At 37.9% G+C, this 72,089-nt stretch overlaps 1 protein-coding gene across 1 annotated transcript; it reads left to right on the top strand.

The window, feature by feature from the left end:
• The first annotated feature begins 5,798 nt into the window (after positions 1-5,798).
• On the top strand, positions 5,799-46,169 carry LOC149174900 (GTP-binding protein BRASSINAZOLE INSENSITIVE PALE GREEN 2, chloroplastic-like). The gene is made up of 4 exons (XM_089419448.1): positions 5,799-6,870; positions 7,073-7,481; positions 44,397-44,564; positions 45,028-46,169. The coding sequence occupies exons 1-4, from the start codon at positions 5,921-5,923 to the stop codon at positions 45,406-45,408; spliced, it is 1,908 nt and encodes a 635-aa protein (XP_089275574.1). The 5' UTR covers positions 5,799-5,920; the 3' UTR covers positions 45,409-46,169.
• The last annotated feature ends 25,920 nt before the right edge of the window (positions 46,170-72,089 follow it).

Genomic DNA, 72,089 nt, shown 5'->3' on the forward strand with positions numbered 1-72,089 from the left:
CACCAGAGTGTCAAGTGATGGTTGCAAGTGGAGGAACCATAAATTGCTCTGGAAAGTGCCACAATATCAAGCTATCCATGGGAGAATATGTATTGAATAGCCCAATGCTTTCCATTCCAATGGGTGGTGCTGATGTTGTATTAGGAGTCCAATGGCTACAATCCTTGGGTGCAATAGCTTTTAATTTTCAAGAACTTTTCATGAAATTTTGTGCGAAAGGAAAGGAAGTTGAATTAAGGAGTATTGCAGGGAAACTGGCAAAGATAATTAGCTCTAACGGTATGACAAAGCTTCTAAAGAAGGAATAATGAGGTGTAAATGCACAATTATGTTCGCTAGAGGTTCCCACATCGAAATCATCTATTTCTCCAGATATCCAAAAAGTCTTGGACAATCATTCCAAGGTATTTGAGACTCCCAAAGGTCTTCCACAATTCGTGATCAATATCATGCTATTCATTTGATTCCAGGAGGTGTTCCTCCAAACATCAAGCCATATAGATATCCCTATGTCCAAAAGAGTGAAATTGAACGCATGGTTGCAGAAATGTTAGAGGCTGGTATAATTCAACCTAGTCAAAGTTCTTTCTCTGCTCCAATAGTATTGGTGTACAAGAAGGATGGATCACGACACATGTGTCCAGATTACAGTGAGCTCAACAAGCTCACTATTAGAGATAAATTTCCCATTCCTGTCATTGATGAATTATTGGATGAATTGCATGGATCAATTTACTTGCATGGATCAATTTACTTCACCAAGTTGGATCTTCGTTCAGGATATCATCAAATCAGAATGAAGACTGAAGACATTCCGAAAACAACATTTAGAACTCATGAGGATCATTATCAATTTTTGGTCATGCCTTTTGGCCTTACCAATGCACCTTCTACATTTCAAGGTTTGATGACTTCCATTCTCAAACCCTTCCTTAAAAAATTTGTGTTAGTAGTTTTTGATGATATACTAATCTACAACAAGTCTTGGAAGGATCATGTTGAACATGTTGACATGGTGCTCTATTGAAGGAGAAACAATTATATGCAAAAATCTCCAAATGTTTCTTTGGAGTACAAGAGGTGGAATATCTGGGTCATATTGTATCTCAGGAAGGTGTTAAGGCAAACCCTAGCAAAATTAAAGCCATTAAGGAATGGAAAATCCCCACATCCATAAATCATCTGCAAGGATTTCTCAAGTTGATAGGGTATTATTGCAAGTTTGTTAAGAATTATGGGAGAATAGTAGCACCTCTAACAACATTATTGAAGAAAGATGCATTTAATGGACTCTAGAAGCAACGAAGGCCTTCGAACATCTTAAATAGGAAATGTGCCAAGCACCAGTATTAGCTACACTGGACTTCACAAAAACCTTTATTGTGGAATGTGATGCTTCATGAAATGGAATTGGTGTTGTTTTAATGCAAGATGAAAGACCCATTTCTTTTGAAAGTCGCCCAATCAAAGGAAAGTATTGACACAAAGCTATTTATGAGAAGGAAATTTTGGCAATACTACATGCACTTAAGAAATGGCAACTCTACCTAATGGGAAGACACTTCAAGGTAGAAACGGATCATGATAGGCTTAAATAATTTTTAGAACAAAGATTATCCTTTGAAGAGCAACAAAAATGGGTCACAAAGATGTTGGGTTATGACTTTGAAATCATCTACAAAAAAGGGAAGCAAAATGTTGTGGCAGATGCACTCTCAATAAATGATGAGGATGTGGAAGCATTGTTGTACGCCATTTCTATTATCCAACCAGATTGGATAAATGGAGCAAGGGAGGAATGGAAGAATGATGAAGAAGTGGGCACTCATTCAAAAGTTACAACAAGATCCCAGTACATCTGATACATTTTGCTGGAAAAATGATTCGTTATGGTACAAAGATCACTTATACCTATGTAAGAATTCCCAACTCAACGAAAGATTCTTATGGAATTGCACACTTCTCCCTTAGGAGGGCACTCAGGATTTTTAAAAACTTACCACAGGGTTAAGAAGGAATTTTTTTGGGATGGCCTTAAATCAGATATTCAAAAGTTTGTGGCAGAATGTTTGGTTTGCCAACAAAACAAAGTTGAAACGATTAAGACCCCAGGTCTATTACAACCTTTATACATTCCAAGCCAATGTTGGGAGGAGGTTTCAATGGATTTTATCATAGGTTTACCCAAGTCTGAAGGAAAGAGTGTCATCATGGTGGTAGTTGACAAACTTACCAAGTATGGACACTTTTGTGCATTATCACATCCATTTAAAGCTAATACAGTTTCTACTGCATTTATGGAAACAATTCAAAAGCTACATGGAAACCCAAGGATTATTGTAAGCGACAGAGATCCCATTTTCATTGGAAATTTTTGGACATAATTATTTTCTTGTCTTGGTACTCAGTTAACTCATAGCTCATCTTATCATCCTCAATCTAATGGGCAAACATAGATAGTAAACAAATGTTTAGAAGTATATCTTTGTTGCTTTGTCTCTGATAAACAAACACAATGGGTCAAATGGTTGCCTCTGGCTGAATGGTGTTATAACACTTCCTTCCATACTGCAGCAAAAATGACCCCATTTATGGCACTTTATGGATATCATCCACCATCCATCACATCGTATTTAAGAAAAACTTCTAAGGTTCAAGCAGTGGAACATCACATCGAGCATCAACAACAAGTTCTGCAACTCTTAAAGGATAACCTCACGTTGGCACAGAATAGAATGAAACAACAGGTAGATCAACATCGTAGTGAAAGAATTTTTGATGTAGGTGACTAGGTATTCCTACGGCTACAACCATATAAACAAATGTCCCTTAAGCAAGCTAAGAAGGATAATAAGTTATCACCAAAGTATTATGGTCCGTACAAGGTGTTGCAAAAGATTGGTACTATGGCATAAAATTGGAGCTTCTCACAGCTTCTCGAGTGCACCCAGTTTTCAATGTTTCATGTTTAAAGAAGGTTATAGGTGACAAGCTCCCAGTTCAAACAATATTTCCATAACTTGACGAGGAAGGAAAAATCATATGGGAACCGGAAGCAGTCACAGAAACAAGAACTCGACAACTACGAAATCGATCAATTTCAGAGTATCTCATCAAGTGGAAGAACTTATCCGCTGAAGATTCTACATGGGAGGATGAGAATTTTATACAGAAGCATCCATAACTACTTAAGCGTTGAGGACAATGCTTTTCAGAAGGAGAGGGGCATGTTAGGCCCTTATAATACTAGTGATTCCCCCATTACTATTGTCATTGTATCCCTTATTGTTATTATTGTGCCCTTATTGTCCCCATATTGTTATTAGTATGCCCCATAGAAACCCACTATTGTTATTTTTGTGCCCTTATGTTATTATTGTTACGTCGGCTTGATTACATTGTGACCCCTTAGACTCCTATATAGAGAAGGGAGGTTTAGTCATTTATGTAATGTAAAGGAGGTTGCCCCCTCGAAGAGGCTCAATTCTAAGGCGTTGATCTATCTTTTCTATTTTCTTGTGAGCTGGTTTCCTAACAACTATTATTTATGAATCCATGCATGGTTGAGAGGTCAGATTGGCCATTTTTTGATCCCCTCGGCCAGGGTGGAGTCCTATTTGACTACATGAGAAGCTTAATCTTTAGATAAGCATATGAGAGCGAAAAAGGGTCAGCGAGGGGGGCAGAGGCCTTGTTGGGTGACTATAGCCTGCTGTAGGCTTGACAAAGCCTTAGATGACTGTTAAAATAAACAAATAGCTCAATGGCAAGCAGTCAAAATCCCAAAAGGTCAGAGAAGGGGTAGGGGCCGCATGAGTCTACTGCAAGCAACACAAAAGGACGCCCAGGGCCTCAAAGTGAAGCAGAACACAATTCTATATTACAAATAAATTTAAACAATGGAAAAAGCCATAAAAATAAATTCATTTCAAGAAAATGTTATTAGAGATGATTTTGGAATAGATGTTTGATATTTCCAATTTTTATTTATCATCCCTTACGTTCCAATTTTTATTTATCACCCCGTATAGTTAGTGATATTACAAAACAAAAGTCAAATTATTCTTATATATATATATATATATTTTTTTTTTGTATGATATATACATAATATGAAAAATGAAACATAAAAATATATAATTTTCATTTTTTTATGTTAACAATATATCCATTAGTTACCACACCATACAATCCATGAGCATACATTGAAGTAATATTCATGCTTCATCATACAAAGAAAACAATTAGATTATATGAAATTTTATGTTTTTAAATAGACTACATGAAAGAAGAATATTATGGAAAAAACCACGAGTTAAGAATACCATGAATTGTCAAAACCTCAATTTTATTTTAATTATTAGTCTTTTTTTTTGTTTTAAATTATAAAATTTGCCTGAACCAAAATATTTAATAAAACAATACATAACATTACAACAACATCTTTTTCATTTTATTGTCAAAACCTAAATTTTATTTTAATTATTAGTCTTTTTTTTTTTTTTTTTTAATTATGAAATTTGCCAGAATCAAAATATTTAATAAAACAATACATAACATTACACCATCTTTTTCATTTTAAATTAAAGAAAACCTCAATATAATTATTTAAAATATTACAAATTTTTTAATTTAATTCTCTAATTAGCCTATTTTAAATTACAAATAGATATGGCACGGTCCATGGTTATAATAGTAATAAATAGTGCACTGAGAGGTTATAACGTTATAATAAATGGCGCGCTTAGTAACTATAATGCTATAATAGTAATAAATGTGATAATTCCAGTTTACATGTATACAAAACCACCTTATTCGCTGATTCCAACACTACTAATTAGAAAAACAAAAATTCAAAATTGAGATTGATAAAAAATTGTTTCGTATCATCAGAAATCCAGTGCATACAACACGTCATCAAAATTTAATTTAAAAATAAGCGAAAAAATGTTTTATTATTATCTTAAAACTAATTTTTTTTTTGGTGTTCGGTTAAGAATTTTGTTTGGAGATAAGAAAATATGTTAACAAATGAAGAAGAGGGGTATTTAGGTCGAGTAAAATTTCGTCTTTTAGTGGTTATGAATCATTGTGTATTTGTGGATAATACATAATGATTGTTTTCCTACTGTGAAACAAAAGAGTATGGAGTATGCATTGAAGTTGCTTCTGTTTGGTTAAGCATTCATTTTCTTTGAATATAAGAAAATGTTGCATCTTCCTCGAACATAAGAAAATGTTGGGAATCATGATTGCTATTAGACCAAAACCGGTGGGGGTTAGTCAACTATCACATTGCCATAGATAAGGTACCAAAACCGGTGGGGGTTAGTCAACTATCACATTGCCATAAATAAGGATGAGAGGGTGAGTCTATATCACAAAAGAAGTGCTGAGTTATCCAATATCCAACAATCTCCACCCACCTTAAAATCTAGTATACTCATGTCGCAAAACACACAAAATCATCCAATATCCAACAAAAAAAAAAAATTAATAACCTAAAGCATGTGACACAAGTAGAAACATTTGTCCTTACAAGTCACCAACAAATAATTCCCAATCTACATTACCATTACTAATTTAATCACTAAATTACCATAAATTTTGTCCATGCATTTTAAAAAACACATGGCATCAAAATTAAGCGCCAATGAATTCAACGATTTAACAATTCTACAATGCAAAACTTACTCATTCTATTATATCCATGCTGTTTAAGTGTAACGTAGATATGTCTTACGTGGCCAAATCATCAACATAGACATCTTTCTTATGTGTCATGTAGATGTGACTTACGCGCCCAAATCTACATACCGATGGTTAGGAGACGAGCTCTCTCACTATCGCAGAAATGACGCTGCCATTCACGATAGTAAGACTATGAAATCCAAGTAAAGCTTGAATTAGGTAAAGTCAGATGGCAATGGCGATTTCTCTGCTAGACCTCCGCTTCTCTGCGATTTTTTTGAGCTCGCCACAGAGATCAGCCGTGAATAATTGCGTCAGAAGAAATTGTCCATTAATCAGCTTTTCAAAGAGCTCCAATTCAAAGTTTTCATGGAAAACATCACGCATAATAATTTGCCAAGCCTCTGGAGGCCCTGAAACCGTATATCCCAGTCGTTCGAATAAATTGAAAAAGAAATCCACTGATAACGTCGCCCCAGTGATTTTAGGGTTTAGCGAGGGCCGAGACGAGGATGCCGCCCGCTTGGTGTGTCCGGGGTGCGGCGTTTTCATGCAGGACGAGAACCCCGGTGCCCCTGGTTATTTTGTTCGACCGACCAGAGATTCCGGTTTTGAAACACCCGAAGATGATGATGAAGAAATGGTTAATGAATTCATCGAAGATGAAGAAGAAGAGAAGAAAAATAAAGATAAGGTCGTGGATGAGATAGAAGAATGGATAAAAACCATTGACGGATTTGCAGATGCGGGGTCAGGGTTTGGTAGGGTTGCGGGAGAAACCTTAACGCGAAAGAAGAGGGTTTCGAAGAAGGATATGACGAAGAACAAAAGAACGAAGGCAGAGAGCGTTGAAGAAACAGAAACCCCGCTGGTCTGTGCACGGTGCTATTCGCTCAGACATTACGGTCAAGTGAAGGACCAAAGAGCCGAGAATTTGCTGCCTGACTTCGACTTCGAGTCCAGCGTGGGAAGCCGGTTGATTAAGTCGAGCAGGAACAGCCGTACCGTGGTGGTGATGGTGGTCGACGCCGTGGACTTCGACGGTTCGTTCCCGCGACGTGCAGCGAAGATGATGTCGGATGCAATTGAAGCTGGCAAGGGTGAGGAACTTCGTTTTATTTTGGTGGCGACCAAGGTCGATCTCCTACCACCACAGATTTCCCCTGCGCGTTTGGACAGGTAAGGTAAAAATTACATATCTTGTATTTGTAACTTTAATCGTAAACCTCATCCAAAGCTCCACCTACCATCTTATATAACTTCACCTATAAATTTTAGACTTCTGTGGATTATAGGTTGTGCAGTTGCAGCGATTCTTCTCTTTCATTTTCTTTCTTGTCTGGGTGTTTCTCATTGCCTTCTTTTGTACACATATCAACAGGTGGGTTCGAACCAGGGCTCGTGTTGGAGGGGCACCCAAGCTTAACGGAGTGTTTCTAGTGAGTGCGCACAAGGATTTGGGCGTGAGGAATTTGATTGCTCGGATTAAGGAGTTGGCTGGTCCAAGAGGGAATGTGTGGGTTATTGGGGCTCAGAATGCAGGGAAGTCTACTCTCATCAATACGATTGGGAAGAACGAAGGAGGTAAAGTCACCCATTTGACTGAGGCCCCTGTTCCGGGCACCACGTTGGGGATATTGAGAATTGGGGGCATTTTGCCTGCCAAGGCTAAGCTCTACGACACTCCAGGCCTGTTACATCCGTATCAGATTTCAAGACGACTGAACCGAGACGAGCAGAAAATGATCGAGATTCGGAAGGAGCTCAAGCCCAGGTCGTACAGAGTGAAGGCATGTTTGTTTCTATTCTTTAATTATCTAACTACCGTATTCTTTAATTATCTAACCAGCATAGGCTCATCTAAACCGGGGTCTATTATGTACCTCGATGTCCAAAGTTCACACAAATGAATGATCCAATTAAATAGTGGAACATGAGATAACCTCCAGGTGCATATTAAACCCGGGTTTAAAAGTGCCTGCACTAGTGTCCATAATCAATGCACATAACATGTCCATCTAGATTCGATGCACCATTACACATAGGCACTATCAAAAAATGTGGTTGTGCTTGCTGGTGACTTTTTCAGTTTTCTTTGTTGATTATTTTATGTTGACCAAGCCAGACTACGAACTATGGTTAAATGCAGTTGATTTTTTTTTTGCCCATCTGTCCTGCTGGGTTTTGAGGGGGAAAGAAATCTGTTTGATATTGTTCCTGTTATCATCACACATGCTCATGTACGCAGGCCACACAAAGGAGGTAGGAGAGGTCCAAGCAAGCAAGCATAATCACCTCACAACCAATCAATCATTATGTTAGTAGGAGGCCACTATCTTTATGGTCACCCTTGTAAGCATAAAGGCCGTGGTATATTGGATGATCAGTGCTCATAGTCAATGTGGTATAAAAGGGAAGGTGATTGACAGTTGTAGAAACTATTTTAAGATGCCACAAGAAGCTATTCGCACCCATGTTACCAGAAACGGGAAACGAAACGAGAAACGAGAACGGTATGAGAAACGAAGTTTGGAGGTTTTGCGTATAAGAAACGAGAAGAGAGGAAAAATGAGATTAAAGGTGAATAATATAAAACAAAGCATTAATTATAAACATCCAATGTTTCCACTTGTGAAATTGTAAAGAAACATTCGTAATTAGCGATTCAATTTTAAAAAAGAAGTGATAATTTTGTAGATCATGTTAAATTTTGCAATTTTCAAATTAATTATCTTAGATCTTCAACCCCTTTTCAAACTAGGACAAATCTTCTGAAGTGTGAGATCTGATCACAAATGTAGAATAACAGATCCTTCAATCCTTCAACAAAGATTACAAGTGCAAATAGGAGATCTACAATAGGTCTGCCAACAGATGACAAATAAGCCTCAATGCGAGTTGAAAAAAAAAACAAGCCTTTAGTGCGAAGTGATCTAGCCACAGATATGAGAAAAATATCTTCCAAAGATCGTGCTTCAAGATGAGTGTTAATGAATTGAAAATCAACTTCAGAATTGCAAGTGCTTTCACGAATGAGATAAACAAGTCTCCAGATGCGTGCTAGAAATCCAAGACAATACGCCTTCACAATAAGATGATTTGGCCACAAATAATAAGTAAATATCCTCCAGGTGTGAGAGGATGAGACTTGTAATACGAGATCTGCAAAAACTGATACAAGGGAGATTTTCCACCAATGATAATACAAGATAGAGATCTTGCCAATAATACAAAATCTGCCAAACAATAAAGCAAGAAAGAAATTTCTAGAAATGCGAGAGAGAAATCTGCACTAGATCTGCCAATGATGATAAGAGATCTGCCACTGATAATCAAAGATCTACCAATGCTGATAAGAGATCTGCCAATGATAATTAGAGATCTGCCATTGATAATAAGAGATATGCCAATGATGATAAGAGATCTGCCACTGATAATTAGAGATCTGCCATTGATTATCAAATATCTGCGAATCTACAATAGATCTGCTAACAATAAGAGAGATAAATTACTGATACGAGGGCTTGATCACTAATGCGAGAGCTAGATCACCAAAGCAAGAGAGAGAGAACTTGATGTGTTGCAAATGAAGGCTTCTCTTTGATATATAGGAATCTTTGAGACAAAGCCCTAACTCGAATTAGGTTTTTGGAAGCTCCTAGAGTGATCCAAATTTGCACATGTCAAATTAGATCACTTAAGTGATTTTATTTTGCACATGTCAAAATAACTTTATAAAACCATTTTGAAATAACTTTTGCATTTATAAAAATAATTTGCACTTGAGAAATAATTCGCTTCAAGGGCGAAAGGGGTTAAATCTTAGAGTGTTTTTCTAGGGAAATTTCTTCCTTAGCTGCACAAAATTCAACAGATCCAACAATTTACGCAATCATTATTTCTAAAAAAATAGGACACTTATGAGAATAAGAGATTTGAAATATAAATAATTAAATGTATACTTTTAAATATAGATGTATCTCTAAAACCACTTCTAATAATTCATATGCAAAATGCAAGTAAACCTAATAATCTAGATTTTCAAGCTCATTTTCTAGAATGGTTGTTGAGCTTGAGCCAATTCCAAAAGCATTATTTTGGTCAATAGACTTCTTGGTATTATCAAGCATGTTTTCAACGTTTTCTTGTAGCACCTCAAGTGGAAGCTCATCATCTCCATCATCTTGTGAACCACCATAATCCCACATTCTTATGAGTCCAGTTTTGTACTCTAGTTGTTGTCGAGATAACAAACGTAGATTTGAGTGTACAAACACCAAATCTTGTGCCATTTTTTTGCCTAGGCGATTCTTCTTTGTCGAATGTACAAAAGCATATCTACTCCAATTTCTTTTACATGCAAATGAACTAGTCACTTGTGAAATAAAATTAACATTATGTTAGCAATAAACATCTTAAATCTTAAAAGGAAAATAATCCAAAATGAACTTTAGACTTAATTGCTTAAACAATAAATCAATACATTAAAGGTATTTGTTTTTAGGCATACCTGTGAAAGCAACCAAATAGCCAATTGACAGAGCAAGGGAGTCCCTGTACCATATTGCATCCAGAAGTCTATGGGTCCAAGTTGTTCTCTGTTGTATGCACAGTCTTCCTTTGCAAAGTGGTTTTTTGATCTCAAGTGTTTTCTCAACTCTAGTCGTAAAGCAATGCGATCCTCACAATTGTAACACCTACTTATAAAAGTGTTTCAATTTTGCATCACTTCTACATTTGAAGATGGTTTGTTATGAAACCATTTATGATTGAGTAGGAAAACAATTGAATGAAGAGGGCTATGAAGCATTTTCCACCTTGTCAAATTAAGTTCCCACACTTAATTTCTGGTGTCTTTGTCGATCCTAGAATTTTCATCTTCCATTATGTCATGAAGCTTCTCTCTCATTTGATCCATACTCTCAAACACATCCCCTAAGCATGGTTGATCACTATCAAAAATGCGAAGGGTGGAAACAATAGCTGTAATGAGGGTGACTATATCCTCCACTCTCCTCTAGAAATCCTCTGAAGAAAGGTTAATAATAATGTCCTCAACTTTTGGGCCATCCTCAGAATGAGAACCCTTCCACTTATGCTAATCCATTAATGCCACCATCTCTTTCAAAGATTGATGCATTTTAATAAGGCGCTGAAGCATAATGAATGCATATGCAAATTTAGTCTCGATACATTGAAGAAGCTGAAGATTTGTATATTTCCTATAAATAGCTATCGATGTTGCATGATTAACAATAAAATTTTGTAGCATCTTTGTTTCAGTTATATTTTTCGCAACCCATGCATGTTTTTTTTGTAAGCTACGGTAGGATCTTTTCTATTATATACATCCAAAATAAAATATGTACAGTCACTAGTGACCTCAACCCGCCCCAAAGGGAAACTGGGTCTGTTGGTCACCAAAAGTTTGAGAATCTCAACTTATAACCCATGCAAGTGCAGAAACATGTTTAAACCATAAGCATCACCCTATCAACCTACTATTTCTATATTCCTATCAGCTATTACAGGTCAAAAACTTGCCCACAAAACTGATTTTCTTAGGCCTAGCTGAGAATTCATTTGAAAACAGAGCAAAACAAATCAATCTACCATGAGTTCCTGTTTGATCTCCTCCTCACGCTGCGTGGTGGTTATCTCTTTCAGCATGATTCAGATTTCCTCTAGTTTGCTGTCCTGCTTTAGGAGCGTGAGCTGCAGGTTATTCATTTCCTTTTTCAAGTTCGGGAATCCTTGAGCTATCTCCGTCATCTCCTCGGCGACCTGTTCCATGGCTTTTGCTAATAGACGCTTCACAACCCAATAAACATGCAGTGCCTGCTTATACAACGATAAGCGTCCCCTTGTGTTCCCAGGGTCCGGAATAAGAATGCTCCATTCCTCCATTTCTGGATCAGAGGCCTCCTCCAGAACTTTATTTTCCAAGTCATCAATAATCCTTCTTATCTCCGCGTTGGTCCCTTCGTTGTATGCTCGTTCTGCTTCCTGAGCTATCTGCTCCGTGGTTCGACGCCCTCTTTTCTGTTGATTTGGAGGCGGTGTCTTAGTTTCATAGCGTTCAGCTTGCCAAATTCTCCCACGACCCCTGCGCCTTCTGCTCTTACCTCTTGTGGATGGTCTTCCTTTGGTGTTATCCCGACTTCCTTGACCAACCTAAAAAATCCCCTTCACCATGCATTTTTCCTTCCCGGTCTCCATTTCTCCTTCCCTATGATTTCCTTCTTCTTCCGTCAGCTCCTGCTCCATCCTCTTGTTCCTAACCTCTCCTTCCTTGGACAGCTGATGTTTTTTAGTCTCCTGCAAGCTTTCTTTCTCCTCTGTCTGCTGCTTAGCATTCTTTCTCGCGTTCCGGACTTCCTGCTTGTTCTTCCCCTGCTCCATCCGTCTGCCATCCTCTCCAATGTTTTCACTTTCCTTCCTTCCTCCCTCCGCCATAGCCTCCTGCCCTCTTCTGAGATGGTAACCAGGGTTTCTTTGCCAGATAGCTTCAACCTTCGCCACCTTTCTAATCTTCGGTTTATCAGTTGTCTTACCTTCTCCTGCTCCTGTTGATTTATCGCCATCTGTCTTGTAATCCACCGACTGAGCGCCGCCGTTCTTTTCCCCTGCCTTCTCCATTATTCTCTCGGTTCCTTGTCTCGGGTTTCGGCCTTTCTTGCCTGCCATCATTGCATCCCTTAATATGATTACCCTGAGATGTGGCTTGTGCTGTCGCGCATTGCCCACCATCATTTCTTTGTACAATTCCCTTTTCCCCACCTCGATCGGGGTAACCCATGCAATGTTCTTAATATTTTTTAATAGAAAATTAATGCAGTGCACAAAACAAAGAGTTCAAAAAATTGTTGGGTATTCATCCTCAATCAATCCCCCAACAAGGACATTGTTTGAGGCATTGTCTTTAATAATTTGGACCACATTTTCTCTTTCAACCTCCTCTAATGCCTCTTTGAAGAGACCTATTAGATATGGATCATCTTTTGTCTTTTCTATGGTATCATGGGATTTTAAGAACATAACTCCTTTTGGGCTAGAAACTAAAATATCGATAAGGGGACGATGGCTGACATTTGTCCAACCCTCTGAGACAATGAAGACCCTAGATTCCTTCCAACTATTTTTAAGGTCATGAAGTCTACCTTCAACCCGAGCACTCTCTTCAAATAACATTGTTGTCCTCATCTTTTCATAGCTAAGAGGCTTGTAACCTTTAGTAGTGTTAGCTAGATCCCTCACCATTTCCTTCCAATAAGGAGATCTGCAAACAATAAAAGCTATGCCATTTGCGAAAAAAATTCGTTCAATGGATGCATCAAGATTTTCCTTTCCTTTTCCCTCCATAAGTTTTCAAGGTGGGAAACAAAAACTTGATGTTGAGAATAAGAGTGTGGACCACCAACTGTCAATCCACTAGGATTGTTGTTGGTTTGAATTAAACCTTCAACAATATGTCTCAACTTTTCAAGTTCATTAAATTGCTTATGTAGAGAAGTTTCCTTTGTTTTAGGTACACTTAGACATAAAGTTATTTGTTCTTTTTTCCCCATTCCAAGTAAATGCCATTGAACTCTTCCTACATTCCCTGATTTTTGTGTTTTACAATAAGGGAAAAACCAAACCTTTGAACCAGTTGTTCCATTTACTCCTCCACTATAAGATTGAATGCATTTTGCAGTTGCCCATAGCTTTGCTTCAAAGGCTTTTTATGCTTCTTGATATTCTTTACTCTCGATTTTTTTGACGCCACTGTGGAAGATTTCTGTTGGGAAAGGGGTGGTCTACTTCGCAACGCTGATCAACTTTTTTCCATTGCAATGGGAAATAAGTGGAATAAAGAATAGATAATTCTCTGCCACAACCAATTTTAATCTACACTATTTATATTTGAAAATTAGTTAAAAAAGAACTGATAATTAGGAAAAGATAATTAACTAAAAAATTGAAGAGATAAACTTATTCACTTGCATAGTTTGATGTACTACGTGAGGGACTATACTCCTAGAGAATTTATAAATATACTCATGAGGGACAATATTATTTTTAGTGTAGAATTAAATTCAAAACCCTTAAATTTCATTGTTGTAATATTTTCAGGCTTAATTATTGTGGCTAGGAGCTAATGGTGTAAGTAACTCAGTTTAATTATCAAAAAGTTGCAAGCTTGCAGGTTTCAAGTTCATTGACGACTTTAGGTCATTATGTGTCACTAAACAATAATAGATGCTCAAGTATTGCTATAAAGGCTATCATTAATAAATAATGCCTATGTCATAGCGTGATTACAAATATTGTAAGAAGCTTAGTATTAGTACAAGGTTCCTTCTCTAAAATATTTACTATTAAATAAGCTATATTTCTAATGATGACCTTTATAGCAATATCCAAGCCTTTACTATTATTACCTTTGGATATCTCCCTTAATGCCCCATATTACCCTCCTAAGTGTTGAGAAATCTAGGGCATTAACATTAGGTGATTTCTCTTTGATTAGTAACTGTTTGTGAGTGTTCTTCTCAACTTTAGATTACGATCTTCTTTACTTAGATTATTATTGTTCTTCTTCATCAAACAACTACCAATGCATAAACGTAAATAGACAAGAGACACAACATGTAGGCTATGAGCTAGGGCCAAAACCTCTCACTCTTTTAGAGGAAAACCCGCACAAATTCTTCTTATAGAGATTCCAATTGACGAATACCAAGACCAAGACCCTTGACCTAATAGCTCCTCCAAGACAAGACACAAGCTCTCTTGACAATCAGCCTTATTCTTTGATCCTCTTCCAACTTTGATCTTCTTTGTGATAGTATCGAGACCTTGCCACATGCTGATGATCATCTATCAAATCCTCTTCGCTGTGAGACAGAGATTATATCGAGATCATCTCCATAGTATCTATACCCTTGATCATTTGGTGATCTTCTATAGTAACACCGAGATTCTTCCTTTAGAATTCCTTTACTATCAATCCGAACTGATATATGCACTTTAGATAGGTTTGAACTTTGAACTTGTATCCTTTACTGTCTTAATACCGAAATCTCAGAGATATGTATCAAGACTTAATTCTGCTACTACCCATTCGAAGACCACAGGGATATACAAAGTTCTGTCCCTAAGTCTCCTCGCTGTTCTTACCCATCCGAAGTCTGCACTGTGATTAGAACCTTTCATTGTGACTGCCCCACCGAAACTACAAAAGAAGTTGAACTTTCTGAACTGTGCCAAAGATCTGATTCTTATCTCTGTCTTACCCATACGAAAACACAAAGATATCACCGAACTGTCTTCTATACTTCATCACCGAAATTTCAGAAGGAAATTCGAACCTGTGTACTTTACTAATGCGAGGTGCCTTCACACCTATTTATAGTGGTTTGCTTGTCATATTAAGCTGACATGAACCATGTGAACTGATGTGACTTCATAAGGTAGGCCGACATGATCTTTACTTTGTTTGGAGGTCAACTTCAAGAGAGGAGAACCGCGCTTGTCTTTTGGAGGGCTTTCTAGACACTTAATTGACTCATATACATTTTACACATGCTCAAGAAGAGCTCTTCATACACGACATTAATTCTTTGACTTTAAAGACAAATCCTAAGGCTCTCAATGGGAGCCATCTAAAATAAAATCACTTGCTCATGAAATCCATGAAGCAAGGCTTACAATAATAATTTTATTTTTCTTCATTACATCATTTACAAGAGTCACAATTACTTTTCATTATGAAGATCGAACCTAGTTACATTTTTCAACACTCCCTCTTAACTAGGGAGGTATTCATAATGGTACTTGGTCATTTTCAATTTGAAGATTTTCTCATAAGAAGAATTCAGATTGGTAACTCATTTGTATAGCATCATATCAACGAGCATTGTCACATAGCAAGGCCTTGACTAACAACTCCATCTCTTCACAAGATCTTGAGTTCAATGCTGGCAAGACCAATGATTTATAGACACTCTCATCACTGTCTCTCTCAGAACATCCCCTACCTGGGAACTCAAGGTGTGTTCCATGAGGACTATTCTTATCTTGGACTCCCCAGCCCCCAAAGAATATCGGTCCTCCACGACTATTCTTCTATTGGATGCCCCATCTCATCCTCAAAGAGTATCAAATACTAAATAATTACCCAATCCTCCATTTTGTCTCCCCAGGGGAAGACCAGAATGACGTGTCTATCTCTCCCTCTCAAATAAGGAGGACATATTCCAATAAAGGAATGTACTCATTCCTACAAAAGGAATGTACCTAAGCTCAATGTGGGGAAACCCTTGATCAATTCTTCTTATAATTTTTCAAAAGTTCAACAGAGAGAGAGAGTACAATGTATAATATTAACTTGTCCAATTATAGTGAAAATTTGATAAGTCAAACAACATAAACAAAAAGCCCTAATCAAAAAGTCAATGCTAGTCAACAGGGCAGATTTATTCCCCAATTTAGCTCGGTCAAACTCAATCAACTTCGGCCTCTAACAACGAGTCTAATCAGCCCAAAACAATTCGAAAAAGTCCAGTCAAAATTGGTCAACAAAAGTCAACTCTATGGCCAGCCCTAGTACAATCAATGTTGGTCAATCAAGAGGTTAGATTGCCTCGGTTCTTGTGCGAAGAATTTTGGCCTGCTGGAACACAAATCCTCCACCCAAAATCCCACCTAAAACAGGTCAACACTTGGTCAATGCAGTGAAAACAACCTCTGAAATTTTCGGTCAAATCTGGTCAACACTGAAATAGAAAAACCCTTCCTTACCTTTGCACGTGTGGAGAGCAACTTCTGATTTTCGTACCCAATCAATGTAGGAGAGAGAAGGTGAGTGAGTGAAGTGTGTCCAAATGAGGAGGAGGCATCATGTATTTATAGGCAAATGTTGAGGATGAATAGACGTGATTGTTGGGCTTTTGAGCCTACATGAGTTTGTTGGCCGACCTTGATAATTTGTCCATAATCAAAATAAATTCATGACTTCATTTGTACATTTCAGAATGGGATGATCTTTAGATCAATCCTACACCTCTCGGAGAGAGGATTCCAAGAAAAATATGAGCTGCCTCATATGAGCTGTCCAATGTGAAGTTTGGCCCTAGTTGCCAAAATTAACACTCCCTCTGAACTAGGGAGAACTTCACTTGCCAAACTGTCTGACAATATGTACCATCACTGTCTCCGCTCTGCTCTGATTTGTTGAACTATGAAGAAAGAAGAAGTGATCGAGAATGTATCATATCATTCTTCACTTACCCGAAGTCAGTCTCCAATAATAGAGAGTGTGTCATACCACTCTTAACTAACCTGAAGTCAGTTTCCATTGATTCTAGATCAATATCAACATCCTAGGCTCTAGCATAGGGAGTATGGTAGTACACGATGCATCCATCGATGGTACTATGGTCCCTCTCCTCATTCCCTACTCGTTGGCTAGATGAGAGGTACTTCCCATGAGTCCCGAACTACATGGGTAGGATGTATCGACAGGAGAAGGTGAACCATTCATCCTGCTCACATGCCATAGGGGAGGGTGAACCACTCAGCCTATGTGTCATACCACTTTTAACTAACTTGAAGTCAGTTTTCCATTAATTCCAGATCAATATCAACATCCTAGGCTCTATCATAGGGAGTATGGTAGTACATGATGCATCCATCAGTGGTACTATGGTCCCTCTTCTAATTTCCCTACTCGTTGGCCAAATGAGAGGTACTTCCCATGAGTCCTGAACTACATGGGTAGGATGTATCGGCAGGAGAAGGTGAACCATTCATCCTGCTCACATGCCATAGGGGAGGGTGAACCACTCAGCCTATGCATATGCCACCATGGGGTATCACAGGGGAAGGTGAACCATTCACCCTGTACACAACGCACCACTAGGGGAGGGTGAGTCACCCTATGGTCGCTCATCGCTCCAAGAAGTACCCCAAGCCCCCCGGAGCTCCCAGAGCTCACTATCCATCTCATACAGGACCCTCATAAGAGGGTCTCTCCACGACTCCAAGTCGTTCACGGAAGGTTAAGAATTTGACCTTCCCGAGGGGCTTCGTAAGAATATCGACGACTTGCTCATCGGTCCCAATATGATGGAGCCTTATTGCTCCCCGCTGTACCATATCCCGGATAAAGTGGTACCTGATATCAATATGCTTGGAGCGATCATGAAACACGGGATTCTCAGAAAGACGAATCCCACTTTGGTTGTCACAAAAGATCACAATGGTATCCAACACATGTCCAAACAACTCACTAAAGAGCTTCCTCAACTAGACAACTTCACAGGAGGCCAAACTAGCAGCAATGTATTCAGCCTCAGCGGTGCTTAAAGCAACCAACTTCTGCTTCCTCCTCATCCATGATATTGAAGCAGAACCTAGAGAGAAGCAACATTTTGATGTGCTTTTGCAATCCACCACACTGTCAGCCCAAGCTGCATCAGAGTAACCATGGAGCCTCACATTCCTGGCAGTGTATCTCAATCCATAAGTGATTGTGCCCCAAAGATATCTCAAGAGATTCTTGGCAGCAATCCAATGTATATGATGATGCTCGACCATAAACTGGCTCAATGTATTCACTGCAAAACATATGTCCGGACGGGAGTTCACCAAGAATATCAGGCCCCCCACGAGTTGACAATACTCCAAAGGATTTCCCAAATCGGGTCTAGCAACACTTCCGCATAACTTCTTGAAGTTAAGTTCCATCGGAGTAGTCACAGACTTGTAGTCCACCATCCCAAATCTTTCAAGTAGCTTCACAATATATTTTCCTTGAGAAAGGAAAATCTTCCCTGGCTTTTGCCAGACTTCCAACCTTAGGTCCTTCATCTTGAATTCGAAAGCCAACTCCCTCTTACATTGATGAATATGAGGGTCGACACCTGTCAGAATGAGATCGTCCACATAGAGTACCAAGATGAGAGGTCTATCATTCTCAAACTTAAAGTAAAGGTTTGGATCAACGTCACTTTTTGTAAATCCCAGCTTCATTAGATAGCTATCGATCTTCTCATACCAAGCTCGGGGTGCTTGCTTCAACCCATAAAGGGCTTTCTTCAACCTGCATACATGTGTTTGACGATCTTGAACTTCGAACCCCTCAGGTTGTTCTACATAGACTTCCTCCTTAAGTGAACCATGCAAAAAGGTAGTCTTGACAGCCGTCTGGTGAGATTCCATCCTTGCGAGGCAGCAAGGGCTATAATCGAATAGATGGTGGTGTAGCGGGCAACTGGTGCAAATATCTCATCATAATCTACACCTTCCTTTTGAGAGAAGCCTCGAGCAACGAATTTGGCCTTGAACTTTTCAACACTTCCATCAACTCCATGCTTGATCTTGAAGAGCCATTTCGAGATGACAACAAATTTGTCCTTGGGTCTAGGAACCACATCCTAGACATCATTCTTCATAATCGACTTATACTCTTCATTCATCTGGTGTTTGGCAGCTTCTTCTAATGTGCAAGGCTCAAATTGAACAATGGTGCTCATTGCAGTTAAGTACCCTTGGTACTTATTCGACTTCTTGCTTTCATGAAATGTCCCTCTAGGTGCAACATGTCTCTCGACATCTTCGAGAGTCTCCCTAAGCCATGAGGGTCTCCTTTTCGAGGAGGAGGGCTCATGAGGGGGTGGATCAATGGGATCCATTGGTCCTTCAACATCAGACATTTGCTCATCCTGCGGTTCTCCCTGCTTTTCGGAATCTGCTTCTTTATCCTTCCTTGGAAGAGGAAGGTTACTAATCTTCCCAAGGGCAGCATCCTCATCGAAAGTGACATCATGACTTATCTCCACTTCTCTTTGACCAGGGACATAGATTCTATATGCCTTAGAAGTTTCATTGTAGCCCACAAATGTTCCTTTCTTCCCAAAAGCATCCAATTTGCTTCTCTTTTCTTTAGGCACATGAAAATATACGGGGCTACCAAAAATTCTAAAGTGAGAAACATCAGGTTTCTTACCAGTGAAAACTTCTTTGAGAGTCTTGGAGTCCAATGCTTGATGAGGGCATCTATTTTGAACATACATGACGGTGTTTGCAACTTTGGCCCATAAGAACTTTGGAAGGCTTTGATCACGAAGCATGGCACGAGTGGCTTCTACGATAGAACGGTTCTTCCTTTCAGTGACACCATTTTGCTCAGGAGTATATGTGGTAGTAGTCTCCCTCTTAATGCCAGCTTCTATACAATAATCTTTGAACTCATTTGATTCATATTCGGTTCCATTATCGGTCCTCAATATTTTGATCTTTTTCCCGGTTTGATTTTGAACCAAAGCTTTGAAAGAACGGAACCATGAGAATACTTCGTCCTTCTTCTTCAAGAAATATATCCAAGTCTTGCAAGAGAAATCATCTATAAAGGTTGCATAATATAAGTATCCTCGCAATGAGTTCACGGGCATTGCACCAGATAGATCAGAATGAATCAATTACAATATGTCAGTAGTCTTGCTATCACTTGAGAGGAATGGTCCCGTTGTATGCTTTCCTTCGCCACACCTCTGACAAACACCTTCATGTTCTACTTTAAATTCGGGCATACCTGTCACCATCTTCCTTGCATCGGATGAACCTTATAATGTAGATGAGCAAACCTTCGGTGCCATAATTCAAATTGAAGTGATGTGTCGCAAGACATAGCTCCCAATGGGCTTCCTCCAACTTGATATAGGCTATCAACCTTGAAGCCAAGTGTAAATGCATCTTTGAAATTTTTATTCCACACACGTACTTTTCCATTGATGAATGCCACCTTGAATCCTTTGTCTTCCATCGAGAGAGATAGACACTAGATTCTTCTTTAGATTAGGTACATATAGTACTTCTTGAAGATGAACGGTGTTACCTTGATTCAATTGAAGGGTAACATTCCCAACTCCCTTCACGAGATAGGTGGCATTGTCTCCAAGGATAATTTCCAAATTTGTATCCTTCTCTATCAGATTTGAAAGAGCTTCCTTGTACCTGGTGAAGTGCCTTGAGGCACCACTATCAATCAACCAATTTCCCAAAGTATCCGGAGGAGAGGCAGTAGAGAGGGCAGATATAAGATAAAATTCCTTTTGCTTAGAATTTACAACATTAGACTCATCATACCTGGAGTTTCTTGTTCTTTTAGAAGCTCGATCATTTCCAAGTTGAGTAGCGGAAGCATTCCTTTTCCCTTTGTTGTTGAACCTGCCATTCCTTTGATTGTTGTTGTTGCCCCTGGAATGATTGTGATCATCATCATGAGATGTGTCCCTTCTATTTGGACACTCCCTGGCATAGTGACCAAACTTGTTGCAAATGAAGCATCTTCCCTTCCTTCCATTTTTGAAACCCGACCTTCCTTGACATTGCTTCTTTGAACCTGCGTTGTTCTTCTTTTTAGCATGAGCGGAGAATGCAGTAGGATCATTCCTATTTGAAGGCATATCTAGTTCCATCATCCTTGTTTCTTCTTGAGAGCAATTCTTCAAAACCTGGAATCCTGTCGTTATTAAGAATAATAGTGTTGAACACATGCCATTCACGAGGGAGTCCTCCAAGGGCAATGAGGGTAAGCTCCCTATCAGCAATAACTTCTCCAATAGAAAGAAGATCATTTTTGATCTCAGTAATCCTCATGAAGTAGGATTGAATATCTTCATATTTTCCCTTCTTTATATCCTTCAGCTTGTTCTTGAGGAAAAGAATCTGATTTGCATTGCTAGATTTGAACATGCCAACCAACCTGTCATATATCTCCTTTGATGTATTCAAATCGGAGATGTAAGCAACTAAGTGCTTATGAATAGAATCCCTGATGATCTTCTTGGCTTTGACTTCATCCTTCTTGTACTCTATCTTAGCAGCAACCGGTGCATTTTAAGGAGGTTCCAGAATCTTTCCCTGCACATAATCCATGACATCTTACTCTTCTAAAGTCAAATCAAGAGATATCTTCCATGCATGATAATCAGACTTATCATGAAGCTTATCATCAGACTTGAAGTAGGATGTGGAGGCCATTGAGACTTGTTCTTGATCAATGATTGCTCCTCTTAGTGATTGCTCTTCACTCTTGCTTGGGCTTTGTCTTCACCTCAGCTTTGATTCCATGTTAATTTTAGGATAACAATGGTATGTTCTATGCTTAGAGCAATTTTACTTCAATTTCTTTATTAGCCCAATATCAATATCCAGTTTAGCAATCACATCAACATGATAGTAAAATGCAAATAGAACATAAACAATAACAGTAGAAGACTAGCCAAGACAAGAGGACACAAGATATAGCACCAGCCAGGGACAAACCCCAATGTGGGGAAACCCTTGATCAATTATTCTTATAATTTTTCAAAGTTCAGCAGAGAGCTACAATGTATAATATTCACTTGTCCAATTACAGTGAAAATCTGATTAGTCAAACAACAGAAACATAAAGCCCTAACCAGAAAGTCAATGCTGGTCAACAAGGCAAATTTCTTCCTCAATTTAGCTCGGTCAAACTTAGTCAACTTCGGCCTCCAACAACAAGTCTAATTAGCGCAAAACAATTCGAAAAAGTCCAGTCAAAATTGGTCAAAAAAAGTCAACTCTGCTGCCAACCCTAGTACAGTCAATGCTGGTCAAACATGAGGTTAGATTGCCTCGGTTCTTGTGCCCAGAACTGTAGCCTGCTAGAACAAAAATCCTCCACCCAAAACCGCACTTAAAACAGGTCAACGCTTGGTCAACGCAGTCAAAACAAGCTCTGAAATTTTCGGTCAAATCTGGTCAACTTTGAAACAGAAAAACCCTTCATTCCCTTCGCACGTGTGGAGAGTAGCTTTTGATTTTCGTACCCAATCAAAGTAGGAGAGAGAACATGAGTGAGTGAAGTGTGTCCAAATCAATGTTTTAAAACTCCGACTTCGACTCCGACTCGGCCGAGGATAGACTCCGACTCCGACTCCGAAACGGTAATGACTCGGCCGGCTCGATTTCAATGACTCGGTCGTTGTAAAAAATACATTAAATATTTATTTTTTTTATTAAAAAACATAATTTTAAATATTTTAAACATAATTTTAAAGATTTTCATTCCTGTTTCCAAACACACAGCATTATAATATAGATGGAAGACAACATATGATCAAAGTAGGCTCATGAACCAATCCATTATATCAAAATGGTACCCAATGGCAATACAATTACATAGTCAACTGTCATACATGATCAAAGACTCAAAACAAAATACAAATAACCAAGGAGGCTAGAAATGGCCTCTACAACAAAAGTAAACTGTGATGGTGACCAGACTCCAATACTAGTACTACTGCAGCACTGCTAGCAGCTACACTACTACTGGCTAGTAGCTACTGCCAGAGGAGCCAAGATCATCTCGACCAATCTCTGGATCATCATCATCAGAACAGTGAAAAAAAAATACAGTAGCTCTAGGTGTCAAGGTAAGGGTTTCAATTTGTATTCCTTTGTGTGTTCCAATGGAATTTGTTTGGGTAATTCTTTGAGTATAATTTCAGAACTTTATTGTATTTTTGATCCGCTGGTGTTGTTTTACCTTGAGTCTAGGGTTATTTTATCCTTAAGATCTGTTCTCTTCCTTTTTCCCTTGTGATTCGGTTGGGATTCCTTTTCAATTGCACACCCAGAATTTTATTACAGACCTGCTCCAAAGAACTCGACATCCACTAACAATGAACTACAGGACTTATGCTTGACTGTGGATAATCATTTGCACTGAAGACTCAAGTAAAGTGTTTAGGGCTCGGACATGTGTAGTAGGGCTTGAGGAAAAGTTATATTAACTGCAGATTTTAGGCCTTATAACCAGCAGCATAGTACTGTTTAGGTCCTTTTTGCATTAATTTGTTTTGTAACTTTGAGTCTCTTAGGTATTCTGTTGAGTGCAAGAGTAGGCCCTCATCCAGGGCATCGTTTGACATTTCAATTGTAATTTGGACGATACCTTATTGCATAAACGAAACTTCTGCAAGACATTGACATCCGATTGTCAATATATGTTGTTGACTCTCACTATAAGACAGTGGCAGTAATCACTTTGTATATCAGTGAGTAACTTCAAGAAATAAATGCACCACGCCAATCATTGACTTCAAATTTCGTTGTGATTTGGTACAAAGGTATGTTGTGGATCATATGCACTAAGCCAATCATTGGTTTCTAGTTTTGTTGCGATGATTGATATTCTCTTAAGGCCTCAGAACAGTGCAGTTTCTCATCAACAACTTGATTCAACACTTGATCTCTTGACTTGGTTGTTTACATAGTATACACAGCCTACATAACAGTATACATATTAAACATAGCAGTAATCTATACATAATAGTTGACACAGTATATACTATATATATAATCTATACATATGCATGACAATAATGCACAACTTATAACGATATAGCAGAGCTCTAGTAAGACAGTGGTTGGTATAACAGTTTGAGATCCAAAACAAACATTAAACAATTTAAAAATCCCAAAAAAATCAATTTTTAAATGCTGTTTACGTGTGGAGGGCCGTCCCTTTGTGACTCGGCCGAGTCATATTGGAAACGGTCGGGTTGGCCGAGTCATGGGTGACTCGGCCAACCGGACCGTTTCCAAGGCCGGGTCACTCCCAACAGCATCAACTCGGATCAACTCGGCCGTTTCGGTTTCGAAACGGCCGGTTTTTAAAACAATGGTCCAAATGAGGAGGCATCATGTATTTATAGACAAATGTTGAGGATGAATAGACGTGATTGTTGGGCTTCTGGGCCTACATGAGTTTGCTGGCTGACCTTGACAATTTGTCCATAATAAAAATAAATTCATAACTTCATTTGTACGTGTTAGAATGGGATGATCTTTGGATCAATCCTACACCTCTCGGGGAGAGGAATCCAAGAAAAATATGAGCTGCCTCATATGAGCTGTCCAATGTGAAGTTTGGCCCTAGTTGCCAAAATTAACAGTTTGCTTCATGTCATGATGCTTTCTTTATGCCATATTTTCGGAAGGATCTTACATCCTTCAATATGGTCTTCGTGGAAGTCATCCACAGATCTTCCCTTTGGCAGTCCTACATAAGCCCATCTAGATATTAGTTCAAAAATAAGAAATGAACCCTTAAATCAAAATTACCTTTGTGATGGTCTTTCATCATGAAATCTTTCAGTTTGCATCTGCATCCTGCATACATGTTGACATATCTCCCAAGGATATCCATTGTCAAGAGTCTCCATCTTTTTCAGACTTCCATCAGAGTCTTCATATCTTTTCGGGAGATTGCCTTTACTATGATTGCATGTCTCACAATCTCTTCCTTTCTTTCTTCACACATTTCATTCCCAAGAGCTTCCAATCAGAGTTCCTCAATTCTAGTTAACCACCTCATACTATATATGAGGACATGTTATGTTGATTTCATCTAGTGTGAGCAATGCCTTCCTGTATCTTTTCAGAGGAGGACATCATTTTCCTTTGATCATGCTTCTCAAGATAGAAGTAGTGATCCATGTTACCCATAACCATATGACATGAAATTATAGTATTGAATACAAGCATACATACCTCATTTACCTTTAGATCATCTAGGCTTCTTTCAGCAGCTTCCTTGATTGAAAATATCTTCAACCCCTTGATTTGCTTCATCTCTTATGTCATCATACCATCATCCCATGAATTCCACAAGTTGGAGTTCCTGATGAAACACTTGCTTCCACTCTAGATCGGTGAATCCTCCAATGAGGATTCCATCAGAGAATCTTGAGGATCTCGCATATCCTTATTCAGCAGATGTTTCCCTTTTGACTTGATGTATGATGAGCCTTGTCTTGGATGACTTCTTCCTTCCCTTTTGTAATGAGGTTCCCAAGAGCTATATCCTTCATATTTGACTGCCATGATTTTGTTCTAGACGTCCTTCATAGTTCGTATGGTGTTGTCATGAGCTCTTGTTTCTAATGCTTCCATGATGCCATGATGCATCTTATTATTTATTCTAGCCATATCCCATAACATAAGATTTAGAAGCTATGTCAAGACCTTTTGTGAGGAAGACTATCTCAGTCATAGTAGAGATTTTTTACTTCCTCCTCTTCTTCGGTGATATGGGCATCTTCTCTTCCTTTTTTGATATTGTCTCTTTAGGGCAATCTTTTCTTGTAATGTCCATACTTCTTATGTCCATAGCATTGAATCTCAACTATGCTCTTCTTTCTTTTCTGAGGAACAAATTTTCCAAACTTCCCTTTCCTTCCTGCAAATGTTTGAGTCCTTCAACCTACAACACTTTTGCCCTCAACTTGTCTTCTTCTATCTTGCATAGAAATCACAAGTTGTTGAATGAGGTAACTTTCTTATCTCCATGGACATTTGTTACCTTGTTCATCAGTTAGTGCATTTAGAACAATGATGATTATCTTCTTATCATCTCTCCTAGATCTCGCAGTTGAGATCTTATGAAGATATCCCTTCATTCTTTGATACCTTCAATTTTGTGTAGATCAGATCTAAGTCATGTGACCTTCTTTATCGCATCTTCAGAGAATATTCTTACGAGCTTATCATATACATCTCTTTGATGTCTCCAATATTGCTATATGAGGGGTCCTTTCATAAGAATCCCTTTCCATGAATTCAGAGGAGACCTTTTTCATTGATGTGTTCAATGACTTCACTTTCTTCGAGGACTATGTCTATCCTCCTTTTTCATGCAAGGAATTTTGATGACCCAACCAACTTATAGATCTCCTTGCAAACACGAAGTCATTTTACCAATTTTTGATTAAAGAATGAAAGATACTTACTTGACAAGTGAAGCTGAAATCTTCATCTTGATCACTTTGATGATGGTTGAAGATGTATTAGTGCTTCCTTTTGGATGATCTTCTTCCAAATGAAAAAGCCTTTCTTCAATAAAGAAGACAACGCCTTTTGATGATGGTGATTGATGAGGATTTCTTTGCTGCTTCCTTGGATGATATAGCTTTGAAGATGATGATAATGCCTTCTTGCTTCAAGATACTTCAACTACTTTGGTAGTGAATGAGTGCAGATCACAATTGCTCTTAGGGTATCGACTTTCTCCAAGATGATGTGATCTTCATCTTTAAAGTCCTTTGAGCTACCTTGCTTTGTAGATAACTTGATGATGACTAGAGGACCCAAAATGTTTTGTTTAGGGTTTTATTCTTCAATGTAGATCTTGATCTTTTGCTTTGATAACCTTTGACTTGCTTAGATGCCTTTCTTGAAACTCGATCTTTGAGTGTCTCTATGATTAGATGCTCTTCTTTTGACTTTAGCACCTTGGCTTTGATAACATGTTGAGAAATCTAGGGCATTAAAGTTAGGTGATTTCTCTTTGATTAGTAACTGTTTGTGAGTGTTCTTCTCAACTTTAGATTACGATCTTCTTTACTTAGATTATTATTGTTCTTCTTCATCAAACAACTATCAATGCATAAACATAAATAGACAAGAGACAACATGTAGGCTATGAGCAAGGGCCAAATCCTCTCACTCTTTGAGAGGAAAACCCACACAAATTCTTCTTTTAGAGATTCCAATTGATGAATACTAAGACCCTTGACCTAATAGCTCCTCCAAGACAAGACACAAGCTCTCTTGACAGTCAACCTTCTTCTTTGATCCTCTTCCAACTTTGATCTTCTTTGTGATAGTACCAAGACCTTGCCACATGTTGATGATCATCTATCAAATCCTTTTCGCTGTGAGATAGATTATACCGAGATCATCTCCATAGTATCTATAACCTTGATCCTCCGATGATCTTCTATAGTGACACTGAGACTCTTCCTTCAGAATTCCTTTATTATCAATTCGAACTGATCTTTGCACTTTAGATAGGTTTGAACTTGTAGCCTTTATTGTACTTAATACTGAAATCTCAAAGATATGTATCGAGACTTAATTCTGCTACTACCCATTCGAAGACCACATGGATATACAAAGTTTTGTCCCTAAGTCTCCTCACTGTTCTTACCCATCCGAACTTTACACTATGACCCGAACCTTTCATTGTGATTGCTCACCTAAACAACAAAGGAATCCGAACTTTCTGAACTATGCCAAAGATCCGATTCTTATCTCTATCTTACCCATATGAAAACACAGGGATATCACCAAACTGTCTTCTATACTTCGTCACCGAAATTTCAGAAGGAAATCTGAACCTGTGTACTTTACTAATGCGAGGTGGCTTCACACCTATTTAATAATGATTTGCTTGTCATATTAAGCTAACATGAACCATGTGAACCGATGTGACTTCATAAGGTAGGCCGACATGATCTTTACTTTGTTTGGAGGCCGACTTCAAGACAGGAGAATTGTGCTTGTCTTTTGGAGGGCTTTCTAGACACTTAATTGACTCATATACATTTTACACATGCTCAAGAAGAGCTCTTCATACATGACATTAATTCGTTGACGTTAATGACAAATTCTAAGGCTCTCAATGGGAGCCATCTAAAATAAAATCACTTGCTCATGAAACTCATGAAGCAAGGCTTACAATAATAATTTTATTTTTCTTCATTACGTCATTTGCAAGAGTCACAATACATGTCATTATGAAGACCGAACCTAGTTACACTTTTCAACACTAAGTACACTACAAATTGTCTTGAATTGGAAGGTAAATTCAGAGATAGTGAAAACAATGCATCTGTTACGAGGGATTCAAATTCACTTCCATTAAGAGAAGCATAACTTTGATGAAATCCCCTTCCTAGGTGAAGAAATAGAAAAATAGATAATATGACATGCACTCATTTTTCATAGTTGTAGTTGCAATTTTCAATATAATAATTATCCAATGTTGGATGTGCAGCTGCCATTTTTAACCCTCAAAAAGAAAATGTCATAAGGTGGATGACAAATTATGTTTGCTTTATTTTTTGTTTTTCAAACATCTCCCAAGTTTGTGTTGAGATTTGTAGCTTGGGAGGTACTCCAAACCCTAGGCTTGAGGGTTGTGGAGGAGTTAAACAAAAGGCACTAACGAGAATCTTCCCATCTCTAGACGACAATTTTGATGTCACGCTTTCTGTCTCGAGATGACGTGACATGACACGTGGTGCCACCTGGCATCCACGTTATCTAGCTCAACGTCATCTGTCCCTTCTGTGACTTGTTGACGTCACCCTGCCATGTGGCATCGTCTTGCAGTGCGACATGTCACTCAAAATCCCGCCACATGGCCATGCAAAGGGCCATTTATACATGCCACGTCACGCTATTATTGTGCCATGTCACTAATCTGTCCTTTGGATTCTCACATGGCATCCCACTTAGCCTTACCCAACCTACATGGTATCAACCACCTTAGCCTAAGTTGGGGGTCCCACAGGGCTGCGTCCCTTTGTGCAATTTGATGACTCTACATTATACACATTTTTGAGCCACGGCGAGATTTCTTCGTTATAACCCATTTCTTTTTCCGTTTCCCCGGGACAACGAGTTTTCTGTCTTGCCACTGCGCCACAACGTCACAACACAGGAAGGCTGCTAGCCACACTGGGTGCAACACGACGTGAACTTACATGTCGAATAACGAGAATGTTCCCGTTCCGCAGAGACATATCTCTGTCCACGGGACATACCTTTCCCTGTCTTTGGGACAAACATTTCTCTGTCTCTGTAAACTTTGACTCTATCACAAGTCTAACAAGGCTCATTTAGCTTGAATACAAGCTTGTTGCTCTGCGACGATTAGGCTTAGAAGCTTGAAGGACTTCAATGGTTTTGCGAAGCCTTTCTTGGTGTCGAGCATTGCTCAACACCATTATCTCGACATGAATGAAACCTCCATTCCAACTCAAATCTTTCAGACCTTAAACATAGCCACGATACAATAGATGAATCCATTGACATGCTTACTAATAGGCACAAAGACAAGCCAAGCCATGGCGATCACCCCTCCATGAACTAAAAAATGCAACCGCATCATAATAACCACATCATAGATCTCACACAATACTATTAGATCCATTGATGAAACATACATGGCAGCATAAGAATTACCAACAATCTTAATCAATTAAATATCCATGACCATGTCAAACAATGGGAATCACACACAATATTAGTTTAATTGAGCACCTCAAGCATTCATACAAGACCATGTAAATGGCTTTGTAACTCAGGAAGAGTATCAGCAAACCTAGGTGTCTCCAAGTCCCTCACAACCATGAGAACATTTACATAACCATCTCATTATATATAACCAATAATAACACATTCCTCCATAACCAGTGTTGATACAACCATTGTTATAACACATAACAACACCATTCATACATACAATAGTGCAACTTATATACATAAGTAATAACACTTATCGTATTTCTTGAATGAATGGAAATTGAGAGAGGGACTTAACTCTCCATCCAATCATAGGCCAGCTACAATGCAATCTTTCTTGTAGTTGACCACCCTGAGTTGGATTCAGACTTTAAGGAGTTAAATGCTCAAGGGTATTCACATCGATATCAGTGAACCAAATAATCAAGAAGTGGAGTCCACTGTTTGGGTGGTTTCTCAAATATCTTCAGCAACAAGCACCATAGTGACCTTTACCCTAACATAAATCAATCACTGGGATTCACCCAAGACTAAGTGAGATGTAGTTCAATTCTAGGAGGATGAATACATTACATAGGTGGTTTATCAACTGCTTCTCTAAGCTAACATTGCAAGATTAAAGAGCCCACTATCTAGGTGGTTTATCAACTTACTGAACTAGCACATAAGTGGTTTATCAAATCCTTTCAACTAGCACCTAGGTGTCTCATCCTGTCAAGTGGTTTATCGGCTTGTGGAACGAGCACATAAGTGGATTATTGGCCCAAAGCGAGCACTTAGAGGTTTATCAGTTTCTTTCAGCTAGCATCTAAGTGGTTTATTAGTCCTAAGGCTAGCATTGAATGATTCATCTCCACTAAACTTTGATTGGCCAATCGATTCATAGGCACACACACTAGCCTTAGCAAAACACAGGTAATACTATCCCAAAATAGAACACAAGCTAGAAAAGGTTATTTCTCCCTGGCAAATTCACGTCCACTGCTAATTCCACACTCTGTGTTCTCTTGTTCTTTAGCGTTCACCATTCTTTTCTTCTGTGAGCGATGTCTTGCTCTCTTACCACATTGTATCCATGCATCTCTTGTGCATGACTTTAGCAAAAACCTACTTTCTATCTCCCATCAGGGTATTTGCTTCATGTCCTTCTCTCTTGTGTTGACCATGCCCACATGTTCACAAGAACCGAGACTACATTGGCTCGTCCTTCACTCTAGAAGATCATTCTTGAATTAAATGCTTTCACCATCATTGCCACCAATTCATTAGGGAGATAGGTGGTGAAATAAATATAGTGGCTTGTGTTTACAAGCAACTCCTCCTCCTCAAACCTTTGAATTTGTGTCCACTTCTCTCAGCCAATCAATGTTTACATTTCCACATTATTTACATGAATTACAATTCATAGCAATATTTACAAGAGGGATAGCAAAATGGGTTGTCACAAACCCCACCCCCTTAGAGGAACACCGTCTTCGGTGTTCTATACCTGAATACACATTCAATAATGTTCTATTTCCAAACACAAAATTTAACAATGAGCTTTATATGCACAACTCTTTTTACATTTACTTACACAGTAAACAAAAATAGGTAAGATATCGTTATTTGATCAACCATTTCCCAAGTGTCTTCATTTGGTCCAAAGTGCTTCCGTTGCACCTTGACCTGCTTGATTACTCGATTGCGGAGCACAATTTGCCTCCCATACAGAGTGCACAGTGGCTCTGGCTAGAATTCACCCTCGGATTCCACTTGTATCACAAACCAATGAACATCATGATTAGCATCATGCACATACTTTTTAAGCAAAGAAATATGAAGAATGTCTTGTGCTTTCATTGTGGGTGATAAGGCTAGTTTGTAACCCACTGGCCTCACTCTTTCTAAGATTTGAAATGGTTCACAAAATCTTGGTGCTAGCTTAGCACAAGACCCAATTCTCAGTGAACTCTTCCTTGGTTTGATGCGGAGGTAAACATGTTCCCCCACTTGAAATTCCTTGTGCATTCTCTGATGATCTGTATAGCTCTTTTTCCTATCTTGATCTATTTTCAATTTTTGCCTAATAACAATTACATCCTATTCCATTTCCTTTAACATATCAGGTCCAAGAAGTACCTTGTTCACTGGATCATTCCAACTAATAGGTGTATTACATTTTCTACCATACAGAGCCTCAAATGGACTCATCTTCAATGATTCCTGGTACCCATTGTTGTAAGCAAATTCTACCAAGGGTAGAAACTCTTCCCACCTCTTAGGCTGATGCATGACATACATTCTCAGTATGTCTTCCAACACCTTGTTTACTATTTTAGTTTGTCCATTCGTTTGAGAATGATATGCTACACTCAATGCTAATTCTGTCCCAAAACCAACAAACAATGATTAGAGGTGAATTTAGCATCCCTATCTGATATAATACTCTTCGATACACCATGTAATCTAAATATTTCTTTCATAAAATCTGAGCAATATCAATTGCCTTGTGTGTTGACTTGACAACTATAAAATGAACTACCTTACACAGCTTGTCCACCATCACCATTATGGCATCACGCTGTTTAGATGTCTTTGGAAATCCTGTGATGAAGTCCATAGAGATGATTGCCCACATCCACTCAGGAACAGGGATTGGCTATAAAAATCCCACTCGATATCCACACTCCACTTTCACTTGCTGACACTCCAAGCACCTGACAATATACTCAGCAACTTCTTTTATCGTGCCCGGCCAATAGTACATCTTTTTCATAGCTATTATTATTTTCTAATAACCATGATGACCTGGATAACTTCTTTTGTGAAACTCGTCAAAGATGAGTTTCTTCAAATTGCCCATCCTGATGCATTGCCTCATGATAATCTAGGTCGGTACTTTAGACACATGGTACATCATTTAGCATCAACTAGTCATCATAATTTGGGTTGGTACTTGACACATGGTATTTAGACAAGTCTTGGTTCATCGTCATTCGGGTCAATATATTTGACACATGGTGAATCTCCAAAGGCCACACTCTAACTGAGTAATTCGAGGCCTAATGCTAAATGAACTTGATGCTCCAAGACCATTCTTCCTCATTTAGGTCAACATACTGGACACAGGAAGAACAATTGTCCTTTGTCAGATCATTGTCCCTAATTCGGGTCAATATACTTGACACAGGGAGAATGTTAGTCCATGATGCTATCTCATCAACACTCCTCATCACTGAGAGAGGCATTCTCAACAAGTCCAAGCTTGTCCCTGAAGTATACAAGCTTGGCTTTGGATAGAGTTTTGTAAGAATATAAGCTATTTACTCATTAGTAGAGACATATTGGAGATTCACTGCTCCCTTCTGCACCATGTCACGGATGAAGTGGTACTTGATCTTGATGTGCTTTGACTTGTCATGGAAAATTGGATTCTCTAATAGCTTCACATAGCTTTAATTATCACAATATATCACGGTTGGTTCTAGCACCTGATCAAATAGTCTTGCGAGTAACTTCCGAAGCCATATTGCTTCACAACTTGCTAAATTGGCTGCAATATATTATGCCTCGGTAGTGCTGAGTGCAACAAATGTTTGCTTCCTGCTCATCCATGAAATCATAGCGGAGCCCAAACTGAAGCAACCTCCGAGTGTACTCTTTTTGTCTTCAACACTACCTTCCCAATTTGCATCTGTATAACCCTGCAACTGCATGTCACCATTTGAGACATATCTCAAACCATAATCAATTGTACCACACAAATATCTCAATACATGCTTTGCTGCAATCCAATGATCATGTCTTGGTTCCACCTGGAATTGGCTTAGAGTATTTATTGCAAAACAAATGTTCGACCTGGTATTAACTAAATACATTAGTGAACCAATCAAGTTTCGATACATGGAAGGATCTACCAAATCTAACTCAATGTCTCTCAACTTTCTCAGATTTTTCAACATGGGAGTTGTCATTGATTTACAGCCCATCATCTCAAACTTCTGCAGGGTCTTGATAATATATTTTTCTTGAAAAAGGAAGATTTCACTAGGCTTCTGCCATACTTCTAGCCCCAAATAATATTGCATTGAACTAAGATCCTTCATATTGAATTTAGAAGCCAACTCCCTCTTACACCAAATAAGATGCTCCATACCTGTTAGAAATAAGTCATCAACATACAATAATAGAATCACAGGTTCATTCTTCTCAACCTTGATGTACAGATTTGGATCAACATCACTTTTGGAGAAACCAAGTCTTGTCAGGTAGCTATCAATTCGAGAATACTAGGCTCTAGGTGCTTTCTTAAGTCCATACAAGGCTTTCTTCAATCTGCAAATGTGAGACTCTCTTCCATGAACCTCAAAACCTTGAGGTTGTTCTATGTACACTTCTTCCTCAATCACACCATTGAGGAAAGCAGTCTTTACATCCATCTGATGTAAATTCCAACCCATAGAAGAAGCAATAGAAATAATAGATCTAATGGTAGTGTACTTGGCAATTGGAGCAAAGGTCTCATCGTAGTCCTCTCCCTCTTTTTGGGAGAACCCTCCAACCACAAATCTTACCTTGTATATGTCAATATTGCTGTCCACTGCGTGCTTGATCTTGTATACCCATTTGGAGGTTACCACTGACTTTCCTTCAGGTCTCGATACAATCTCCCATGCATCATTCTTCATAATCGATTGGTATTCTTCCAACAATATGTCCTTCCAAACTTACTGGCTAGTTGCTTCTATGAAGGCGGAAGGTTTCGAATCAATAATATTAGTTGTTAATGTTGCATATCCAGAATACCTCTTAGGTCTCTTACTTTCGCTGAAGGTGCCACGTGGTGCTGCATGTCCTTCTGCTTCCTGAAAGTGGATCTAAGACAGGCTGGCCTTTTTTGATTTCAAGAACAACAATTGGGTCCATTGGATCACTAGGCCCTTCTGGCTCTTGATGTTCTACGACATGTTCTGAGGAATTGGATGGACATGAACCTTCTTCCTTGGGAGCTTCATGTTCTTCATCCTCATCAGAGTCCATAGGAACTTCTTTAGATTTCCAATAGGCAACATTCTTATCAAGGGTCACATCCCTGTTGACTTCAACTTGTTTTTGTCCTGGAACATAGATTCTATAGGTCTTTGATGACTCACTATATCCAACAAATATTCCTTTCTTTCCTAAAGGCTCTAACTTCTTTCTCTTATCTTTAGGTACATGGATATAGACTGGACAACCAAATATTCTCAAATGTCCAACCTATGGTTTTTGTCTAGTGAATGCTTCTTCAGGAGTCTTGTCTTCCAAAATTCGATGAGGACTTTTGATTTGAATATAGAAGGCTGTCATAGATGCTTTACTTGATGGCAACATAAGCAAGTCTTGATTGTGCATCATTGCCTTGACATATTCTTTGATGGTTCTGTTCTTTTTTTTTAGCAACTCCATTTTGCTATGGATTTTAAGGGACTATCTACTCCCTCTTAAATCCCAACTTCTTTACAATAGGCAATGAGCTCCTTGGAAGTATATTCTCCTCCTTTATCAGATCTCAGGATCTTGATTTTCCTTCCCTTCAAGTTTTCCACTTTAGCCTTAAATTCCTGAAACTTCTTGAATACTTCATCCTTAGTCTTCATGAAGTAAATCCATGTCTTGTGAGAGAAGTCATCAATAAAGGTTACATAGTACAAAGAGCCTCCAAGAGATTTCACTGGCATTGGACCACACACATCAGAATGAACTAGATCCAAAATTTCTTTGGACCTACTTTCACTGCTTGGAAAGGGCTTCTTGACATTCTTCCCAAGCGCACATCCTTTACAAACTTCTTCATTTTCTACCTACAAATCTGGAACCCCTGAAACCATTTGTTTTAAAACAACAAATCTCTATAGTGAAGGTGTGCAAATCTTCTATGCCAAAGTTCACATAAATTGATGTCATTATGTGCTAATGCTTGAATAGGTTGTTTCAAGAGTCTATACAACCATACTGCACGGACCCCAATTACTATAGCAAAATCTATACTTGAGCCCTTGGTCCATAGAAGAACTTTGCCATCAACAAATGCTACTCTATCTCCCTTATCTCCCAAACATGATTTTTTTTCAAACCTGGTACATACAGTGTGTTGTTAAGATGAATGTTTTCACCTGATTCTAGCTCACTGGATGTTTTCCCAATGCCTTTGACTGCATAACTGTTGTTGTCTCCAAGCTCTACCTTTTGAGATAATCTTCTTTCCATTAGACTTGTGAGGTTGTCACGATCTCCTGTCATGTGTCTTGAGGCACCACTATCTACTAGCCACAAATCATCGCTATCTGCAATAGAACCTATAAGAGCAAAAAAATAAAAGAAATCTTTGGTACCTGAATCTTCAGTCTTAGGTTTCTTTGGTAGTTCATCAATGTCTGTTGTGGTGGCATGCTGCTTTCCCTTTCTCTTTCTATCATTTGACCTTTCAGGACAATTGTGTCTATAGTGACCAAATTTGTGACAATGATAGCATTGAAATTTTGACATATCTCTCTTTCCTTGAGGAGCAGATCTTCTTCCTTCATTTCTTCTTTGGAATCCAAACTTCTTTCTTCCTCCAACCTTCTTGAAACGTGCTGCATATGCTTGAGAGTCACCTTCTTTGGATCTTTGAATCTTTCCTTTTGATATGAGCCTAGATTCTTCTTGAGTACAAGCAGTCCATAGTTATTTAAACTTTGGAGCTTCTTTTTTGGCACATATACCCGATGCAAAAGAGTCCCATGAGTCAGGTAGACCATTAAGTGCTGTAGTCACTAGTTCTCTTTCAGATATGATTTCTTCAATTGCTTGAAGTTGATCTCTTAAATGAGGAATCCTCATGAAATTTGAGGCTATGGTATCATTTCTTGTCATTCTAACATCACAAAGCTCATTCTTCAAACTTATTGCTTGACTAATCTTGTTGATAAGGTATAATCCCACTAGGGCAATGTACATCTACTTTGAAGATTCAAGATTTGCAACATAAGGAATCAAGTGATCTCTTATAGAGTCCACAATGATGCTTCTGGCTATGATGTCATCCTTCTCATATTTTTTTTTCCCCTCATCACTTGCAGGTTTAATAACCTTACCTTTCACAATACCTAGGAGATCATTCTTTGCAAGAATTAGGTCAATCCTTGTCTTCCAAGCCCTGAAATTTGTGTCCCCTTCCCATTTGTTCTCAGACTTCATAGAGGAACCCATAATCATAGATTGTAGATGTACGTTTTCCCTCAACGCTCTTCCCTTTGCCAAAGCTCTTCAAGAGTGATCTCAATGCCCTATTCTTCATAGAAGCTTTGATACCATGTTGACTTTTCAAGTGCAATAGATATAAGCACAAATTTCTGGAATACTGATAATTACTTCTAATGGCGTAGACCTTATTTTAACAATTCTAGTTTATCATTAAGCAATTACACTTCAGAAATTCAACCATTAAGAGCACAAGGAGAGTAGACATCACAATACATATAAAAACACTAGATTTACCTTGGGAAAACCCACTTGGGGGAAAACCCAACGACCTTTTCTTTGGAGAAATTCTTCAGTTCAACATGAGATACGCCTAATGCAACTAGTCAACTATGAGGTCAAACCGACCAACAATGCTATGGTCAAACTTGGTCAAGCAACCGTCTTGTTAAGTCAAACTTCTTCCCTTCAACTTTAGCCCTCTCTGATCTACCTAGGCCGAATTTTGGCCTCCCAAATATGCCCAGAAACTTGTTGCCCTTCCTAGGCCGAATTCCGGCCTCCCAAATATGCCCATAAACTTACTTCCTGCCCAAAACAATCTGCCCATAATTTCAACCTTGCTGCCCAGAAGTTCGACTTGTTGCCCAGAAATTGCTCAGAAAGTCACACGTGTGAAGTCAAGAGAGAGAGAGAGAGATAATGCTAGAGATGAACTCGTCCTACTTCGTCTTTGCTAAGATGCCTAGAATATTAATTTTCTTGTGTGTGATCGAATGATGCCTTGTGGAGAAGGTCAAATGCTCTTTATATAGTGATCTGCCTGTCTGATTGGGTGTGGCTCTTCACTGGGGCCAACTTGACTTGAGGGAGGGCCGACTTGATAGGTTTGGAGCCAAAAATTCAAAATTCAAATTTCAAATTTTTCTCTTTTAAATCCGACATGAAAAACATGTCTTATAATAATTCTTTAAAGGGATAATCAATGAAAAATGACATGAATAACATGTCTTACAAATACATTAATAATAATAATATCCATTTTTAAGGTCACAACCAAGCCAGACACCAAATTGGTGTATGAGACCCCCTTGTTTGTGGGACAAGGGACCCACCTCCGCGCAGCAATCTGACTGCTAAGTCTACGAAGGCATACATACTCTACCCCCCTTTGGTTTTGAACTTGTGACCTCTTAGGAGGAAACACATGCTCTTAACCATTAGGCCCACTCAAGCTGTATATAAGGGCTAAAATATAAATTATGAAGACCGACCATAGCTACAAAATTCAACAGCCAGGACCTTAGCAACCTTGCTAGTTTGATTGGTCACAATTAGTATCCAAAATTGAACATGAAAGGAAAGTGAAGCAACGAGTATGTGATGATAATTGTATATTAAATATCGGTGTTTGGTTGTGTTTATGACTCCTTTTGTGGACATATGCAAATTTTATTTAGGTTATGCATAGCATAATAGGTGAAGAAAATAGTATTATTGGCTAGAGGGATTCAAATTTGGCCTCTATTATTGTTCGAGTTCTCACTTGGTGGAAAAGTCCTAACCACAAGTGTGAGGCCCCAAGGGCAACTTAGGAAAGCCATCCACTGTCACCTTAGTAGCCTTACCTTTCTCACTTTAGGTCAGGCAAAATTGAAATTGTAACCAAGGGGGTCTTCCTTATGGGCTACTAAGCTCAATGTGTTTGTAGTATGTAGTGGGAACGAAAGAGATCCTAGCAATAGTTAAACAAAAAAGGAAAATGACTTTTGATTTTTATGGAGTGGTGGATGAAAGGGATACTAGTACCATTATTTGCTTGGGTGATGGGGTCATGTAAGTAATTTCAGAGGGTGGTTCTAAACTAGATTAGGGGTGATAGACAACCACTTAGGCTGCTAGATCTACAAGGTAATGGTGGGAAGGGTATTTATGAGATCCACTACTCAAGGCAACCATTAAGGGTGGCTGCTTTTTGATGATTAGTTACAACGATAAAGGTTTAATTAGTGTTTGTTATCTATTGTGTTAATCTCAAGGGTAAGTAACACGAAAAGGAGATAAGAGGGAGGAAACTAGTTTCCCTAGTCCTTTCCAACAACACAATGGTGCTCAACTATGCTCCTTGATTGACGTTGTCTTCCGTAACTTGCAAAAATCCCTTCCACGATAGTGCTTATAACATACAACCACATAGAGAAATCATACAAACATTACACCATAACTTAGACAAATAAAAGACAACTTAATCTCCAAAAGCTTGGAGCTTGCTTACAATATTTTCCATTCATTTAATCTCTAATTCCAAATGGAGACAACATACCCTTTTATAGGTTTAAGCTTCATCTCCTTTTTACAATAAAATATTAGCTGTTTTCCTAAATCCAATTTTCTTTTCAAGAAATAACAATATATAATCATCTCAACAACTTGGTTACTGAAAGTAGCAAGAAGTTTGTTGAGATCTTCAATTTTCTCCAAGAGTTTAGAGTAAAATATCATAGGAAAACACTATAATATTTTTTTTATCCAACTCCAATAAATTAGTCAAGCAAATAAAAAAATGGAGTTAGTTACAACATCTTAATAAACAAATATAAAATATAGAGTTAGTTACAAAAACATCCTAAAAATAGAGCCGAGATATTGGGGTGCTTCCTTTGTTTGAGAGATCGACCATGTCGAAGCTCCCAAAATAGTAAGTAAATACTTGTTCATATGTACACCCTCTAGATATGTCCATGTGTGAAGTAGATATGAAATAGCATGGAACTTGTGCAACAAGAGTATCATGTGGACAACTCGATCCATAAGTAGATGTGCAAATAGATACCCATGTGTCACATGCTATCACCATGCAAGGTAGAAAAACAAATAGAAATACTCCAGATATGTGGGCGTCCTTAACCAATAGCATAGGAACATGTGCAACATGACCTCTTAAGTGGATAGATGCATGAATAGGTGGAGTGTTAAAGTAAATGCTCCAAATCACCCATAGATCGAGATTAGATGGAGTTGATCTGAAGATAGAATGTTTACTGTCATAGATTAGACACCATATATCAAGTGCAAAGTCATTAAAGACTCAAGAACCTCCATATGTGTGTAACAACAACCCTCCGATGGCCTCGATACGTGAGAAATTCCACCAGATGTGTGCAAGCAAGGGAGTGCTCCATGAGAATGAGGTGTAAATCCATTATAATGTGCAACTTCAACATGTAAATAGAACCAAGAATTGAAGAGTTCAAGTGATGGAGTCAATTTGTGCAAGGAGTGGTTTGGCCATTTCAATCAAAACCTAGGAACTTGGTAAACCATGGAGAGGTGGAGTGTTCCATGAAAACAAGTCTCTATCCGATAAAACAGCACATAAGACCTCAATAGGTATCTGAAAACCTAGGTTGCTCTTGCTCAAAGTGCCAAGTCATCCAACCTCCTCCAATGGGATATGAAAATGGTGCCAAGTGATGAAAAGTCTAAGAAAGAGTGGAGCACTCTCCAAAATTAAATGTCTAATCCATCAAGATTGACCACAGCAACAAAATAGACACGAGGTCCTAGGGCACTCCAAGCAATATAATTTATCAACCATGCCAAAGTCAGCCTGGAAACCTCAGGTTTCTAAAAAATGCATAAGAAGTTGAGCGCTTTGCAACTTGAAACACAATAGACACCTTCATTACTTGGGCATTCCATTAAAAACTCATATCTCCATGCCATCACCAAACTCCCCAGGGTTCTTCAAAACATACCTAAGAGCTGAGGACTCTACAAGTTTGATTGTCTATCTGTAAAATATTAACATAAGAATAGAATAGACACTTCACTAGCAAGGGCACTCCATTACAAGAGTCAGATAGCATGTTACCACTGAAAACTCTAGGGTGCTCCAAAGTATAGCAAGGAAGTGAGCGCTCCATGAAAATGCTTGGCTATTTTGTCAAGCATCATCAATAAAGCAAAATAGACATGTAAAGTATAGGGATGCTCTTCCATAAAATCCATAATCACACATAATCATATGATGGAGCAAGGAACTAGCACTAATATTAAGTTGGTCCAAAGGCATACCAACATCACATCACTGCACCTATAATCATAATTACCATCTATAATACCAAGGAACATGTGATCATGAAGAAGACAACCAAGACCATTAACCACATAATGCATCAAGGTCATGTGATGAGAATCACAATTTACTACTCATGCCGATATTAGGAGTAACAGGCTTTTTCCTCAAGGTGTATTGGTGAAGAGGTGGAATAAAATGAGATCACCTATTCAATTGCTTGCATGTGCTTTGAGTGTTATGTTAAGAGGCCTGAGAAATTGTGGCCCATTGATGATTGTGATGTTAAGAATGGATCAAAACAAGCGATCGACAAGGTTTTTGCTCCACAATGAGACATTATTAACTTTAATGCAGCTTTTAAACTTTGTTGAACTAACAAGCCCTTTCAATTTGTCAGATAATATACAGAACATTTTGAGAGTAGAGACTCTTGCAGAATAATTTGATTTGATGGTAGAGGATGCATATTGATAAAACTGTAGAGATTTAGCAGGTTGCCATACAACCACTATTACATGTTTGATATGATGGTAGAGGATTCATAGTGATACAACTCTAGAGATTTAGCAGGTTGCCATTCAACCACTATTACAGGTTGATTCCATGGTAGAGGCCCTCATACTGATATAACTCTTGAGATTTAGCAGGTTGCCATTCAACCACTATTACAGGTTGCTTCGATGCTAGAGAATTCATGGTGATATAACTCTAGAGATTTAGCAGGTTGCCATTCAACCACTATTGAAAGGTTGATTGTTCTTCTATTTCTGAGAGGAACTAATCTATATACAGATCCACTGTCTGAGGAGGAGCAAACTCACCCCTAAGATATCAGAGAAGCAGTTTACGTTCATAGCAGTCTTTATCTTCAGACCTGGCTGGTTCCAGAGCATCTGAAGGGACTGGTAGCAGATTGGGATGTGGATCTAGAGGATGTTGGACAGATGGATGAAGATGGTGTACTTTTAAATGACTTGGTTGAGCAGGATGATGGGAAAAATGACCATGAACCCCAATCATGGAAGACACAGACATTTTTCAATTGCTTGGACGTAGTAGACAAATCACTTTGATGGTTTGTTCCAAAGTAGTCAGAACCAGAACTGGAATTTGCTGAAATATCTGTCTAAAAAGTTAAAAACCAGTGGAATAAAAATATATATTAAATATTCAAATTGTAATTAAAAATATATATTCATTTACATCAATGTAAATCCAAACCATTAGACCAAATATGCAAAGTTGCTCACTTATATTGCATGGAAGGGTGCAAATAGCAAAAATATATTTAAGATATAAATATTGAGATACATAAAATTAAAAATTAAAGTTCTGAGAGAACATACATGAACATCGAGGCTTTAAATGGCATCTAGAGTTCAAAAATTATTATAATATATTTAAATGAGTACATTGCTTATTAAACCACCTCATGCAAGCCCATAAGTTTGGGGTCGGCTTTCTCTTGGTGAATGGCATCAATTGCTGCCATTTGATGTTGTAAATCTGCTGGTGCCATTGTGCAACATATGTTTCAATCAGTTACCACCATTGAGCAGCCTATTTTTCTTTAAGGTTTTAATCTTGGATTTCACAGTGCCTTTTTGCATATATGATGAAATGCTGAAATATGAAAAACACTCCAATTTCTATCTTTTCTTTGTGAGGTTCAGTGGGTTTGATTTCATCACCAAACAGATCTTGAAATGGCAGTCCCACTTGAACTTTTGATGTTAGAGTTAACGGAAATAAAATATAAGTAATGTTAAATGTCAACATTAAGCTTTTGAAAAATTATTGGGGTTATAGCATTACTTTGTGCTTTTTGGCATGGTTGATTTCTGGTTTGGGTTGGTGCCAAACTGGCAGTTCAGTTAAGCACTCATCCTAAACCAGATCAGGGCTGGAATTGGACTTGAATTTCTGAAAACCGGTCTTGTACTCGTGGTCAGTTTAACTACTATGGTTTGTTCCCTTATCTGGTATATGGGATTTTCAAATTTTTTCTTTTAATGGATATGTCTGAGTAGCTAGTTCTGTTGGGGTTCTTTTCTCTGTTTCCATGGAGATACTTTCAGCCTGTGCTTGTACTAGTTTTCCTACCTTTGTTTTGGGGGCATGACTGCTGCAAAACATACGAACATCCACCAAAGCACCCAGTATTGTTAGATAGCTAATCACAAGTAAAGCATATGCTAAGACCTTGCTCATGGGAAAACTTATTCGCACTGACATCTTATTATTGCTGGCATTTTGGGCAAAACACACTGCGGGGTAGAGGGGGCTTTAATGCTGGGCTATTCGCAGCATAGGTATGGCATTTGAATGGCTGGGTGTTCATTGACTATGCAATTCAAGTTTGAACTATGTAATTTGGATTTTCAATTTTATATTGAATATCACAGTAAATTGTATGGAATTTGAATTTTGATTCTACGTTTGTTGTTCATTTTTCAATGTTACTTTTGGACATTGATAATCAATGTGTTTTATAAACTTATAAATCATTTGTTTCTTTGATGTAATGTTAAATGTCAAACATGTGTTGGAATTTTTTTTCCTGTGTAATTCTTCGATGTTCCCTATTTTTCCATGATGCTTCCCTCGAGCTCTCCTGTGATTCTCTAGCATGCCCTTGGAAACTATCCATGTTTCTGTGACCCTTTTCCTTACACTCCCTGTCACAAAATATGGAATATCTGTTGTCTTAATTCAGTGCAGAGTCTACAAGAAGGACGTGTCTCTAGCTAAAGAGGAAAACAAGCGTTTAGAAATATTGATGATTCAGGAATCTTTGCAAGATTGCAAGAGCATTAATGCTAGTCTCATTTTACAACGTGATGTTTAGAGTCTCAATGGTGTGCTGTCTTGCACATGAGGACATATACCTAGCTGGATATACTAAACCAACCTTGGTTTACCAGTAGATATAGAAGCTACTTACCACATTTTCTAATCAAGTGATGATTATGAAAGGTTACCAATTCTGCAATACCAATATGCATACAAAACATAAGAAATTATGCTTAATCCTTATTTATGCTAATGCATTAATGTCTTAGATAATCCCTAGTTGGATAGACTAATTCGATTCTACTTTGTTTACCAGTCGATATAGAAGCTACTTAGCATATTTTTTTCATCGAGTGACGATTATGAAAGGTCACCAATTCTGCAATACCAATAAGCATATAAAACAGAGGAATTTCTGCTTAGTCATTATTCATGCTTTTTGTGTTAAATGTCTCATATAACATATATGCATTCTCTGTGATCCAATATTTGCATTTCACATCCGTTAATGCAGGTGGGTCAAACTGTACACATTGGAGGTCTAATGAGACTTGATGTGAATCAAGCTTCAGTGGAAACAATTTATGTCACTGCCTGGGCTTCGGTTCATATCCCACTGCATATGGGCAAAGTAGAGAATGCAAATGAGCTAAAAGAAAAACATTTTGGAGAACGGTTGCAGGTATGCCAGGCATGCCCTTTTTTAATGCCCAGACTTAACAATTTAAACAATATTTTGTTGCAAATTAGCAATGCAAATGTTGTATTGCCTTGTTGCTTTTGGAGTACTTTGTCTTGTTTGGCTTGTCCTTTTTTGCTGTCAACGTGGTACTGTTGTGTGGTCTTCTACTGAGTTTTTACACCAGGAGTTCAGACAAACATTGCAGCAATATTGTTTCGTGCATTGGTTGTTTGATTGGCACTTATCTAGGAACATTGTTGAAGTGAAAGTCATGTCTTTTTTCCTTGCCATGCATAAACTACTGATATTGCCCAACTTGCTTTCTCTGCCTTTTCGCGTATGCCTGACATGCAATTCTTATGGACAAGATGTTGCTTGCAATTTTTTTTTGCATGGCGTCCATGTTTTTTGTTCTTATCTCATCAATACTGACTGATAGTGGAAATATTATTTGATTGTACAGCCCCCTATTGGAGAAGAAAGAGTTAAAGAACTTGGGGAGTGGAACCAGACAGAAATTAAAATATCAGGAAATAGTTGGGATGTTAATGCTGTGGATGTGGCTGTAGCAGGGCTTGGTTGGTTTTCATTGGGCATCAAAGGGAATGCAACTTTGGCTATATGGACATATGATGGAGTACATATTACAGTACGAGAACCTTTAGTCCTTGATAGGGCACACCGCTTGGAAAAGCCTGGATTTTTACTTTCAAAAGTAGTATCGCAGGCAATTAGCAAAAAATCAAAATTAAAATCAAACAATTCAAGTAAAACTGAAACTTTAGAATCAAAAGAAAAGAAACGGGATGTTTCAAGTACAGAAATATTAGTAGAAATGAATTAGTTAATGCTTTCATCTTATCATTGAGGCTAATTTGAACTGCAAAGGAAAATAAGCACGGAGTAATATATAAAAGATTATTTCTCATATTAGAAAGCATGAACTTGCTCATTGCCATACTAGACGTCCATATAAATGTCATCTTTGGAATCCAACTAATCACATTACCACCTCATTTGGGCACACAGTATTTCAAGCAAACTTTTGAGTTTGTTGAATGTCAGAGAAGTTGTTTTCCAGCATGATTTCCAAGACATCCTAGACGTCCATATAAATGTCATCTTTGGAACCCAACTAATCACATTACCACCTCATTTGGGCACAGTATTTCAAGCAAACTTTTATGAGTTTGTTGAATGTCAGAGAAATTGTTTTCCAGCATGATTTCCAAGACATCCTAGACGTCCATATAAATGTCATCTTTGGAACCAAACTAATCACATTACCACCTCATTTGGGCACAGTATTTCAAGCAAACTTTTATGAGTTTGGTGAATGTCATAGGGGTTGTTTTCCAGCATGATTTCCAAGACATTCTTTGCCCGTAAAAGATTTCTGAAAGTTTGAGATATCATTTTACCGTGTTATTCAAAAGTATGCTACATGTTAGTGCTTTACCACAGAAAGTCAATGCATGGGCAAATGTGGATAACATTGTAGAGTTCATTTATAAATAATTACTAGTGTCCTCGGCGAGTTCCATTAGGGTAGAATGTTTTATCGTTATCATTTACTCGCGTAGTCTAAACGGGCTACAATTTCTCTCAGAAAATAATAGTAATAGAAATTCCAGCTGGAAAATAATAGAAATTCCGGCAGACATGTTTGAAAAGTTGGGTTACAGCATTTAGGATTCAGGATTTTGGGTGCCTCAGAGGTTTTTAATGGTGCTGAATCCATTTCTGCTATAAAAAACACGATTTAAACACTGCATGTCAGATTTTCGTGAATATTTTGTCGTCAGATTCTGGCAAGAAATTTGCCATCTGGACAAAATTGTGGCCTCAGTAAACCCATCATTATAGAGAGCAATGCATGGGCAAATATGGATGACATTGTAGGGTTCATTTATAAATAATTACTAGTGTCCTCGGCGAGTTCCATTAGGGTAGAATGTTTTATCGTTATCATTTACTCGCGTAGTCTAAACGGGCTACAATTTCTCTCAGAAAATAATAGTAATAGAAATTCCAGCTGGAAAATAATAGAAATTCCGGCAGACATGTTTGAAAAGTTGGGTTACATCATTTAGGCTTCAGGATTTTGGGTGCCTCAAGAGGTTATTAATGGAGCTGAATCCATTTTCTGCTATAAAAAACACGATTTAAACATTGCATGTCAGATTTTCGTGAATATTTTGTCGTCAGATTCTGGCAAGATATTTGCCATCTGGACAAAATTGTGGCCTCAGTAAACAACCCATCACTATAGAGAGCTGACACTTTAAAGAGGTATCACTCGATGTATATCTATATCTATCATGTATAAAGAAAACTTTTAAACTATTTCGAATCACTTGAAGTAATAAATTGTATTTATCAATTGTTAATATAGAGATTTTTGAAAGGTACAATTTTACATGGGAACACTGACCAGTAGTTATCAAAGTTAATTTTCTTTGTTACCAAATTGCTTTTCTGCAAGAATGCTTGTTCTGCCTAACACATGGAATATGAATTAAAGCCCATATTATTTTGAAAAAGACTCTGGGTTTATCATCTAAAGGTTGGGAATTTAGATAAATATTTTTGATTATGAGCACCATGTCTTCCAAAATGATTAATCAATTGATTGTACCGAGAGGAGTATTAAAGACTCTGGGTTTATCATCTAAAGGTTGGGAATTTAGATAAATATTTTTGATTATGAGCACCATGTCTTCCAAAATGATTAATCAATTGATTGTACCGAGAGGAGTATTATGTAACCCAGTATGAGAGTGATGTGTGGTTGACACATTTCCTTTTAAAATTAACAAAATAAGTATTTAGTTAACCGTGAAACAATCTAAAATTAATTATTTACAAGAAATTAATTATTTACCATTTGAAATAAGGATTTGCTAATTTTAGATTATGTGAATAAAATTTAAGATTATTATTTAATTTTTAATAATTTATTTTCCATAATTAATCATTTTGAAATTTACATGATCTTAATTCTTTAGAAACGAAATTATTTTTCTTTTTATTTTTCGTTTAGTATTTAATATCGAGAGTTATTATGAATCTTAGAGCTATTATTAATCAAATAACATTATCATTATAATTTAAAATAAATAATTTTAATAAAGAGTAAATAACATTATCATTATAATTTAAAATAATTAATTTTAATAAAGAGTGGTTAATAAATTAATTAATAGCATATTAATATTATTCTAATTAATTAATATAAATATTTAATAATATTACTACAAATAATTTAATTTATTAACTATAATAAATTATTATTTAATTAAGAATAGTCTACACTCTAATAAGAAGGTTTGCACTCGAGGGATTTGATCCCAAATCCCTCTTGGTGTATGATAGATCTAAAGTTTGATGAATTTAAGCTAGTATTTAGATCTATAGCTTGCTTGATGCCTTGGTATAATGCATATGCCTCGACTTGATTGTTTGTAGCTATACCCACGCTCTTAGAAAAAGCCATTTATTCATGTCATTTTGGGTGTACTTACATTTCACGCTTCCCACCCTAAATTGTTTTTAAATGCACCATCAAAACAATGAAAACATTTTCTCCCATTGTTTAGCTAGTGCTCAAAGCTTCGAGGGGTCAGCATCAATTTCCAATTACTAGTAGGATGAGAAATAAGTGCACTTGAGAGAGGAAAACCAATTTCTTTCTTGTCTATCCAAAACTTAAGGGTTGGAGATTGCAGGGCTAGAATTGAGATGCTCAAGAAGTAAAGAGGTAGCTTTTTCAGTTACAATTCTAGGTTGAGATCTGATTTTTTGAAAAATGGCTTCGTAACAAGATAACTAGACGTCCAACAGATGAATTTGGGGAGGGTTTGCCAAGCTTTTTAAGGAGAAGTTTGCCAGTAAAGGACTTTCTTGAATCTTAATGGAGGGCAATTCCCATCAAAATTTGATATGAGACCCACTACCTAGAATCCAAACGAGTTTGGATCTTAAGAGAGGTTGGGTCAGTACTAATAATTTCCATATTTGTGATCCTCCTTGAACCAGGTGGGATGACTCTAAGTAGTGATCTCTCTCTCTCTCTCTCTCTCTATATATATATATATATATCCAATGTACTTATTTCTACCAATCATTTTGCTTTGTGATTAACCTCTAAAGGAGTTTGGTCCTCAATGTTATATTCATCGGAGAGGGGTCTCTTATTCCCAATCCATTGTGGCTTTTGGGTGTGCAAACCATTACGCAATTAACCAGAGTGAAAGCATTTGGAATTCATTTTCCCTCCTTGCCACACAAATTTAACTTTTTCTTATGTCATTGTATTATTGACTCCTACCATAGCCAACCTGGATAATCGAAAGATAGGAAGATCAAATAATATATATTTGAATGAAATTAGTTTCCCTTTCAAATTTAACTATTGTGAACCCCATTGAGTGAATTTACTGTTAAATTTCTTGAGAAGGGGCCACGAAGGATGGGGGAAAGGTTTAAGGCAGATAGAGATGCCTAGATAGCGAATATAGACCAACCTTCTTGAATAGGAAATCTCAAGCCTATAAAGATGGAAGCTTAGATTTGATAGTTGATGTTTTGGGTGTACAAATGGCTCTTATTCGAGTTGGATTGTCCTCTTGAGGCATTTAGAAAACTTTGGAGGGCCTTTCCAAATATGATTGTGATGTTTAATGGGGTTCCACCTAGAAAGAAAGTATCATTGGAAATTTGGGCATGGTTAATACTTTTAACCCCAATGGCATATTTGATACTTGGAAGCTAATCTGTGAACCTCTCATGTTCTATTTTATGACTCAATGATTCAACCATCAATATGTATAAAAGAGTAGAAAAGGGGAAGCCTTTACAGAGATCTTGTGAAGGTTTCTTCTTTCGAGCCAAGCAAAGCCCTAGAACTAGATGGTTTATTAATGCACTTTTACTAGAAATGTTGGCACATTAGTAAATCTAATACATTAAGGATGATAAATTATGTCCATCAATCATCACAAATGGGAAACAACATCAACTCCACTATAAGTGGGAAGGAGATCTAGCTTCTTGATTTTAGTGGCCATCATTCTTCTTCTATCTTGAGAGTTTTTTGGATGCATGTGAACTCTTTGTTTTTTCTCTAGTTGAAAGCTCCTTAGAAATAGGGCAATAACCTATTTGATATGAATTTCCCTCAAATGGGATTTTAATGCCAATCCGCCTTTGATCTTTGGCGCTAAAGTGATTTTTAGCCCATTCTTTAAGCTCAAAATCAGTGAAATTTATTTTTTGCCCCCAAATATGGTTTGAAGATCCTTTTATTCTCTCTCTCCATGTGCCTAAAACAATCTTTAGAAAATTTTGATATTGTGTCCATTGTGGATCGAGAGGGAAGGAAAAAGGGTCGTAGAATTCTTGAAGATGGATGAGAGCTATTTGCTTATGATTAGATCCACTCCATGGTATAATTTGCGAGGAAAATGAAAACCTATGCTCTAGATAATTTTCGTGCACAAGACGCTGATCAAGGTGAGTTGAAATATGCTCTAGCCCTTGTCTTTGATTATTCTAGGTGAATTTTCCTCTTGCAAGTTAAACATCATGAATATCTAGCTCTAAAATAAATTCTTTCGTACATTCTCTGAAAGGATCTCTTATTATGGAGCCTCCTTTTTTATGCACACTTGAAGGGCGGTACTAATCACCATCAAAGATATTATTTTGGCTAAATAATGTTTCCTTTGAGGAGCAAAGAGAGTTCCAACAATGAACCTCTTCATGATAAGCTATGGGCATGTAAATATTAGCTATATTCTAGATCCTACTTGAAGGAGTATGAAGAAATTGGGTCACTAGCCAATGGAGAGAACATGAAACATTTTGGAATTGAAAGGTTTGAGACCAGAGTGTCCATATACCTCTAGATGCTCCTCAAGAGCTAACCGCTTTGACACTATTCCAAGTTATGTTTCTCTTTTGGAGAAATTCTTATTCCCTTGGCTTAGTTTTTTGTAGTAGTATGGTTTGGGATTTTTCTTCCTCGATCAAGCTACATATTGTTGTTATTTTTCTTTCACTTCAATGATTGCAATTCCAGGAATCAACTTTCATTACTTATTAGTACCTTGGGGGTTTCCTCCTTGGCGAGGAATTGAACCATTATGACTCTTGGTGGATTCAGATCCTTTGTTGTAAATCCTCCTATTATGTGTTGTGTTTCGAATTCTTTGTCTTTGTCACCTTGTTCTTCTATATGATTCTTGAGTTAGTCTTCTCCCTACATTTTCCCCTTGCCTAATCATTATTGTGATGTTTTCCATTTCACTATTTCATCTTTCTTTTGGTCTAAAAAAGGAGTTCCCTAAAGGATATTGGGGATAGTACTTCCTATTTAGGACCATCATCGTCTCAATTATAGGTGGGAGCATCATGTCCTCTAGCGATGGTATTTCATTTGACTTTTCTCCACCTTGTCTTTGTTCCTTAGAGGTTTTGTATTATAGGTTAGCATATATACTTCTTGAGGGAGTTTTTGTGACAACTACCAAGCTAATTCCCCTTCATTGCAAATATATATAATATATTTTGATTTTAATTAAAAAACCCTGAGAATTGGGACACAAATTCCAAAGTTTGAGGAAGGAGTTGCTTGGGCTTTGAAGGAAGCTTTGTTTTATTGCAGCCATGAATGGTTGGAAGATATGCTGTAAATTGGCCTGATCATATTAGTTAATAAAGTTGGGCAAGGGTACAAAGGAATCATGCCCACCTTAGATAAATCCACAAGGCAGAAAGGACAAAATTAAATGGAGAATCGGTTACATTGGTAGTTGGGGATAGTGAAGTCAACCAATAGGAAGTGGGGATGAAGGGGCACTGACAAAACAACATCCCTACCACCACTCAGGATAAAATCACCATGGATGAGCAAAAGGAACAAGCGACAAGGATGTTGGCCTAAGCAACCGAAATGGTCGCAGTATGGTAGCAAGGACCCACAAAGAAGGAATGAAAAAGGGGGGTATTTAGGAATGGCACGAAGGGAAAAAGGAAACATTTGTGAAGAGATAAATCTCATGCATTAAGGGAAGATTAATTATGATACATAGAACAACAAAGAGGGAAAAACATAGGAGAGCACTGCTGAGGAAGAATTCCAAGAAACTCTTAGAAAGAGGGTTGTAGCATACATAGCTGCACTACAAAGAAGGAAAAAGGAAGCATATCACAAGACGAAAAAAAGGAGCACATAACTCTGTGTTGCTATTAGAAAGCAATGAGTAGAGAAATAATTCGGTTAAGCATTGGGAGGTGGTAAGAATATCTTTCAGGTGAGGACAATAGTCTCTAGATTCCTTGCAACGCTGGAGGGCGGAGATTTGGATTCCCTTAACAACTTGGGTGGAGACATGTTCCTTGGATTCCTGACAAGGAGAGTAATTTAGCTCCCTCTACTTGTTTTCTGGTTTATACAATGATTTATGGATTCACAGGATTGGGTGGAACCACTGTGTGAAAGAATTGTTGAGGGTGGAGGTGTTAAACCTCTAGATTCCTTCAGTCAGTTTAGGGTGGAGGTTTTGAAACTTTAGATTCCTTTCTTGCTTGAGGGTGGAGGTGTGAGCCTCTGGATTCCCTTGCTGATTTGAGTGTGGAGGTATATGCCTTCGGGTTCCTTTGTTGATTTGAGGGTGAGAAACTCTAGATTCCCTTGTTTCACTGGTGGGTGGAGGTGAGCCTCTCGATTCCCTGTTTCAACCTGTGATGGTAGATCTCCAATTTTTATTAAGGCAGTTGAAGGGTGGAGGTGGTGGACCTTTGGATTCCCCATGAGAAATGGACTACGCTAAGTTGCTAGTGGGTGGAGGTGGATGGTCCTTTGGAGTCCCCGTTTCCGCTGGAATCATTGGTTTAATCCCTTAAGCACTCATCCCCTAGCTTTGGAATCTGGCTTGGGGGTGACCACTTGAAGAAATGATTGTATGTAGTGTGTTTATGGTTGGGTGGAGAGTGGAAGTCCCAATCTCAGTTGCCAGGCCTCTCAAATTCTAAGATAAGTGATACTCAAGATTTGCACCTTGAATGCTCAAAATGTGTTTAATGTGTCGGCTTAAGTCCTGTATTGATCTTGATCTAATGTGTTGGTTCAATGCTTGTGATATGTTATGAAATGTGATTTTCTGCCTGCTTGAGGAATGTTGATTTCTTGTGTATTTCCTGAGTAAATGAATGGATTCCTACATGTATCCATGAGCTTGTTTTTGCTTATCATTAACCTAAGATGTTTGTAGATTTATGAACTGTTATGAGCTTGAAATTTGTTTAACGGGCCTCAGTGAAAATGAATGGGCATATTTCTATTGTATGAGTTATGAATTAAAAAAGAATTTGGCTATTAAGCCTTTTTTAACACACAGACACATACACACATACACACATATGTTGAACTGGCTAGGTTGAGCCCTATTGAAATATCAGGAGAGATAACTCCATAAAGCTTCACAATACATATATATGCATGGCCACATGAGGCTAAACCTCAAGGCATTAAGGATCTGAACCTCGAATCATAATAGGCCATATATAATAGAACCACTATGATTGAGCTCTAAGGGTGGGAAAAGCCACAAAAATTCACATAATCACTTATGCCGTGGGTTGGGAGTTCAAGGTTCGAAGGAGCAAGTAGGCCCGAACATTATGCGCCATGTGATTGTGTGCCATGACCAAGTGCTAGGAAGGTCTTGACATTAGACGGGGAGCAGGCCATCGCATAACGAGAATTTTAGTGTCTCAAAGGAATTACCCCGAAAATTCGAAAGGAGACAATGACGAATTTTCCAGGACCATGTGGCATTATGGGTTCTTGTTATAGCATCTTTTATCACTCCTGTACACTAGATGCTTTTATATGGCATGGGAAATTGCCTTCCCCTTATAGACCTATCCTTATTTCAAAAAAGTGTTTTTCAAAATCAATACACGACTCGGTCCTTATGAACGATACCCATGTACACATTTTTAAAATTTGAAAAAAAATAAAAAACTACTTTTCGGGAAGAGTTTACGGGTTTTAACAAAGGCCCACCTACAGGAGCTTGTGGCCTAACCGAATTAACTGGTTTGAGGTGGTATATATACACCCCTTGGGTAGGCCTAATTCATTCCTAATGAGAGGTATCATTATTATGCCCAAATTTCCCTAGATCAGGTTTGCGATTTTCCCGTGCCTCTTGCACTCCCAATCTTCAAGAAACCCTTGTTTCCTTGCAGAGATGATCAACCTCCTTATCTAGCATCTTCTTGCATATATTGGAGAGGAAGTCTTCAATGGCTCGAGATGGATGGATCTAGAGGAAGGTTTTGTCAGTACCTTGGTTAGGATCAAGTTGTAGCTTCACTTCTTCTTACTGCTTTCAGTTAATAGACTCATGTCATGTTTCCAAATTGCATTGTTATTCTATGAATGTTAATCTGTGGTGCTTATGGTGATATATATATAATTTAGTGATTTGCTTGTATCTATGTGATATATATATATATATATATATATATATATATATATATATATATATATATATATAATTTAGTGATTTGCTCGTATCTATGTGATATATATATATATATATATAATTTAGTGATTTGCTCGTATCTATGTGATTTATTCACATGTCTGCACATCTTGGAAGAAGATTGAGGGTTTGGACCCTATGAGATCTACTTCAAACGTAGGACCTCTAGGTACGCTTCTAATCCCTACTTTTGTGAATTCAAGTGCTTGGCATGATTGTATGAGTTCTCTTTGTTATCTTTTTATTCTGCTCTATTGGGGCTCTCAACCCTAGCCCTTGGGAACTTTTCCCTTCAATAGAATTGGCGACTCCACTGGGGAAATACTTGTAAAGTATTTTCTAAAGGGTTTTCTGGATTGATTGGGTGTTTGGCCTATTGTTTTATTGTTTTCTTAGTCTCTTGGCATATTGGATGACCAGATCCTTTAACCTAATCTTTTAGATATGGGCTTTCTTTTTCTTTTTTCCTCAGTTTACTGTTTATACACAGTTTTTGTTCAGAACAATATATACACAGTTGTAGAGTTAGAAGCTCGTGTATACACAAGTTGTCTGAGTAAACAATGCATACACATGCAAAATTTCTTATGGACGACCGTGTATGTTTCCGAAAAAGTGAAATTTTCACTTGGATGAGTCCTTTGAAAGCTTGAATGTGTTTGTTTATGGTCTTATATTCCTGTTGAAGGTTGAGAATTTTGATGTCAATAGTTTTTCTTGATATCTTTCATTTATGTGAGAAAAGCCTTGTGTCAACCTAGGGTTTTTAATTTGTGGAGCTTGTGAAGTGTGGAGTTGGGTTCCAGATCTTCTCTGTGAAGTATCTAGTTGTTTTTGTTCTTCAGGAGAAACTTATGTCTGTCTAAAGATTGTTTGTAGCCCATCTTTCTCTTTTGCTTCTTTGTTTTCCCTAAAGGTTGATCTTATTACCTTTTTTTTGTTCTTGAAAGGGTTGGAGTTTCTTTTTGAAGATCTGAGATCTCATTCAGTTGAGGCCTTCTTGATCTTTTGAACCTCTTACATCTTTCTTTGCCAATTTTTTGAGTGTTTCATGCTCTTGTTTGCATTAGTCTTTGAAACTCCTTGTATTTGGAATCCTAGACTTGGTGAACTTGAGTATTCTTCATTTATTTGGTTTGAGATACTTTGTTTGCTTTGTTTCTTGAAGATTTGGGTTTCATTTAACAAAGAAAAAGAAAAAAATTATTGTGTTTTTTTTTGTTTTCATTTCATTAGTTTGAAGTCTTTTGGTTTTGGCATTGCAAGAGTCTTTGTGGTGAATTCAAACATTCCTTTTGTTTTGGGAGTGTGATTGGCATTGGAGTCTTTTTCTTTTTTGTTTATTTGGTTGGCCATTATTTTGCTTGTCACAAATTTGTAGTTGAATATTGCATTGCATATCAATGTGCATTAAGGTTAAGTGCATTAGAACAATCATTTAGTTCTTTTTGATTGATTTTGAATGTGTGAGTGCTTATCAAAAGAAAAAGAAAAAAGTTTTTTCTTTAAGTAGATTCTCGCAGAACCTTGTAAAAATCACTTTCATTGAAGAAAAGAGAGTTGAATTTGCATGTAGCCTAGGTTTTCTTATTAGTTTTTCTTTTGCGTCAAAACATCACAAGTTGCATTTCCATATCCTTTGACCTAAATAACAGACAATAAAATGAATGCTTAATTAAAATGAACTAGACTTTTTTCTTTTGTCATAGAAACCCCAATTGGTCTAGGGCATATTTAGGGTCTTGGAATAGGTGTGTGGATATTATAATCTCCAAGGCCATTCAAACTAAAGTATAGCATTTGATTAAAGAGTGGAAGTCCAATACTGTATAGGTTGTTGGGGAAAGCTACTCTAACACGAGTCAAACACTATGATGTGCAATGATAAGGAAAGAGAGCTACTCCCTCTCCTATTTGTTTGACCACACACCCATGACTGTTTTCCCTTAACTTTTGATTACGAGTTGGTAACCTTCGTTGCCTTTCTTAGGGGCCACATAGGTCATTGTGGGGGGAAATGCCTGTGGTACATGAGACAAACATTGTATCACTTTCATAGTACTTATGGAGGGTGACTCGCGAAGCGAGGGTTCTTGCAGTGGCAAAGGCTACTATTTGGAGGTTGGTGTAACTGTTTCTCCTACCTTCGTTGGTAGGACTTGGGCCCCCATCATCTCGACTTACCTTCAGAAGGCCCCTTTAACTATTTTCTCATATTTTAGTGTTCGATCCTAATCACCCAGAGCATAAATACTTGAAGTTTTTTTTGCTTGTCTGTATCTTTAGGAATTTCAGTGAGTGCTTTGTGCTCCTAGCGTTCCTTTGATGATTTGAGTCTTTTGAGTTTCTTTTATTTATAAAAGGTGGTTGATCAACTAGTTCATTGACGTAGGAGGCTTCATGGGATTTCACCTGTGAGTGCCAAGCCTTCACCTAGAAGGTGTAGGAGAACTTCTGCTAGTTCTTTTCAGTCAATCAAAGATAACGTAACTGAGACAAACCCTTCACCGAGGGTTTATATTTCGGAGGAGCAACCTAGTCTTTCTCATAGTTTGAACAATAAAATCCATGTTCTCACTAGGGTAATTTTTAATCGAAAGACTAGGGAAAAGTTGAGGATGTTCCATATTCTTCTGGGAATCCTTCAGATCCTCTTCCTTCAAAGCTTCCCTACGTTATATCATACGTGGGTAGTTCTGGATGCTTCTGTATAAAATTCTCATCCTCCCATGTGGAATCTTCAGGGGATTAGTTCTTCCACTTGATAAGATACTCCGAAATTGATTGATTTCATAGCTGTCGAGTTCTTGTTTCTGTGACTGCTTCTGGTTCCAATATAAATTTTCCTTCCTCGTCAAGTTCTGGCAATATTGTTTGAACTGGGAGCTTGTCGCCTATAACTTTCTTTAAACATGAAACATGGAAAACTGAGTGCAATCGATACGCTGCAGGAAGCTCCAATATGTATGCCATAGTACCAATCTTTTGCAACACCTTGTACAGACCATAATACTTTGGTGATAATTTATTATCCTTTTTAGCCTGCTTGAGGGACATTTTCTTATATGGTTGTAGCCATAGGAATACCCAATCACCTACATCAAAACTTCTTTCGCTGCGATGTTGATCTACCTGTTGTTTCATTCTATTCTGTGCCAACACGAGGTTATCCTTTAAGAGTTGGAGGACTTGTTGTTGATGTTCGATGTGATGTTCCACTACTTGAACCTTAGAATTTTCTCTTAAATATGATGTGATGGATGGTGGCTGATATCCATAAAGTGCCAGAAATGGGGTCATTTTTGTTGTTGTATGGAAGGAAGTGTTATACCACCATTCAGCCAGAGGCAACCATTTGACCCATTGTGTCTGTTTATCAGATACAAAACAATGAAGATATCCTTCCAAACATTTGTTTACTATCATAGTTTTCCCATCAGATTGAGGATGATAAATGAGTTATGAGCCAACTGAGTACCAAGACAAGAAAATAATTCTGTCCAAAAATTTCCAGTGAAAATGTGATCTCTGTCACTTATAATAATCTTTGGGTTTCCATGTAGCTTTTGAATTGTTTCCATAAATGCAGTAGATACTGTACTGGCTTTAAATGCATGTGATAATGCACAAAAGTGTGCATACTTGGTAAGTCTGTCAACTACCACCATGATGACACTCTTTCCCTCAGACTTGGGTAAACCTATGATAAAATCCATTGAAACCTTCTCCCAACGTTGGCTTGGAATGGATAAAGGTTGTAATAGACCCGGGGTCTTAATTGTTTCAATTTATTTTGTTGGCAAACCAAACATCCAGCCACAAACTTTTGAATATCCGATTTAAGGCCATCCCAAAAAAAGTCCTTCTTAACTCTGTGGTAAGTTTTTAAAAATCTCGAGTGCCCTCCTAAGGGAGAAGTGTGCAATTCCATAAGAATCTTTTGTTTTAGTTGGAAATTCTTACAGAGGTATAAGCGATCTTTGTACCATAAAGAATCATTTTGCCAGCTAAATGTATCAGACGTACTGGAATCTTGTTGTAACTTCCGAATAAGTGCCCACACTTCTTCGTCATTCTTCCATTCCTCCCTTGCTTCGTTTATCCAATCTGGTTGGATAATAGAAATGGTACACAACAATGCTTCCACATCCTCATCCTTTCTTGAGAGTGCATCTGCCACCACATTTTGCTTCCCTTTTTTGTAGATGATTTCAAAGTCATAACCCAACATCTTTGTGACCCACTTTTGTTGCTCTTCAGAGGATAATCTTTGTTCTAAAAAGTATTTAAGGCTATCATGATCTGTTTTTACCTTGAAGTGTCTTCCCATTAGGTAGGGTCGCCATTTCTTAAGTGCATGGAGTATTGCCAACATTTCCTTCTCATAAATAGCTTTGTGTAAAAACTTTCCCTTGATTGGACGACTTTCAAAAGCAATGGGTCTTTCATCTTGCATTAAAACAACACCAATTCCATTTCCTGAAGCATCACATTCCACAATAAAGGTTTTTGTGAAGTTTGGTGTAGCTAAGACCGGTGCTTGGCACATTGCCTCTTTAAGATGTTCGAAGGCCTTTGTTGCTTCTAGAGTCCATGAAAATGCATCTTTCTTCAATAATGTTGTTAGAGGTGCTGCTATTCTCCCATAATTCTTAACAAACTTGCGATAATACCCTGTCAACCCGAGAAATCCTCGCAGATGCTTTATGGATGTGGGGATTTTCCATTCCTTAATGGCTTTAATTTTGCTAGGGTCTACCTTAACTCCTTCATGAGATACAATATGACCCAGATATTCCACCTCTTCTACTCCAAAGAAACATTTGGATCTTTTTGCATATAATTGTTTCTCCTCCAATAGTTGTAGCACCCTGTCAACATGTTCAACATGATCCTTCCAAGACTTGCTGTAGATTAGTATATCATCAAAAAATACTAACACAAATTTTCTAAGGGTGGGTTTGAAAATGGAATTCATCAAACCTTGAAATGTTGAAGGTGCATTAGTAAGGCCAAAAGGCATGACCAAAAATTCATAATGACCCTCATGAGTTCTAAATGTTGTTTTCGGAATGTCTTCAGTCTTCATTCTGATTTGATGATATCCTGAACGAAGATCCAACTTGGTGAAGTAAATTGATCCATGCAATTCATCCAGTTATTCATCAATGACAGGAATCAGAAACTTATCTTTAATAGTGATCTTGTTGAGCTCCCTATAATTCAGACACATGCGCCATGATCCATCCTTCTTGTGCACTAATACTATTGGAGCAGAGAGAACTTTGACTCGGTTGAATTATACCAGCCTCTAGCATTTCTGCAACCATACGTTCAATTTCACTCTTTTGGGCATAGGGATATCTGTACGGCCTGATGTTTGGAGGAACACTTCCTGGAATCAGATGAATAGCATGATCATGATCACGAATAGGTGGGAGACCTTTGGGAGTCTCAAATACCTTGGAATGATTGTTCAAGACTTTTTGGAGATCTGGAGAAATAGATGATTCAAATGTGGAAACATCTAGCGAACATAATTGTGCAATTACACCCCTTTGTTCCTTTCTTAGAAGCTTTGTCATACCATTAGAGCTGATTATCTTTCCTGGTTTCCCTGCAATACCCCTTAATTCAACTTCCTTTCCTTCCACAGAAAATTTCATGAAAAGTTCTTGAAAATTAAAAGCTATTGTACCCAAGGATTGTAGCCATTGGACTCCTAGTACAACATCAGCACCTCCCATTGGAATGGAAAGCATTGGGCTAGTCAATACATATTCTCCCATCGATAGCTTGATATTATGGCACTTTCCAGAGCAATTTATTGTTCCTCCATTTGCAACCATCACTTGACACTCTGGTGCTGGATATAAGAAGCAATTCAATTCTTTTGCTACCTTACAATCAATAAAATTGTGGGTACTTCCTGAATCAATCAACACTATTACCTTTTTCTTCTTGATTTGTCCTTCTATCTTGATGGTTTGAGGAGTGGTAATTCCAGCCAATGCATTACAAGATATGGTCGGATTCATTTCTTCTTTATCTAGGCTTTGTTCCTGAAGTATATCTTCTTCTTTTGACCTTTCTTGCTCCTTTTCTTCTTCCTCTTCGCAATCTATGTAGAATAATTTCTTCTCAGCACACTTATGACCTTTAGTGTATTTGCTATCACAACTGTAACAAAGCCCTTTTGCTCTTTTTTCTTTCAATTGTTGTGGTGTCAACCTTATAGGTTGTGGAAGACTAGGGGCAACAACACTTCCATCTTTATAGTTGTGAGTGGTATGCTTCCTGGTTGCCATAATTTTGCTTTCTATTTTTCTTGCTAACCTGAATGCCTTCTCTAATGAATCAGGTTCCCAAAGGCGAACATCATGTTGGATATTATCCTTTAAAGACCCTATGAACACATCAATCCTATGCTCCTCTGGAATATTTTTTACCCTTATGTTCAATTTTTGGAACTCCTCAATGTGCTCCATTATTGAACCCTTTTGTTTGAGACTTATCAATTGGCTAAAAAAAGTGTTGCTTTTTGTATCTTCATAATGTGCTGTCAATTCTTCCGTAAAAATTGCCCAAGTGATAATTTGTTTACGAGAGCACAACCATTGATACCATACAAACTGATTTGGTTCCAAATATAAAGTTGCAATACGTACCTTTTGTGTGTTTTGCACATTATTGAGATCGAAAAATTGCTCCATCTGTAATATCCATGTTGCGGGATCCTTGCCATCAAACTTCCTCATATCGATTTTTGGAATATGGTGGGTCTTCGATCCTACATTGGTGTCTATGAAATCATGATTAACATTTCTTTTGTTCGCATCATGAGTTTCCTTTACAACTTTTTCACCATTAGTAAGTATTTCTTGTAGAAATTTTGTCAAATCTGTCTTCAAATCTGCCATGTCTGTTTTCAAATCTGTCTTCAAATCTGCCATGTTTCTCTTCGAATCTATCTTCAAATCGTCCATCTTAGCTTCCATGCCCTTTATCTTAGATTCCACTCCATTTATCTTAGCTTCTGTTAGCTTTTGTGAGCGTGACATTTGTTGCACTTGTTCTTGTAATTTTGATATATCATGTAGCATTTCTTCCTCTTCTTCATGAGTCATGCTAGGGCTTTCAGGTTGCTTACTAGGTGTTTGCATTTTCTTTCCTCGGGGCATCCGTTACCGATAATAATGCTCTACTATGCCCTTTGAATTCCTTCAAAATAATTTTTCAAACCAATCTTAAGCAAAAATTTAAAAGAATCTACACACCTTTTTTCACTTTGTAGGAGCTCGATATTGCCTCTGATGTATCTCTGTACTTTCAGATCATCCAGTTCTGAAATTGCGACTTGCAGTAGCCCTCTGTGTCCTCTTTCTAATGCCACCAATCTGATCCAAATTAGATTCTCTAAGGAAGAGTTATGCAAAATCTTCTACAGTGACCTGATTATAGACTAGTTCAGTAGAGCGAACTTGTACGACGTGCCATGAGTCATTGTTTCGACCTTTGGCTCTGAAAAATATATATAAGAAACTACAGTCTGTCCTCTTTCTGTACCTTCTTACGAAATTTCAATCAGATGCTTAGAGAGAAAGTTATGACGATTTTTCCTAGGTCACTTGTTTGGAATGAAATTCAGGAGTCTGCAAGAAGACCAACTTCTTCAGATCATATCTCCGCAAATATAGGACGAACACCTCTGAAATTCGGATCCGAGATTCAACGCAATTTCTTCTCAAATGGGTTTTTTTTTAGCTTCTGAAACGTTGCAGAAAAAAAGTTATAGCGAAAATGCCACGATGACCTGTTTGGAGCGACGAAACCCTAGAATCCAAAGCTCTGATACCAAATGTTATGAAACCATCTCAAGAAAAGATAGAAAAGATAGATCAACGCCTTAGAATTCAGCCTCTTCGAGGGGACAACCTATTTTACATTACATAAATGAACAATTCTTGGATCATTCAAATGACAAAACCTCCTTTCTATATATAGGAGTGTAAGGAGTCACAATATAACCTAGCGGACCTAACAATAATAATATAAAGCCACAAAAATAAAAATAGAGGGATTCTATGGGGCACAATAATAACAATATGGGGATAACAGGGGCACAACAATATTAATAAGGGATGCAACTACAATATTAATGGGGTAATCATTAGTATTATAGGGACCCAACAAAGTCTCTGCAGCCATACACTCCAAGGATGCGTCACTTTTATGAGTGTTCACATAAGAGTAGGCTATCTTTAAAGCTCGGTAGTTAGAATTGATTTCTTCCCAGTTTGGTGTTCTCTATAATATTTTTCCTGATGTCCCTAGATCTTAGATAATTATGGCCAAGCTGAAACTAGGTCCTCATGCTGATGGGGTTATATGATCACTTGATTCTAATACGACTAGTTTGTTGGTTAATCAATTACAACAATTGTGATTACAATCTGATCTGATGACACAGGCTATGCCATCTGTGTCTCCTCCTTCACAACCCTCTACAGTTAATGCAGTTCAATCCTCTAATCCTAAAGGAAACCAACAATCTGATGGGAAGAAGAAAGGACGAGGTAAGAAGAAGGGTAAGGAAGAGAAGGGGAATGAAAATAAACCAAATGCTAACACAAGTGAGGGAAAGAAAATTTCTAAAAAGAAAGTGAAATTCCCTTGAAAATTATGCAGTGGGGATCATCTTACACATATTTTCCCAAAGATTCAAGATGCTCAAAACTTGTTAGCTCAACAAGGTTCTTCTAGTTCCTAGGCTGTGCTTAACAACCCTTTTCCCCAAGGGAAACAATTACTGACTTACACAAATGATAACGCTGGATCCCCACCAGGGGGCATCCAGTTAGAAGGGGAATCTCCATCGAATGTATATATGCTTAAGGGTCATGTGGGCATTGCAACTAGAGCTCATGATTATGGAGAAATGAAAACCTTTAAGGCTACAACTGCTTCCAATACTTAAGAACCTCTTCATATAGAAAGGCCTATTGTTGACTCTATACCTCAGATGTTGAAAGGCTCCTCAAAACGCTCTACTTTTAATCCGAATGCTAGGGCTGCTTAGAACTATTCTATTGTTGAGGATTTAGCTCAGAGTCCCTATGCTATGTTAGTGTTAGAGGTACTCCAGTCGTTCCTAGTACAAATGAGTGCTTGACTTACTACAATCAGAGTAGTTGACCCAAATATTTCCCTACTAATTATGTTTGACACTGCAAATGTCAAACCAAGACTCCCTCATCATATGGATTTTCAAGTTAAATCTACATATTGAAATAAGACTATCTTCCATATGCAGTTGATGAAGGGGCTTCCACATGTGTAATGTCTATGCCATGTTGGAAAGCAATTGGGTCCCCTAAAGTGGTTCGTTCTCCAACTCTTTTAAATACATTTGATGGACATTCTCATAAGCCTCATGGGATTTTGCCTTCCTTCTTGGTTGGAGTTGGGGGAAGTTAGTCAACGTGGAAGTAGAAATAGTTGATGCTAATCTAGGCTATAACCTTTTGTTGGGTTGAAATTGGGTATATGCGATGAATGCTGTTGTCTCATCCTTATTTTGCGTATTATGTTTTCCTCTATTGAAAAATGTGTAATTAGGTTCGATCTTCATTAGTATGAAATATATTCTTGTAAATATAAAATGAAAAAGAAAATATTATTATTATTGAAGCGTGGGTTTCATGCTTAAGTTATTTTATTTTATAAGTCAATCACCCATTGAGTGCTTCTAGGGTTTGTCCTAGCTATAAGAGTCATTGTCATATATGGAAGACCCTATGTGCACATTGTATATTGTAAAGAAAAATCTTTAAAGTGTCAAAATACCTCCAATATCAAGTCAGCCTAATGCGCTGTCAAGTCGGCCTACATGAAGAGAAACGTCCACCCTTGAAGAAGCTATATATAGGAAGAACTTGTCCTTCATTTGGAACATTCACTCACTCATCTCCCATGCGAAGAAGGGAGCAATGGAAGGTCGAATAAGGAAGTGCGAAGAAGAGAAGGACAAGGAAAGTCGAAGTGTCTGGGTCTCTCTACATTCTTCTGGAATGCAAAGCTAGGGTTTCTGCACTAGGGAAGTCTAAAGTTCGATTTTGGAAGCAAGAAGAGTAAGAAGGAAAGCAAAGGTCTCTTAGGGTTTCCTACTAGCCTTAGGAACCATATCAAGGCAAGTGAAGTCAAGGGAAGAGCAGTTACAGGGAGATCGAAGTCTCCTAGAGAAGAAATAGCAGTTGTTGGGCCACATAATTTTGGATTTACCGGGAGGTCAAAGATATTTCACCTGGAGGCCGAGGAAGACTTGATTTGGGAGGGTATTTTTCTGAGTCTAGGTCATGGTATTCGTCAATTGAAAGATCCGAAAGATAAGAATAGAATTTTGGGTTTTCCCCTCAAGAGGAGGGGTTTTGGACTTGGCTTGCAACCTATATATCGTGTCACTATTCTTACTGTTATGGTAAGCTGTTTGATGTATTTCACATTGGAATAATAAAGATCAAAGCTAATAAGTAAAAAGGTAACACAAACAATTATCAAGTTAAGAGAATTAACATACACATTGCGCTATTGAATTCTCGACATGGTATCAGAGCTAAGGTTCTCTAAGGGCATCATGAAGATCTCCTCTATAATGAAGAAGGCCATCAAAAGGATTGCAAGCCATCTCAAGAAAGGTATCAAAGAAGTATGGATTCTCATATTCTCTTCAAAGAAGGTATCACTCAAAGAAAAGGATGAAGGGCTCTTCTTGGCTCTTTCTAGGTCATTCCAAGACGGAGATATCTGGGTGATTGATAGCAGTGCATTAAGACACATGACTGGTCTCCTACCAATTGAATACCTTGTCAAAAGGAAAATCTACATACTCTGTGGAACTTGGAGACAACAAAAGCTATCCAGTGAAAGACATTGGATCATCATCTATAAAGATTGAAGATGGAAGCAGCATCCACCTCAACAACATTCTATTCATTCTAGTTTTGTACAAAATTATACTTTCTATTTCAAGATTAGAAGATAAAGGAGATAGAGTAGCTTTCATTGATGGAAAAGTAGTTGTATGGGCTAAAGGCACAAGCATAGAACAAGCAAAAGTAATTGGCATCCGAGAAGGAAGGCTCTATAGATTAATATCTCCCGTAAATCATGCCCTAGTCCACACTGAGATTAGTCCATGTGAACTTTGGCACCGAAGGTTCGGTCATTTACATTTCAATATTCTACCAACTCTAAATTCCATAGTATATGGAATACCAAATCTAAAGGAGGATCATGAAGGTGTATGCAAAAGATGTGAATTAGGAAAGAATACCAAGAGACCATTTGGAAGCAGTCCTTCATGGTCAAAGGAAATCTTGGATCTTATTTAGTCTGATGTATGTGGCCCTATGTATCCCAAATAACTTGGAGGTCATCTTTATTATGTCACATTTCATAGATGATCATTCAAGAAATACCTGGGTTTACTTAATGAAAACCAAGGATGAAGTATTTAATAAATTTCAAGAATTCAAAGCAAAAGTGGAGAACCTTATAGAAAGAAGAATCAAGATACTAAGATATGATAATGGAGGAGAATATACATCCAAATAAATTATAGCATTCTGTAAGGAAGTTGGGAATAAGAGGGAGCTGATAGTTCCATATAATCCTGAACAAAATGGAGTTGCAGAAATAAAGAATCGATCCATTGAAGAAAGTGTAAAAGAAATGTTACACGATCAAGATCTACTCGAGTTTCTGTGGGTTTAGGCAACAAAGACAACAATTTACATACAAAATCGATGCCCTCACAGATCTCTAGACAACAAGACTTCGGAAATAGTGTTCAATGGGAAGAATCCATTTGTAGATCATCTCCAAATCTTTGGGTGTCCTGTATATATACATATACCTAAAGACAAAAGAAGGACGCTGGATCCTTCCGGTGTGAAAGGTACATTTGTCAGATATAGTAACACATCTAAAGCCTATAAAATCTACATAAAGATGGACATCACATTGAAGTAAGTTGTGATGTCTTATTTGATGAAAGCATAAAATTCAAGAAATGAAAAGAACTTTCTATAGATTATGATGACAAATAAATTCCTATTTGAGGAAGAAGCTGAGAAGGAAGAAGAAGGATCTCACCATGAGGAAGAAGGGCCTAGAGAACTTGTTCAACCTATGGTCATTCAAGAAACAAGGAAAATACCTAACTGGTTGAAGTCTACACTAATTGATGCAGAAGGTCATGGGGCAGCTCAAGGATCATTTAGAGAAAGTAAAAGACCCAAGATATATTCTGGGTATGCTGCATAGATGACGAAGTTAATAGAAGCATAACCATCAACATTTGAGGAGGCTATAAAACATCGAGAATGGAAAGATTCCATGAATGAGGAATATCAATCTATAATGAAGAATGGAGTTTGGGAGATCGTACCTAGGCCCGAAGACAAGTATATGGTTACTTCCAAATGTATCTATAAGATCAAGCATGCAACCGATGGAAGTATAGATAAATATAAATCAAGATTTGTGGCCAGAGGTTTCTCTCAACTATAAGGCATCGACTATGAAGTAACATTTTCTCCAACAACAAGATATGCTACAATTCGATCATTAGTCTCTCTGGCAACATTAATGGATGGAACATCCACCAAATGGATGCCAAGACTGCATTTCTGAATGGGATAATAGATGACGAAGTCTATATAGAAAAACCCTTGGGATTTGAAGCAAAGGACAAGAAGGCATATGTTTGCGTATTGAAGAAGACACTATATGGCCTCAAGCAAGCACCAAGGGCGTGGTATGCTAGTATGGATGCATACCTACGGATATTAGGCTTCAAAAAAGTCTCTGCTGACTCAAACCTCTTGTTATGAGGAATTTAGTATCTATGGATAAATACTAATTCCCTAGGTCGGTAGCTATGCCTAGAACAACATATTTAAAGCACTTATCCTTTTTCTATAAATGATAAATAAGACAAAGGGAATCAAATGACTTACTTGTTCTTTCGCTTTCCTTTTTTCTCTTTTGTTTGACTCCCATCGCTCCTTCTCGAACTTAACTCGCTCAAAAAGTACCTGCAAGCATAAACAAAAGACAAAGAACCAATCAAAGAAAAAGATCTAATGAATACAAGTAAATGGAATCAGATGCATTCACACATATAAACATCATATATCAAGATAAGCATATGGAAAAATATGTAAACAACTTTATTAAGTAGAAGGAAGAATTACGACCATGAAGTCCGATCCATTTTCACTCTTCCAGCTTGTTCCAACCAACATCACATCAATAACACAACACTCCGGCAGCATAACAACAATTGTTTATACTCTCAATTATCACACCAACAATATCTCCTTACAAATTCTCAAAGTCCAGTGCCTGATCACTTAGATGAGTGCTCAATTTATAGGCCAAAGGAGGAAGTTTTGTCATAAATGAGGGTATTGAATGGCCTTCCAAACTTAGAGTTAGTTTCCATGGAGGAAGGGATGAGAGGATATGAGGTTACTTAACTCATTCCTCATCCATTTTCAAGCTTATAGGAGATGATAAGTGTGGGAAACTTCTAGATGACTCCAGATGATAAGAATATTCCCAGAACCCTATGTGAATTTCACTCAATATCGCTCAGCACAGGTCAAAGTGGGCCTAGGTGCTCTATAGAGCACCCTGACATGGGCCTACCTGCACTTAAGCACAGTTACCCCTATCCAAGGCTGTGTTGGTCCCTCAAGGAGGCAATTCTGGAGGGTTTCAGGCCAAAGAACTCTCAGGAAAGGAGGCATTCAAAGAGGTGACGTGTCTAGGGCATGTAGCAACTGAATTAGGGTTTGATGAGCCCTAATGGTACTGATATGAATGATGGGAGTGATGTGACCAAATGGATCTGTAACAGCTACCCCCTAAAGCATGAAGTTGAAAATAATGATGCCGATTGATATGCTTTACGATGTGATGAGGAGGTCCCGAAGTGGTTGGTGACCTACATCGATTACAATACATAATATCATGATATTTTGATTTTTTCTCATGAATTGCTGAGGGAAGGCATACCCATGCTCAACATATAAACTTTCATTACAAGTACATAGACAATCATCTACAGATATAGACCCATGATCGGAATGACTATCAATGTAAAGCCATTGTATGGATGATTTGGTACATTTCCTGAAATCGCAGCCCGGATGGATGAAACTAGATCCAGGGTCTTCTATCTCATTCAATCTTTCACTTAAGTATGAGTCTAACCATGCGAATATGTGATCTGAAGTTGAACATGGGAAGACACCGTTTAATTACCAGCCAATGATGTAAGTCGTTAACATACACGAGAGAAATCACCAATAATGATAATGATCCTCAAGGTACTGCAGTACATTCTGCATGGTGTGAATGGATGTTTTGATGTCGAACACCATACAAATTATTTTGGTCGAAGGCTAGTGATGTCAACCTATCGCCGAAGCGAGAAACTTGCCATTGATATATGCAAGCCTCAAGGTACTGAAGGGGTGTTTCTAAGTCAACTTCTTGGATAATGTGCTGATGTCGACAAGAAGCGACTCATCGCAGGAGGGCCTTGATGTATCCCACATCAACGACACGAAACGAGTGTAATGATTTTGGAGACGGAATTTGAATGACGACACAAGGTTCAGGAATGGCAGTGATAAAAATGAAGTATGAGTATTGCAAAGGATGAATTTTAACTGAGTGACTTCTCTTGAACATGTCGGTGACACTGAATGGATTGGCAGCGTTGAACCAAAACAAAAGTAATGGATGACATGATAGACCAAGGTATGATGACCATCAAGCAAATAACCCAACCCAAATAGTCACAATGATGAAGTGAAAGTGTCATGTTCAAGAGCGACCTGCCATTTAAAGTGGTTTACCCCTTTTCCCATTTTCCCTAGTCATTTCTGACCAATACCTCTTTATTTTTATCAAGCTTGAGGAGGATAACATATGTTTGTTGTATAATTCCACCGTTTGGGTGAATCCATCGCTATGTGATGTTTTAACGAGCTTAGCGAAGGTGAAACTTGGTCTTGTTATGATGGACAAGTTTGTCACTATTTGATGTTTTAACGAGTTTAACGACAATGATAATGTGATCCTTTTCATGTTTAGAGAGTTTGATAAGGGACAAAAAGAAAACTCCAGAAGTTATTTTTCGTATATTTGTCTCTCAAGTCCGAAAAAGCATAAAACAATACAAGAGAGAATCTATTGACCATGTTCGATCAACGTATTCCTTTTTCGTAAATAATCTATCTCAGTCCGAAAAAGGGTTAAAATGATATTGAGTAGATGTAGTTTCCAATCCGTTAACGAGCTAAAAAGGATAAGCGTTCGAAAATATTTTCATATTTCGAGAGTCTGAAAAGAGCTTAAAGAGAATTGCGCTTTGAGGAATGAGTTGTTTCTAGGATAGCAACTGGTTCCGGTGATGTTGGAACTTCTCAAAACATGTTGATTTATGTGAAGAGGCTGGCTAATAAGACCACTCATTGCAACTATTCCTCAAAAAAGGTAAAACAACCAAGTGAAAGCATATGATCGGCCAAGCAGATAGTGACGATGGAAGGAGAAGAACCAAGGCTCATCTGATGGAAGAAGCTAATAGAATGGCAATCACGAGGGTCAAAATGGAGATGGGTTCATTTTTACGCAAACTTGAACCATAGGGAACTATGCTTGGATTCAGTTTCATGTTTACAAAAGCTTGAAATGAAAAACTATGCTTGGATTCAGTTTCATGTTTACACAAGCTTGAAACGAAAAAATTATGCTTGAGATTGGTTTACATGCCCCCAGCATGATGACTCGATTCTAGGTGCATTCCCCCAAGATTCATTATATTCACCTAAGTAGACTACTCATGGCTATCAGGTGGATGGAATGAAGGTTCATTTACGAGATCAAGTGAAAGACTCGACTGGGATTTTACGAGATCTAATCAAAGACTCGAATTGGAACTTTTCTCCAAGGGACCTTGTTTCATTTTTTAACGAGCTTGACACAAACAAGGAACTATGTTCTGATTCCTTGTTTCATTTTTAAATGAGATTGGCACAAGATAAGGAACTATGTTCATGCCCTTTGTTTCATTTTTTAACGAGGTTGACACAAGACCATGAACTATCATCATATTCCTTGTTTCATTTTTTAACGAGCTTGACACAAGACAAGGAACTATGCTTGCCCTTTGTTTCATTTTTTAACGAGGTTGACACAAGACCAAGAACTATCCTCATATTCCTTGATCACGACCCATAAGAGGTCATGACTTCCAAGAGGTTCTCATTAGATGGGAGAACAATGCTATGGAAGGGATCCGTAACAAGGAATCCGAGATTTGGTTCCGATTCCCCCAGTACATAATGTACAACATCACGAAATTGATCGTCAGTTGATGTAGGCATGGAATGGGTTGCCACATAATTGACCCGTGGTTGGAAAGATACCATTGGGACAAATGACCATTTAGGGAAGATGGTTGAATGGAAACCATATTTGGACTGGGAAATGAAAGCTGGTCAATGGTGACAATTCTGCCTTCATGCGGGAAACACATCACTTGAAAGAGTGTTGAAACGATAGCTCCCATGTCATAAACATAGTCGCACCCAAGAAGTAAATTGTAATCTAAAGGGCCTGGGACTACCATCACATTTAGATAAACAACTTTTCCTCCCAAAGTAATAGGCAACTGAGGAAGTATCCCTAATGGTTGACTGGTTCCTCTGTTAAAATCCAACAGATTCTGGGTAACATGCATAAGTGGCGGCGAACCAAGCGCTTGCCTAGTAGTGGAGGAAAAGATACTCACGGATGCACCTTCATCTATAATAGTTCCAGGTACAATCATATTACACACTTGTACTATGATTTGGAAAGGCACAGAAGAAGGAAGACAACATCCTGCAAGTCGATTCCAATCAAAGGAAGTGACTAGACTACTTGGAGGGGGTACTGTAAGAACGAGAGAATTACCCCCTTGAGTTACGAGAATGGGGGGATTTTCCTCCTATCTTGATGGAATAGGAGGGTTTCCTCCAAGCTCATTGGAATTTGAAGAAATGAAAAGAACCTGAGTGGTATCATATTCACTCTCTTCGGGAAAGGTACGATTAACTGAAGGTGAAATCGGGTCAATGATTTCCTCAACCTGTGATTGGTCAGGTATAGACTCATGGGATTCACATTCAGAGAGAGTGTGTTTGACCGATGGTTGGTTTGGGTCAGTCACTTTATCAACTAGTGAAGGATTAAGGGATAGTCTCCTGTAACCAGATGGAAGTCGCTACGGTGAAGCAGGACGGTTATCCAATGTTTTTTTGGCTTCATCCAGATAGGGACAAAGGTGAATGGGGTGATTCCCTTCACATAACCTTTAGGGAAAATTAACTTTACCCTTCTTTCCATGAACTTTACTACCACTAGTTGATGGTGTGTCACCAGCGTGATCTCCAGAAGTTGATGACACATGATGATGTGAACGAGAAGACCATTCTTTTAAGATCTGGGGAATATCAGGACAATTTCGAAGAATATGGTTTCTCGTACAAAGTTTGCATGGATATTGAACTTTGTGAAGCTTATTAGACGGTTTCTCCTCAGAAGTTGCATTCAAAGCAATGGTTGCTTGGTTTCCCCCTACTGAATTTTATTCTTCTTCTTCTTAGCCACCTGGTTACTAGTACCAATACTTTCACTAGGTGAAGAGGAAGAAGGGGAGGAAGAAACAACCGAGGAAGAAGGCAAAGGGTCAACTTTAGATTCAACTGGAGGTTGATTTTGTCCAGTTGGAGGAGTATTCAATTGCGGAGAAATCACGACATTTTGAACCAAGGAAGTTGAAAACAACCATACTGGCAAGCTAATGGTAAGTCCTGGAAGGGACAATGTAGCCATATAAGGAGCACCA

This window comes from Pinus tabuliformis, chromosome 4_1, assembly GCF_031772625.1.
Source record: "Pinus tabuliformis cultivar Carrire ecotype Pingquan chromosome 4_1, CPIR1, whole genome shotgun sequence".
Taxonomy (NCBI): domain Eukaryota; kingdom Viridiplantae; phylum Streptophyta; class Pinopsida; order Pinales; family Pinaceae; genus Pinus; species Pinus tabuliformis.

Bases quoted from the DNA above. Each gene is read 5' to 3' on its own strand.
- LOC149174900 (XM_089419448.1), top strand. From the start codon at position 5,921: ATGGCAATGGCGATTTCTCTGCTAGACCTCCGCTTCTCTGCGATTTTT. The intron at 7,482-44,396 runs GCATGTTTGTTT...CCGTTAATGCAG, and splicing joins CCAGGTCGTACAGAGTGAAG to GTGGGTCAAACTGTACACAT. The intron at 44,565-45,027 runs GTATGCCAGGCA...TTGATTGTACAG, and splicing joins ATTTTGGAGAACGGTTGCAG to CCCCCTATTGGAGAAGAAAG.